The sequence below is a fragment of the Solanum verrucosum genome, unplaced genomic scaffold, assembly GCF_900185275.1.
Source record: "Solanum verrucosum unplaced genomic scaffold, falcon-dt-bn FXZP01000120.1, whole genome shotgun sequence".
Taxonomy (NCBI): Eukaryota; Viridiplantae; Streptophyta; class Magnoliopsida; order Solanales; family Solanaceae; genus Solanum; species Solanum verrucosum.
In genome coordinates, this window is record NW_026020714.1 from 1,094,218 (window position 1) to 1,166,306 (window position 72,089).

General features: G+C 29.1%; 4 protein-coding genes across 5 annotated transcripts; 2 read left to right on the forward strand and 2 right to left on the reverse strand.

Annotated features, from left to right (window-relative positions):
• The first annotated feature begins 2,492 nt into the window (after positions 1-2,492).
• On the forward strand, positions 2,493-25,330 carry LOC125812596 (premnaspirodiene oxygenase-like). 2 transcript variants are annotated; one of them, XM_049492086.1, is made up of 4 exons: positions 2,493-3,008; positions 16,597-16,991; positions 17,333-17,717; positions 25,088-25,330. In XM_049492086.1, the coding sequence occupies exons 1-4, from the start codon at positions 2,510-2,512 to the stop codon at positions 25,321-25,323; spliced, it is 1,515 nt and encodes a 504-aa protein (XP_049348043.1). In that variant the 5' UTR covers positions 2,493-2,509; the 3' UTR covers positions 25,324-25,330. The 2 variants fall into 2 exon arrangements, with proteins under 2 accessions (XP_049348043.1, XP_049348044.1); XM_049492087.1 differs by lacking the exons at positions 2,493-3,008; positions 25,088-25,330 and adding an exon at positions 3,100-3,206 and having other exon boundaries at positions 16,795-16,991; positions 17,333-17,960.
• Positions 25,331-49,665: 24,335 nt separating this feature from the next.
• Positions 49,666-51,532, forward strand: LOC125812597 (premnaspirodiene oxygenase-like). Its single transcript, XM_049492089.1, has 2 exons — positions 49,666-50,582; positions 50,905-51,532. Exons 1-2 carry the CDS (start codon positions 49,689-49,691, stop codon positions 51,523-51,525), a joined length of 1,515 nt encoding a protein of 504 aa, XP_049348046.1. The 5' UTR covers positions 49,666-49,688; the 3' UTR covers positions 51,526-51,532.
• A 6,882-nt stretch (positions 51,533-58,414) lies between these two features.
• LOC125812471 (premnaspirodiene oxygenase-like) lies at positions 58,415-60,649 on the reverse strand. Its single transcript, XM_049491954.1, has 2 exons — positions 59,777-60,649; positions 58,415-59,020 (listed from the first exon to the last, which is right to left on the reverse strand). Exons 1-2 carry the CDS (start codon positions 60,647-60,649, stop codon positions 58,415-58,417), a joined length of 1,479 nt encoding a protein of 492 aa, XP_049347911.1.
• A 6,148-nt stretch (positions 60,650-66,797) lies between these two features.
• Positions 66,798-68,375, reverse strand: LOC125812470 (premnaspirodiene oxygenase-like). Its single transcript, XM_049491953.1, has 2 exons — positions 67,503-68,375; positions 66,798-67,412 (listed from the first exon to the last, which is right to left on the reverse strand). Exons 1-2 carry the CDS (start codon positions 68,373-68,375, stop codon positions 66,804-66,806), a joined length of 1,482 nt encoding a protein of 493 aa, XP_049347910.1. The 3' UTR covers positions 66,798-66,803.
• Between the last annotated feature and the right edge of the window lie 3,714 nt (positions 68,376-72,089).

Below are 72,089 nucleotides of genomic sequence, written 5' to 3' on the forward strand. Positions count from 1 at the left end.
GTGATGACTTGCAAAGTGATATTTTCAGATTTTCATTTTTATCAATTTTATTCTTATCATTTTTAATTTTCATTCAATCATATAAAATCTCTCCACATATATTTAAATTTAAGATAATAAGTGATATTATTACTTTTAAAATTTGTAATTTATATATAATTATTTATAAATTAGTTTATTTGAATTTGAAAAGTTGTCCTATAAATTAAAATACAATTACAATTGTATTAAAAAAATTGTAATTAGTTGAGAAGTTATAATCAATTTTAAATACTCAATAAGATATGGATTAGGATTAATTCATATTTTTATTTTCTGATTTAAATAAATGCGTTGAGTCCGTTTGAAAATAAATTTTAATAAGTCCGTTTGTAAATCCTTTTTTTAATTTTTTTTAATCATATTTTTAATGCTAAATAAATATCACATTAATGCTAAATATCATATTTTAAAATTTAAAACAAATTTAAAATTTAAAATAAATAAAAAGAGAAACGGATATTTATATATATATTGGAAATTACACCCTAAGTCACGAAATCCATTTTCTCCACGAAATCGACATAGACACGAAGAATAAATATTTCTTATGGTTAAATTTGACTCGAATTACAAAAAATGCATATTTAATCCTTCAAAATTTTGTCATACTTAATTTCCTACGTGGTTGGGATTCTTATAGGTAAGATTTATCTATTTAAATTAAGATTAAAAAAATAAAATTTCTAAAATTAGTAGTTATAATTATAATAAAAAATTGTCATGGATGATTTCACTTTTAAACATGTGAGGTTTTTACATTTAAAACTATTTATAACTTTTTTGTTCTTTCTTTTCTCTCTCAATAAATACAAAATACAGTTTTTATTTCTTTTTATAATGTGATTTTAACTATACACAAATAATATTTTTAAATAATAGCTATGTCCTCAATTTTGATCAACATGATTATGAGGTTATGTTTGAATAAGGATCGTGTTAACTTTTTTTTAATTATGATTCATGAATTTAAGGTAAAAAATTATTCTTCCCTTTTTCCCCAATTAATTTGTATTTTTGCATATTTCTATATCTAAAAATTGAAAGAAGAAAATGCCCATCATAAATACATTAAATCGAGAGGATCTTCATTGGACTATCCAACCCAACATAAAGATTGAAGCGAGAATAATGTTTTTTGAATCTAATTTAATATTAATTATTATCAATGAAAAAAGAGTAAAAATATGAGGCTTTTGAAAATCATGTTCCAAACACATTGAGATCTTTGAAGAACACATGAAATTCTCTCATACATAGGTAACATTTTTTTTATCAACTTTTTGAATGAGTTGACAACATAATATGTGAATTCTTTTTCATTAATATTTTAGTATTATCATTGTATATATTGAAGCCGCAATTTTTAAATGAAGAACTTTTTCGTCTCTTAGAATTAGAGTAAAAAAATAGTTATGATCTATCCATTTGAATTGAGATATGAGTGATGAATGATTTTAAATTCAACTTAACGCTAAAATGTAAAATATTAAAGATTAAAGATAAAAACTTTAAATTCATCGTTGGAATCAAACTCAATCGTGAATTTTACATAATACAATATTAAGTAGTATTATAAATAACAATATACTCATGTAATCTCATAAGGATGATACAAGCTTAAGTTATTTATACTAGACTCTTAGATCAATAATATACTAAATTAAATAAGAATAACGGCACATGTTAGTTATTAATTTAAATTTCCTACGTAGAATAAAAAATTAAGTCAGAAGCCTTCATGGATTTTAAATTTTATTAAAATATATGCATAAATAGAGGATAAAATAAAAATAAATGCACGATTTATATATATAGGATAAAATTAAATTTCAAATAGTCGATATAAATAAATAGAAAACTATTTACAATTCAAAATCCCACAATAGTTTTAGTTTCAAAGAAGTTACACACGTTCTTGAAAATTTCATATCCTATATTTGAAACCATATTTCCATAAAATACGACTAAAAAATAAAATCGCTTTTTAAAAATTTATTTATTTACCTTACTTATATGTTAAATTATTATATAAAAAAACTCCAAAAAAAAAAACGTAGTTGATTATAGATATTAGAATAGTATAATAACAAGTAAAATTGTGTACTAAAACATTAAGTTAATATGATCATATAAATAGTAATAAAGTAGTATTATAACTATTTATTTATTTTAAAAAAAGTGAAAGATAAAATTTTGAAATTATTTTAATTTAAAAATATCCGCACAATGCGCGGATACAAATAGTAGTTAATGTAAAAAAAAAGTACATAATATCACGTCCACAAATAATAACTCACTTAATAGAAGGAACTAGAAGAAAAAATTAGCCTATTTCGAATAGTATAGAAATATTTTAAGCCTTTTCCCAATTTGTCTTTACTACAAAAATCTATAAAAAGGCACATGCAACAACCTTTTGAAGAACTTATAATTGAACCAAAAATAACCATCCTTTTTCTTCCCAAAAATGGAGTTGTTCAACTTAATTTCCATTTCCCTTTTTGTATTTTTCCTCTTTTTATTAAAGAAATTGAAGAATTCCAATAGCCAAATTAACAAAAGATTGCCTCAGGGTCCATCTAAATTACCATTTGTTGGAAGTATGTTTCATATGATTGGTGGACTTCCACATCGTGTCCTTAGAGATTTAGCCAAAAAATATGGTCCAATTATGCACCTTCAACTAGGTGAAGTTTCTCTAGTTGTTGTTACTACTCCTAACATGGCCAAACAAGTGTTAAAAACTCATGACCTCGCTTTTGCATCTAGGCCAAGACTTTTGGCCTCCGAAATTGTCTTGTATAATTGTACAGATATTGCTTTTAGCCCATATGGTGATTACTGGAGACAGATGCGCAAAATTTGTGTCTTAGAAGTGCTTAGTGGAAAAAATGTTCGGTCATTCAGTTCAATTAGACAAGATGAAACTCTTCGTCTAGTTGAATTTTTTAGATCATCATCCTCAGGTGTGCTAGTTAATGTAACAAAAAGGATTTCGTTATTCACAAGCTTTATAATATGTTGATCAACATTTGGGACGATATTCAAGGAGCAAGATGAATTTATACGAGTAATGAAAACTGTGACATCTTTATTGGAAGGGTTCAATGTGGCTGACATATTCCCATCTTTGAAATTTCTTCATGTGTTAAGTGGAATGAAAGGTAAAATTATGTATCTCCACCATAAGGTAGATACCACTGTTGAGAATGTTATAAATGAGCACAAGAAAAATCTTGTAATTGGGAAGACTAATGGTGAATTAGGAGGTGAAGATTTAATTGATGTACTATTGAGAATTATGGAAGATGGAGACCTTCAATTTCCAATCACCAATGACAACATCAAAGCTATTGTTTATGTAAGTACTTACTATATACTATGCATGCCTAATTATTATTTAACATATACTTGAGGTATGTTTGGTATGAAAGAAATATATTTTGGATTTTTTTTTTTTTAAAAAAGGAGTCTCTTACTTATTTTTTGACGTTTGATAAATAAATAAAAATAATTTGTATAATGTAGGTAAATATTATCACGATGAAAATAGAGAGTAGGAGTGTAGGGGTGATGGTGATAGGGGCTATAGTATAGGAGCTTTGTCAAACAATTCAAACGATTAAATAAATAACACGTACGTGTTAATAACCTTGTAACTTGCTCTCAAATGTAGGACATGTTTTCAACAGGAACAGAAACAACATCAACCATAATTGACTGGGCCATGGTGGAAATGATTAAGAATTCAAGTATACTTTTCAAAGCTCAAGCAGAGGTAAGGGAAGCCTTTAGAGGAAAAGAAACTTTTGATGAAAATAATGTCGAGGAACTGAAATATCTAAAACTAATCGTTAAAGAAACTTTAAGAATCCACCCTCCGCTTCCACTTATTCTCCCAAGAGAATGTAGGGAAGAAGTAGATATAGATGGCTATACTATTCCTTCGAAAACAAAATTAATAGTTAATGTATGGGCTATCGGAAGAGATCCAAAATATTGGGATGATGCAGAAAGCTTTAAACCTGAGAGATTTGAGCAAAGTTCGGTGGATTTTGCTGGAAATAATTTTGAATTTCTTCCATTTGGTAGTGGAAGGAGGATTTGTCCTGGAATATCATTTGGTTTAGCTAATGCATATTTGCCTTTGGCTAACTTATTATATCACTTTGATTGGAAACTTCCTCCCGACATTAAATCAAGTGATCTTGACATGACTGAATCGGACGGAGCAAGTTGTACTAGAAAGAGTAACCTTCACTTGATCATGACTCCCTATCAACCTTCTCAAGAGTGACTCAATGGCATCAAACTTTATTTTAAGAAAGATTTAAAGTATTTTTTTTTTTACACTAATGTAGTGATTGCCTTATAAAGCTCATTACGTGTAACGTGTTGCTTCTCCCTCTCCCTCTTGCTTTTAATTTATATCTTCTTATGGTATTGTATGCTTTCACTATTTGTAACATATATATGTATCTTTGTTATCGTAAATGTATCATGATAGTTATATACATAAAATTCCATGTTACCCCCCCCCCCCCCCCCCCCCCCTTAACTAGTGGTTGTATTTGCTATTAATATGTATTGATGCATATCAAGAAAATTGATGGACATGGTCAGAATTTTAAAGAAAGTTGATATCACTTAAATTGATGGACTATACATCGTAAGTTTGGCCTTCGTTGATTTCACTTAATTGATAGGTTGATTTTTTAGAAATGTTAGAAAATGTAATTACTTAAAATCAAATTCATATATTTTCATCGTTTTCATTTATATTCTTCATTTGCACTTTTGCACTTTAAAAAACTTGTAGAAATCCTCAATTTTTGTAAAAATAAAAGATAAAAAAACGATAGATTGCATAAGTTTATTTTTATGCGAAAAAAGGTGTACGTTAGTCGATTTTCTTAAAGTCTGTCAGATTTCTTTTTTTTTTTTCTTTCAAAAAGACATACAAACAAATATCGACAAAACAAGTAACTAAGTTTTCCACCAACTTTTCAGACCAACTATATCTGTCAATTTTGTCTTTGCATTATTGTCAAGTTTCTAGGAATATGTATTGAGTTGAGTTGACAAATTAGCCACCAACAAAATATATGTAGACACTTGGCGTAATTTCATTTGAATACAAGTTATGATGAGATTAATTATTTTGAGATAAATTATCTTGAGATTATTTTTTTATTGACCGTTAGGTTTGTTGTATTAAAACTACTAAGGAAAACTTTCACAAATAACCACTATAATAAATTTAATTATGCTTCATAACTATACTAAAAAAAACTATCCATTGTTCAATGTGAGCCTCTCAGGGAAAAAATGTTAGGCAGGATCTCTTCATAGACAACAAAGTTCGTCTTGCTCTTTGAATATGTCACGATCCAAATTCACAAGTCGTGATGGCACCTATGTTCCCAACTAATAGGTAAGCCAATCCAACATTTTTACCAATTATGATTAACTAATGAGGTAAAAGGTAAACAATGAGTAAAAATTCCAACACTAAGTTCTTTATAAATATGAGATGCGGAAAGCTAAAATACTACCCAAGAATTGGTGTCATAAGTACAAGAGCCTCTAAATATGATGCAAGTGACAATTCCAAACATGAGGGATATTCTGTCTAAATACTAAAATAACAGAATAGATAAAATGTAGAGGGAGGTGTGGGCCACGGAACAGCCAAGCAGCTCACCACAACTCCAAGATACTCCAAGCTCGGACTCAATAAGCTCCACGAGATGTGCTCGTACTCGGAATCGAATCTGCACCACAAAGAGTGCAACAAGTGTAGTATGAGTATGAAACCACGTGTACCCTGTATATCTCATAGACCGACAACGAAGAAGTAGTGGCAGGAGTTTAAATAATAAAAATAAGTATTTTACTTATACAAGTTTATAGTACGCTTATCAATCGAGTTTCATCAAAATAAGGATAATCAAACTTCACATAATGTACAACCACCAATAAAGCACATAATCAACAATAATAAATGATGTAATGAGATGCAGTGCAATGTGACACCATGAAATGGTATGCCTCAGAATGCCAAGTACTCTCTCAACCGTATATACATGATACTCCTCGGAAATACATCGAGAGTTCATGACCCATGGGGGACTCGCGAGGTCCATATACCGACACGGACGATCTCCACGTGTCTGTGCGGACAATTTCAACGCACTAACATAAAATCAAACAATTTCTGCACGGACGATCTCCACGTGCCCAAAATATAATCTTAGCATCTCACCATCCCCAGTACGGACGATCTCCACGTGCCCAACTTATACTCAATCTCATGTCAATGCATGTGCACAATATAATCTCAAATAAAGGGGATGATGATGCATCTCAATCAATCAAATATCAGCGTAATACATAACCACCTCAACCATCACAAGTATACGGGTTCAAATAAGAACAAAATCACACAAAATAATCAGTCAATAATATATCAGCTAATTCCCATATGCTTTGGCATTCTCGGATTAAATCCGCATTCTATAGTAATAAACTTTCCCTTTATAACACCGGTACTCGTACTAATGCCCGTCACATCATTGGTACGAGACCCCCATCTTTCGCCCATACCCATTGTCTATTCCATTTTTATAAATCTTTAAATTAGGAAAACGTCCTCCAATGAAGTCTAAAAGTCTTAACATACCTTGAATGTCGAACACGTGCCATAAATCCTCAAGATTTTTCCTTCCCCTTTCGCAAAGCTTCAGAATGTTCCCAATCTACCAATTATGAAATATTTGTAAGCATGTGAGTTCATAGAAACCCATATTATTATATGTCTATCCTAGACCCAAAACTCACTCATATCTCTAATCAAGCTCCTAATTATTACCTAAAGATTCCCCCTCCATCCTAATAATTCCAGAAAAGGCACAACGTTGCAGCCTTTTAATTTTCCAATTTGGAACCATCTTTTATTTCCTAATACCAATCTAATTGCTAACAATATAATACTAATAATTAACCAATACAGACTTTGACCCATTACTTCTTATCACGCCATCCTCATTTAGTCTATAATTAATATAAATTACTAATAATGCTATTAAATTATAATATGCCAAGAATCATATTTGCTAAATTTCAAGCCTAGTGTTAAACCTCAATCCCTCCAAGTATCTCAAATCCAATGCTAATCATATAATATACCTCTAATAGTTTATTACTTATCTCAATATATTAAAACTAGATTTACCATACGACAAATAATTAATAACAATTGAATTTAACCGCTGGTTACAAAACCAGTGGCGACCCTCAGAGACAAAAGGGTTTCACCCTCCATTAATGCACCTCAATATGACCCCCAAATGTTTTCCCTGAACCTCATTAATTACAACAATTATACTACTAATTTTAATAATGAACAACATGTCCCAATCACGAAGAAGACAAACAGAATTATCTCCTACCACTATATTCCAATTAGCTAACATCTATCCCTACCACTTTTGCACCATACTATCCTACTAAATCTTAAGAAAACATAATATCTTTATTATAAAAATTCAATAACACAATTTGGTTGAAAGTTTCACCTGAAATACACGATTCACGAGCAACGAGCAGCTAAAGTTTATATTTATTTTTTCTCCAGTTATGATACAATACCCGCTAATCCCTCTAACTTAATTAAATACATGGCCAAGTGGTAACTATTAATTAGGAATGTGACCCACTAACTATTCAACTATAATATTCATTTAACAAAAATCATCAACTTGATACTCATAGTTACCGAATAGTTTAAAATCCTCATTTAAATTTTTTGAAAAGAGTCAGAATAGTCCTAGTTCTCAAAACGACCTAGCGGATCGTTACATCACCTACCACTTAAACAAACGTTCGTCCTCGAACGGTAAAAGAATAGAACGCACCTGAACGCTCAAAAAGCTGAGGATATTTACTCCTCATGTCTGACTCGATCTCCCATGTAGCCTCCTCCACTGGACGATGCTTCTATTGAACCTTTACTGAAGCAATCTCTTTCGACCTCAACTTTCGAATTTGCCTATCCAAAATGGTTATCGGCTCCTCCTCAAAAGTCAAATTCTGATCAAGTAATACTGAATCCCATTGAATCACATGAGCACCACCCTGATGATACTTTTTCAACATCGAAATATGAAATACGGGATGAACACCCGACAAACCAGGTGGCAAAGCCAACTGATACGCCACCTCACCAATACGCTCCACAATCTCGAAAGGGCCAATATACCTTGGGCTCAACTTGCCCTTCTTTCCAAATCTCATCACACCCTTCATGGGTGAAACCTTCAATAGAACCCTCTCTCCAACCATAAACTCCAAATTACACCTTCCGATCTGCATAACTCTTTTGCCTACTCTGAGCCATGAGAAGTCTATCTTGGATCATCTTGACCTTGCCCAAGGACTCCCTCAGCAAATCTGTACCCCACGGTCTAACCTCAAATGCATCAAACCAACCAATTGGAGATCGACATCTCCTACCATACAAAGCCTCAAAAGGTGCCATCTCAATGCTCGAATGGCAACTATTATTATAAGCAAACTCCGCTAATGGCAAGAACTGATCCCAGTGACCACCAAAGTCAATCACACACGCCCGCAACATGTCCTCAAAAACCTGAATAGTCCGTTCAGACTGACCATCAGTCTGAGGGTGAAAGGTTGTACTAAGATCCACCCGAGTGCCCAACTCCTTCTGCATAGACCGCCAGAAATGAGATGTAAATTGTGTGCCATGATCGGAAATAATAGAAATGGGAATTCCATGCAAACGAACTATCTCTCGAATATAGATCTTGGCTAACTTTTCTGAATTATCTCTCCTGATATATATAGTTAGTGCCATACCTGACTTTATCTTTTGTTAGCAACACAAATTGTTGTTGTGTCCGGAAAACTAATCCATCGACCTAAGTGTTATTTTGCTATCTAATCTAGACGTGTGAAAACCGCCTGAGGAAACGTCGTACTGTTAGTATTAACTATTAACTAGTAAGTTATTTGAATCTTCACCTATGTATCTAGTATAGCAGTCTTTTTGGCTGCTGGAAAATTGTGGTTAAACATATGACTAATATTTGTTGATTCTAGTGTTAACATTAGTATTATGTGCTAATGTGTGTTAATCTAGTTTATTTGTGTTTGTATTTTCGTTTTCAAATGATGGAGGTGCTCAACCATTCGAGCAGAGTTTCACTTGTTTGGACATTTCTATCGATATTAATTACTCCATTTCGTTCACTTTTACTTGTCCATTAATGACTTTAGATTCGACCTCTTACTATCTTCGACTTTGTTGCTTTCAAGGCTTTCGCCCTTTATTGTCTTGTTTCTGGAGTGGTAAAACCATGTTCATGTACCAATTGTCTTTTGAGTAATTTTATTGGTGATTAACAATAATATACTGGTAGAATGGCTCAATAAGATCGATGGCCTAAAGTCAACTTTAACGAGACATTTATTGTTTTGTGGTCAATCTTTAAAAAGAAAAATTAACCTAAAAATCTATTATAGGTAAGAATTGGACTTCAATTCTTTTTAAACTAGGGATTTGAGTCTCGTAATGATATTTTGTTTAGCTATGGAGTACTTTCCTCTTTGATTGGTCATGTGTGTCTCAAAATCGAATTAATTGGGAAATTCAATATAAATATCAAACATTGGATAAAGAAAATCTGACACCTTCAATATTATATATGTTAAAATATCATCTCTGAGCTTTTCATACATATTTTAATTTCCTTAAATACAAATTCTGGCTTAGATATCGATTACGTCTACTTAAGAAACTAAAGATAATAAAATTTTAACGTCCTTCGAGTTGTTATATTCTAATTTGTAACCCATCAATTCGAATTTTTGACTTTTTGTGCATTGTGTTAATTTTAAATCACTTTGCCTAATCTTGTTGCGGCAATATCTACTAAAATATTTTCTTTCTTTATTTATATTTGTTAAATATTTTAAAAATAATTTTTATTTATTTATTTATCATTTTGAAGCAATTTAATTTTACTTTTAATATTAATTATTTATTTTTTCAATTACTTCTTAATATCTAAACTATACATTAATTAATATAAATATAAGTATTATAATAAAATATTCATATTAATCATCATGAATTCATAATAATCAATAATCATCATGAATTTTGCCTATAAATCTATTATAGGTAAAAAATGGACCTCATTCTTTTTAAACTAGAGCTCTAAGGTTTGAGTTTTAGAATGATTTTTTGTTAAGGAGCACTTTCCTCTTTAATTGGTCCTACGTGTCTCATATTCGAATTAATCGAGAAATTCAATATTAATATCAAATATCGAATAAAGAAAAACTAAGGCTTTCAAAATTCTGAAGCCTATAGTTTTCGATTTAGTCGCTTTAGTGGCTTTACCCTTTAGCCGGCCCGGCCTCTTGATATCTTATTGCTAATTGGTTAATGGTGAAACCACATTAATGTACCAAATGTCTTGAGTGATTTTAATAGGTGATTAACATTAATCTCCTGACATCATGTTGCTAATCTATATATATATAAAGCTGGATATAAACAATCTGATATGGCACCCTTCTATGATCAACACTTGATTTATCTTTTATCTCTTTTTTTTTTCTATTTTTTAATCAACATTTTCAAAAACTTAAATGTCTTACCCAATTAATCACCTCCTCTTAAAACATCCCTTAAATTACTATACATTTAAGTAAATGAAAGATGAAAAAACAAAAAAACTTTTCATTTTCAAAGCAAAAAACTTTTCATTTACCAAAATTGTTATAATTTTTGCCTACAAATTAAAAAGATTTGAGTATCCATAACCAATAACAATGAACTCCATGATTTCACTATTCTTCTTCCGTTTCTTCTACTTCACATCTATCAATTTATAATATAAAAAAAAACTATGTGTACCGTTCTATTAATATCCGTGAATGTCAACATTTGCTATTACATATCTATTGGCATACATAATTCTACTCCATCCAAAAAAGAAGTGGAAGAGAAAGACAGAGTATATTGTTATAAGAAGAAAGGTCATGCAACAAACATTTTTTCTCAAAATAATAGACTTTTTGAAAGGATATTATACTATAATTTCATTTACAAAAAAGATACATGCTGAGAAAAAATTAACTTAATTGAGAAATTTATAGGAAGAGTGATGAGTGTTCAAAGGCCAAGAAAAATTATTTAGAAGAATTTTCTATTTATGAAATTCATATTAAATTAAGAAAAGAGTAAATGAAGAATTATTTGAAGAAAAAATCAATTTATTTATGGAATTCATAAAATTAGAAGGAGAATAAAAAAAATTATGATTTGAAAGGAGCCAAAATTAGTGCTCACATTATTTATTTCAACCTTTTTATTCTATTAATTTCTTTTTTTATTACAAGTATTTTCTTGATTTATATTTTATTTATGTGTCTGTAATTTAAAGTTTAATTCTTTAACATATATATATATATATTCAATGACACACTTAGTTTTTGTTAAATGTCCAAATAATATTTAGTGAATGGGACCATTTCATTATTTATGACTATTAAAATAATTAAATTTTTTACATTTATTCATATTATAATAAAAGGAAAGCAAAGAACTATTATAAACTAGTTCTAATTAGCAATATATAAATATATAAATACTACTTAACGGTATAACAATTTTTAAACTATAAATAAGATATTTGTTATTTGTCTTTTTAATTTTTTTTGAGTTTTTTCCTAATTTTAGAAGACGAAAATTTTTACCTTATAGTTTTATATTTGAAATGATTATATTTAATTACTTTCATTATCAATGCCATCAATTTCTTTTTCTACCTTTCCTTAATTTCATCATTAATGCCATTTACCTTAATTACTCGTTTTCCTTTGTTCTTTTTATCTTCTTTTATTTATTTATTTAACCTAAGAAATTAACTATTATAACTTTATAAGCATTGTATTTTATTTTTACAAAATTTAATTTGTCATTTTTTTGAATTTTTACCTCATTTCTTCTTCTAAAGATCTATATTTATATATAATACTAAAATTGAACAGTAAAAATTTGAAATGACATGTCTCATTGGATAGTATCACTATTTATTTTTCATAATTTTAAAAAAAATTCTTAATTTTTTAATCAAAAAATTTATAAAAAAATTATATTTACTTTCTCATTAATTATTGACATTTATTTCATTTTTCAAATCTCTTTCTTTTCTTCCCCTTCTTCCATCTTCTTCCAAATTAAAAATAAATACAATTTTCTTCATTATCGTCATTTATTTCCTTAAAATGCCTCTTTTGCCACTTTCTTCTATCTTTTTTATACTTTAAATAAAATTATCTTAATATACTCAACTATTAAAATTCCTTATATATTTATGAATTTTTAAGAAGGGAGAAAATCATGTAATAATTGAGAATATTAATATTGATTAGTATAATTTAACCTTTTTCTCAAATTTTTATTTAGAATTTCAATAAAATCTCCTCACTTCATTTCTCTAACCATAAAAGTAGTTATTATACAATTAAGAGTGTTAAATTACATTTAAATTATTATTTTATATTTTATCCTTTCAAATTAAAGTGAGGTGGCATGTCTCATTGGGCAATATCACTATTTTTCTTTTTTCTCATAATTTTGAATTATTTTTTTAAAAAAGATGATCAAAGAAATTGTGAAAAAAATCTATTTCTTTCTTCATTAATTATTAACATTTATTTCTTTTCTCTCTTTTCTTTTTCTTCCGTTTTCTTTCAAATAAAAGATAATGTTTTTTTTTCTTATTATTGCTATTTATTTCATTTCCTTAAATGCCTCTCATCAATCTATTAAATTTTTTTGCTATTTTCTTCTCTTTATTTTTTCTATAAATAAAACTTTCTTAACATACTCAATATTAAAATTTCTTATATAATTATGAGGTTTAAAAGAAGAGGAAATCATGTATAATAGAGAATATTAATATTGAATGAGTAATAATTTAGCTGGTATATCAGGTTTGTATATATTTAGAATTTCAATATAATCTTCTTCACTTTATTTCTTCAATCATTCAAATAAGGTGTAATGTTTTAGAAATTGTAACCAATCAATCCATGAGTTCCAACAAAAATATTTATATTTATAATTTTATATTTTTATCTAGATTAAATTTATAAAAGAAATATTTATTTATTCACTAGGCATTAGTATGTAACATTAGCATAAAATAGATGTATTTAATTAAAGGAAAAATTACGAGAATATACTATTTAAGACTTTAAATTACACAATATTATTCTAGTCTTTTTATTTATAACATTAACATTTAAATTATAAATATGAAAACTTATTATAAAATAAATAGCTACACAATTTAAGACCTATTTTATTGGTTAGTGACCTGATTTTATGGGAATATATTTTACCTTTTATTTTAGTTAATTTTAGAATCTCAATCACAATTATATTTGGATAATTAAATGACATTCATCGTACTTTTTATTGGTATCAATATTGGATTGTTGCACTAATTTTATATTTCAATATCATCTTTATCAAGACAAATTTGTCTCTCCTTCTTGAAAATATTAAGCAACAATTTATTTTCATTCCTTTTCTTCTTTTCAAAATCATCTCTAATAACACAAATAAATTTTTTTTGCTTCTTGGAAAAATCGACTATGAGTAGAAAAATTGCTATAGATAATACTCTCAGAAAAAGTCCCGTTTAAGGAATATCTCATTAAGAATTTTGATTTTTCTTCATACTCCCCCCACCCCCCTCAAAATTACACATTTTTGAGGAAAAATCACAAAAATATACTATTTAATAACTTAATTTACATAATATTATTTTAATTTTTTTATTTACAATATTAACATTTTGTTTCTTTGTAATCATAGGTTCATACAATATTCAATCATGCATCTTAACCTCAATAAATGAGTCACATATAATATTTAATTATAATAATATTGACATTATCTACGATAAGAATTACATAACTTAAGATATACGTATAATGCACATGTCGTCGAAAAACTAATATAATAAAAAAGATATAACACAACCTTATCAACATTGAGGTAGTAAAGGGATGGTGAGTGTTCAACATCATTAAAAAAACTTGCTAGGTCCACAGTCATCAAAATTTAATCATACTTTTTTGTTTGATTGTACTCCCTATTAATGGAGTCCGGCAGAGATGAGAGGTTCACTTAAAAAAAATATATTATTTATATACGATTATTTATTTTATCTATATAATTACATGTTGAAATATCCTTTGACTATTTCCTATATTTATTTTTCATATATATTTTAATTTTCCTTAATAAAAAATTTGACTTAGATATAAATTACGTCTAAGTAAGAAACTATAGATGATAAAATGTTAACGTCCTTCGAGTTGTTATATTCTAACCCATCAATTTGAATTTCTGACTTTTTGTGAATTGTGTTAATTTTAAATCACTTTGCCTAATCTTGCTGCAACCATATCTACTAAAATACTTTTTTCGTTTATTTTTATTTATTAAATATTTTAAAGATATTTTATTTATTTATAATTTAGAGCAATTTTTTTAATTTTACTTTTTATATTAATTACTTATTTTTTTCAATTACTTCTTAATATCTACACTATACTTTAATTAATATAAACATTATAATGAATTTCATATTAATCATCATGATTTTTTTGATATAAAGTCAAAGTGGACGGGGATAACATTTTTTAATAGCTTTACATGTCTTTTTCATTTTCTTGAAATGACAAAATTAAATATGTTTTTGGAAGAAAGAACAAAGATATTGTTTCAAAAAAAAAAGTTATTATTTTATGTTAAGATATTCTAAAAAGAAAAGTATGTGATTTGAGATTTTGTAAATCTTGAACTCCCATAAGAAAATATTTTATTTATATACAATTAAAATTATTTTATACACATATATATAATAAATATTAAATTTTTTTTTATATATTTATTTTTTTATATTTTAAATTCACTTAAATAAAAGTTCTGACTCTACTGTTATTATGTCAAAGTTATTGTAGCTAATGTTGACATTCTTCTTATCACGTTCTATTGCTTGCCAACTAAAACTTCAATAAGGTTGAAAATATTATAATTATCATATTCCTCTCTACAATAATTACAATTAAAATAATTTGGCAAACAAAGCAAAAACTACGGCTCCACATAAAATAGTCACTAGAACGTACTACACAAATAACATCTTTCTAGCTGCCTACCTCATTTTTGTCCATAAGTCAATTGAATTACTCTTTTCGTTTATTTTTACTTATCACATTTCATTTTATGAAAGTTAAATTATATAATTTTGATTAATATTTTAAAATTATATCTTTTTATTATATTAATATGAGAAAAACTATGACTTAGAGTATTTTTTTTTATAATTTTTAAATATTTAAATTTTAAATTGGAAATGCGAAATTAATTAAATTCAATTTAACTTCAAAAATTTGAGCAATCTTAATTATAAAGAATTGAGCAAAAAACTTATATAATAGATTATAAAATTACTTTGACTATGTTAAATGATAATATGTATATAATCTCAAATTTATGTTTTATATAAAGTTTAATTACAAGAATTAATTTCAACTAAATATTTATTTTTTATTATTTCCTTTTAAGAACAATTATATTGTCCCTGACTGAAATTTGAAATAACTCAAAGCTACGATAAATAATATAGCGTACCAAGGTATAATTGAATTCAATTTATTTGTGGTACCATTATTATAGTAAATAAAATAAATTCATTGTTATTAATCTAAAAAAAAAATACATAATATCATGTCCACAAATAATAACTCACCTAACATAAGGAACTAGAAGAAAAAATTAGCCTATTTCGAATAGTGTAGAAATATTTTTGGCCTTTTCCCAATTTGTCATTACTACAAAAACCCACTTCCCAAAAAAAAATCTATAAAAATGCATATGCATCAACCTTTTGAAGAACTTATAATTGAACCAAAAATAACCATCCTTTCTCTTCCCAAAAATGGAGTTTTTCAACTTAATCTCCATTTCCCTTTTTGTATTTTTCCTCTTTTTATTAAAGAAATTGAAGAATTCCAATAGCCAAATTAACAAAAGATTGCCTCCTGGTCCATCTAAATTACCATTTGTTGGAAGTATGTTTCATATGATTGGTGGACTTCCACATCGTGTCCTTAGAGATTTAGCCAAAAAATATGGTCCAATTATGCACCTTCAACTAGGTGAAGTTTCTCTAGTTGTTGTTACTTCTTCTAACATGGCCAAACAAGTACTAAAATCTCATGACCTCGCTTTTGCATCTAGGCCAAGACTTTTGGCCTCCGAAATTATCTTGTATAATTGTACAGATATTGCATTTTGCCCATATGGTGATTACTGGAGACAGATGCGCAAAATTTGTGTTTTTGAAGTGCTTAGTGGAAAAAACGTTCGGTCAATCAGTTTAATTAGACAAGATGAAACTCTTCGTCTAGTTGAATTTTTTGGATCATCATCCTCAGGTGAGCCAGTTAATGTAACAAAAAGGATTTCGTTATTCACAAGCTTTATAATATGTCGATCAGCATTTGGGACGATATTCAAGGAGCAAGATGAATTTATACGAGTAATGAAAAATGTGACATCCTTATTGGAAGGGTTCAGTGTGGCTGACATATTTCCATCATTGAAATTTCTTCATGTGTTAAGTGGAATGAAAGGTAAAATTATGTATCTCCACCATAAGGTAGATACCATTGTTGAGAATGTTATAAATGAGCACAAGAAAAATCTTGTAATTGGGAAGACTAATGGTGAATTAGGAGGTGAAGATTTAATTGATGTACTATTGAGACTTATGGAAGATGGAGACCTTCAATTTCCAATCACCAATGACAACATCAAAGCTATTGTTTATGTAAGTACTTAGTATATACTATATAATTTTGCCTAATTATTATTTAACATATACTTGAGGTGTGTTTGGTATGAAAGAAATATATTTTGGATTTTTTTTTTAATAAAAAGGAGTCTCTTACTTATTTTTTGACGTTTGATAAATAAATAAAAATAATTTGTATAATGTAGGTAAATATTATCGCGATGAAAATAGAGAGTAGGAGTGTAGGGGTGATGGTGATAGGGGCTATAGTGTTAGGGGTGGTAGTATAGGAGTTTTGTCAAACAATTCAAACGATTAGAGATAAATAACACGTACGTGTGAATGAATTTAACCTTGTAACTTGCTCTCAAATGTAGGACATGTTTGCAGCAGGAACAGAAACAACATCAACCACAATTGACTGGGCCATGGTGGAAATGATTAAGAATTCAAATATACTTTTCAAAGCTCAAGCAGAGGTAAGGGAAGCCTTTAGAGGAAAAGAAACTTTTGATGAAAATAATGTCGAAGAACTGAAATATCTAAAATTAATCGTTAAAGAAACTTTAAGACTCCACCCTCCGCTTCCACTTATGCTCCCAAGAGAATGTAGGGAAGTAGTAGATATAGATGGCTATACTATTCCTTCGAAAACAAAATTAATAGTTAATGTATGGGCTATTGGAAGAGATCCAAAAGATTGGGATGATGCAGAAAGCTTTAAACCTGAGAGATTTGAGCAAAGTTCGGTAGATTTTGTTGGTAATAATTTTGAATTTCTTCCATTTGGTAGTGGAAGGAGGATTTGTCCTGGAATATCATTTGGTTTAGCTAATATATATTTGCCTTTGGCTAACTTATTATATCACTTTGATTGGAAACTTCCTCTTGGAATTAAATCAAGTGATCTTGACATGACTGAGTCGGACGGAGCAAGTTGTACTAGAAAGAGTACCCTTCACTTGATCATGACTCCCTATCAACCTTCTCAAGAGTGACTCAATGGCATCAAACTTTATTTTAAGAAAGATTTAAAGTAATTTTTTTTACACTAATATAGTGATTGCCTTATAAAGCTACACGTGTTGCTTCTCCCTCTCCCTGTTGCTTTTAATTTATATCTTCTTATGGTATTGCATGCTTTCACTAATTGTAACATATATATATATATATATATATATAATATATATATGTATCTTTGCTATATCGTAAATGTATCATGATAGTTATATACATAAAATGCCATGTTACCCCACCCCCCCACCCCCCTTAACTAGTGGTTGTGTTTGCTATTAATATGTACTGATGCATATCAAGAAAATTGATGGACATGGTAAGATTTTTAAAGAAAATTGGTATCAATTAAATTGATGGACTATATATCGTAAGTTTGGCCTTTGTTGATTTTTCACTTAATCGATAAGTTGATTTTTTAGAAATGTTAGAAAATGTAATTACTTAAAATCAAATTCATGTATTTTCATCGTTTTCATTTATATTCTTCATTTGCACTTTTGCACTTTAAAAAACTTGTAGAAATCCTCAATTTTTGTAAAAATAAAAGATAAAAAAACGATAGATTGCATAAGTTTATTTTTATGCAAAAAAAGGTGTACGTTAGTCGATTTTCTTAAAGTCTATCAGATTTCTTTTATTTATTTTTTTCAAAAAAACATACAAACAAATATCGACAAAACAAGTAATTAAGTTTTCCACCAACTTTTCGAACCAACTATATCTGTCAATTTTGTCTTTGCATTATTGTCAAGTTTCTAGGAATATGTATTGAGTTTAGTTGACAAATTGCCACCAACAAAATATATGTAGACACTTGGCGTAATTTCATTTGAATACAAGTTATGATGGAATTAATTATTTTGAGATAAATTATCTTGAAATTAGTTATCCTGCGATTATTTTTTTATTGACTGTTAGATTTGTTGTATTAAAACTACTAAGGAAAGCTTTCGCAAATAGCCACTATAATAAATTTAATTATGCTTCATAACTATACTAAAAAAAAAGCTATCTATTGTTCAATGTGAGCCTCTCTGGGAAAAAATGTTAGGCAGGATCTCTTCATGGACAACAAAGTTTGTCTTGCTCTTTGAATACTTTCCCAAATGCTGATCTATAAATAATAGAGATCGCAAACTCAAAAATCCTTTTTGTAGCATTAACTGTCTCACCAGAAGATGATCGATACAATTCAATCATACAACGAACTTCATCTTGTCTAATAGAGTTGAATGACTTGACATTTTTGATACTAAGCTTCGGAGGCAGTCCTGCTTCTTTTACAATTGACAATTTTTTAATGATAGATTGGATAGAGTTGATAAATGAGCGAATTATTGGCAGCTTAAAAGTTATTTAAATTAAAATAAGCTAAAATATAGATCATAACTGAACTCGCTTAATTCTTACTAAATTTTAATTGTTTTTTATTTTTTTATAAATTTTAATACATAATAAAATTATTTATTATATTCATTATGATTATATTAATATCATAATAAATAACAAAATAGAATAAAATGAATTGAGATAATAAAATAGCAGGTCGCCACTTATGGCACATATTCAACAAATAGTGGCTTCGTTCTTCGTTTAAATACTCCTTCAAATTTCAATGATGACATACTATTCAATGACGGATTTGAATGAATTTGACGGGCTAAGTTAACTAGTTAAGTCAATTAATGAATGAGTGAGTTATTGATTCGTCCAATGTGATTTGAATTGAAATAGATTAAAGTGCAGCTCATATGTTTTAATTATTTTATTTATTTTATATATATATTTTTTCAGTACCTAATATAAAAAATTCTGACTATTTATAACATATAAAAAAAAATTAAAAATATTTTGATATAATTACACTTGAATTCACTTGGGCAACATATCAACCCAATATTTGATGGGCTTTCTTATTCATTTAAGGGAAACTTTCAAAAACAACAAACAGTAAGCCTTAAATAGAACTCCTTAGCTACAATTTCACTGATTGTAATTCTCAACTACACTTTGCCACTTTGGTTTGCTACGCATTTGTATTTTTTATATTTTTTTCGTGAGTTTTGAAGAAAATAAACACAAATACAAACTTATTTGTATCAAAATGAATACATATTAGGAGGCGAGAGGCGAACGAGATTAAGAGAGGCGAGTGGGAATGAGAGAGGGAGGAGAGAGGCGAGGGAGATCGAGAGAGGGAGGAGAGAGGATTTTGCATTTTGTATTTATTTGCATTGTATATATTCTGGTATTTATTAATTTAATGCATAATTATTTTGTATTTTGTATCAATTGTACTCAAAATATAACAAATACAATTGTATTCATCCTCTCTTTTATTAGATACAATTGATACATAATACATTTGATAAAGAGAATGAATGCATATTGTATTCACATGAATACAAATACAAATGCCAAATATGAATCATAATTGAACTCGCTTAATTCTAATTAATTTTTTGTTATTTTATTTACTTTATTATAAATTCTTAATACATAATGAAATTATATTTCTTTTTATTAATTATGATTATGACTATACGGTTATTAGATCAATTAAAAGATAGAATAAAATAAGTTGAGCTAATAAAATAAAGGAAAAATCTTTTTGGCCATAAAATTTGGTCAGAATGATGTTTTCTCTATGTTATTTTACCTTTTTAAAGATTTTTAACTTTAATACCTTTTAACTAAAAAAATAAAAAAAAGATCAGTTTATTTTAAAATAAAATAAAAAATTATAGTTTTTTTAATTTTCTGGCCAATTTTTTTTACCATTTTAGTACTTCCCCAAAATATGTCAATAATCAACTCAAACTTAAATAAGGTGGGTCCACCCTTATGGCACATCATTCAACAAATAGTGATGAGACATTATTCAATGATGACATGCAAGTGTGTTAAATAGACGGATTTGAATGAATTTAATTTGAGTTGGTTCAATGAACTGAATTAATAAATGAGTGTGTTATTGATTAGTCCATAGTTACTTGAGTTGAAATGGATTAAAAAAATTATAACTTAATTAGTTTAATTTATATTAAATTTTATTTATTTATTTTATAATTTTTAAATATTTAAATAATATTTTATTATGATTATGACTATATAAAATATATCAAATTAAAAAAAGTATCATCTTAAAAATTTTTTGACAAAATTACACTTAAATTAATTTTGGCTATATATCAACCTAATTTTTAATGGACAAAATTGAATTGAGTTAGTAAATTGATAGATCAATAACTCTACCTAAACTTGAATGAACTGAACGAGGTGAGAGGGTTGGTTTGATTTTGTCAGAGTACATTATTTAACATGATAATTTGAGTCTCCTTTGTTCATTTACATGCCAATTTGAGTTCAGTGTGACGTTATATATGTATTATGTCACACGTGACTCATGTGTCTATTTATTTAACTTTATACAAATTTAAGTAGACGTTTATTCATGTGATACATATCACAATATGGTATCGTGAGATAGAATCAGCGTTTGGACATGCAATTTTACGTTGATTTCATCTCATGATTTCATATCATGAGATGTGATTTCATATTCTCTGATATGGAATTATATGGGAATTTGTATTATGATTTGAGACATTTTAATACAAAAATTAATCCACGAGCTTATATTTTGTTAAAATAACCCCACATTTATATCTACTAACAATTTCTTTCATTTGTAAATAAAATTTATAATCACATCATTAATTTTTAAAATTTATTATTCTCACTCGACATAAAATTTAGTATTCTCACCAACATATAGTCACTTTAACTCATACCAACTGATTGTTGAGTGATTATTTATAAAATGTTTGTTGGTAGAAAAATATTATGTTGTGGATGCTGATTTCCGAAACACAAAAGGATTTTTAGCTCCATACAAAGGACTACACTATAATTTGCAAGATTACCGATGAAGTGAAAGAGAGCCTCAAAATACCAAAGAACTGGTTAATTATAGGTATTCATATCTGCGCAATGTGATTGAACGGACTTTTGGAGCTTGGAAAAATAGATTTAGAATACTAAAACAATGCATGAACCATTATGATATTAATACACAAGTGAAAATTGTCATAGCTTATGCAGTGTTACATAATTATTTGCGAGAATAGCAAAGTACTGATGAAATATTTATGGTCTATGAGAATGAAAATATAGTTGCGGATGATATTGACCAACAAATGGCTTAAAGTAACAATGTTGGTTCGTCTTCTCGGTCACATGATCGAGAAATGCAAGTTCAACGTGAGGAAATTGTCCGTACTATGTGGGAGGATTATATTAAAGACTAGTACACTACAATTTATGTTCAATTATTTTTTATTAACTTAAAGTTAGATGAAACAATTACTTAAGTGGAGAACAAATAGCTTTGTAATAATTTATTATGTGATTTTATAAATTTTTGTTTATTTGATAAGATTGAATAAACAATTGGGGCTATTTTAATAATTTTACAACTTAAGAGATTTTTATGTTTATGAGAAAATATAAAACACAAAAATTTCATATCGCATGTCCAAACAGAACTTCAATTTCATCTCATGATTCCATATCATGATACCATAACGCATGACCAAACGTGCCCTAAGTTTCTCCTTATGCACACCCAAAATTGAAGGGTATAAATATGAAATAAAATCAACTTAAAAGACACATTTAAATACAATTTCATAAATTTTAATTGCTTTATTTTTTATGCATATTTTTTAAAACATAAAAATTGTTTTTTTATTAATTATGCCATATCATTCAACTTAAAAGAACAAGCGGAAAGAATCCGGAAAGGGAAGATTCAAGTGCCTTATGGGATTCAAGCTTGTTTCGAGGTAGGTGATGGTTGTGATTCTATGATTGTGTGATGTATGTTTGTTCTTGCTTCATTATGATACATGTATGTATGCGAAAGTTGCAGTATTGATCACACTTGTTGTAAAGGAGGATAATTGAATAATTGTATGCCATGAATCACCTTTTGTTGTATGATTGTGAGAATATGCATTGTGATAGTGATTGTGGTTTCTTGAATGGGCGGGTGTCACGATCCGACACACTAACTGCATCAGTTGCCACGTTTCGGCATAAATATGGGATCGATTGCCACATCCCGGCATAACTAAGTTGGATCGGATTGCCACGTTTCGGCATAATTATGGGATCAGTTGCCACGTTCCGACATAAATATGGGATCGGATTGCCACATTCTGGCATGCTAACTGTTTGAGTTTGGGTTCCATGAGAGGACCATTGAATTGGGTTCCGTGAGAGGACCATTGAATTGTGTTGTGTATTTACTTGTAATGAGTTCATTCATATCTAATGATGATTGATATTGGAAGAGGGTATGTTGCTCTACATTGATATACTTGTGATATGTGAGAATCGTGAAGTTGTTTATTGTTTGTATATGTTGATGATATTGTATATGTTCGATATGTCCATGTGATTAATTGTTGTATTGACTAATGTATGTTACACTTATTGGGATAGCCGCGTGATTCTACTAGTACACAATGGTTGTGTACTGATACCGCACTTGCTCTTATTTTTGTTGAGTACAGGGCATCTTCCGGCGGCTATTGACATACCTCGTTTAAAAGATCAGTGATCGCCGATTCGAATTCAAGGGTGAGCCAGTTCTTCCGGGCTACCTTGAGTTCTCTTTTTGTCTAGTCCATCATATTCGGACTTAGACTAGTTCTTTAGATGATTTTCTCGTTTAGACTTATGAATCTTGTTAGAGTTTTGGTACATTAACTTTCAGGTTCTAGGGGTTGAATTTTTGCATTAGTTTGGTTAGTTATTTTTTTATTTCCATTTAAACCTTCTTCCGTATCTTTAAATGTGTGGTATTTTGGTTAAGGTTGCTTAGTTGGTTGTAGTAATGGTTCTCCCACCAGAGGGTTAGCGTGGGTGCTAATCACGACGGTCTGAGTCGTGACAAATTGGTATCAGAGCTCTAGGTTCGTTGATCTCATTGTACCAAAACGAGTCTAGTAGAGTCTTGCAGAACAGTACGAAGACGTCAATACTTTTCTTCGAGAGGCTATAGGACTTTAGGAAAAACTCACTTCTTTCTACTCCTTCGTTCTATGACTTGAATCCAATTGATATTTGGGTGATACAAATTGATATCTTTCCTCCTTTACTCTATGGTCCGAACTAAAGCAACAATAGTGGTAACACCATCGCTAGCAAGAAAGGATGTGTATAGACTATCAACAGTTGAATAGGGTCACCTTTCAGAACAAGTATCCATTGTCTCGGATAGATGACCTTTTTGATCAATTGCAAGGGGCATCGCTTTTCTCTAAGATAGATTTAAGGTTTGGTTACCATCAGCTAAAGATTGAGGCGGTTAAGAATTGGGTTCGATCAAGTTCTATGATTGAAATTAGCAATTTTGTGGGCCTCGCTAGCTACTATTGTCGCTTGTGGTATGAGTTGAGTCCAATTGGTTTCTCTCGATTCCAATTGGTATCTCAACGAAGTAAACTAGACGTCGTGGTCACGACTGAGGGGACACAAGCAAAGCAAATTGGAAACTGAGTAGGTTCCAATTGGTATCTGGCCCTAGGAGTGGATTGAATGCATGGATGATTAGGAATGGTCATCCATGGAGCGAAATAATTAATTAAGAATTTGGACTTATCTGTAAATTGTATCTTGGAAACTTTGAATGAATTTAACCTTGTAACTTGCTCTCAAATGTAGGACATGTTTGCAGCAGGAACAGAAACAACTTCAACCACAATTGACTGGGCAATGGTGGAAATGATTAAGAATTCAAATATACTTTTCAAAGCTCAAGCAGAGGTAAGGGAAGCCTTTAGAGGGAAAGAAACTTTTCATGAAAATAGTCGAAGAGTTGAAATACCTAAAACTAATCATTAAAGAAACTTTAAGACTCCACCCTCCGCTTCCACTTATGCTCCCAAGAGAATGTAGGGAAGAAGTAGATATGGATGGCTATACTATTCCTTCGAAAACAAAATTAATAGTTAATGTATGGACTATCAGAAGAGATCCAAAAGATTGGGATGATGTAGAAAGCTTTAAACCTGAGAGATTTGAGCAAAGTTCGGTAGATTTTGTAGGTAATAATTTTGAATTTCTTCCATTTGGTAGTGGAAGGAGGATTTGTCCTGGAATATCATTTGGTTTAGCTAATGTATATTTGCCTTTGGCAAACTTATTATATCACTTTGATTGGAAACTTCCTCCTGGAATTAAATCAAGTGATCTTGACATGACCGAGTCGGACGGAGCAAGTTGTACTAGAAAGAGTAACCTTCACTTGATCATGACTCCCTATCAACCTTCTCAAGAGTGACTCAATGGCATCAAACTTTATTTTAAGAAAGATTCAAAGTAATTTTTTTTTACACTAATGTAGTGTTTGGCCTTATAAAGCTACACGTGTTCCTTCTCCCTCTCCCTCTTCCTTTTAATTTATATCTTCTTATGGTATTGTATGCTTTCACTAATTGTAACATATATATATGTATCTTTGTTATATTGTAAATGTATCATGATAGTTATATACATAAAATGCCATGTTACCCCCCCCCCCCCCCCCCCCCCCCTTAACTAGTGGTTGTGTTTGCTATTAATATGTACTGATGCATATCAAGAAAATTGATGGACATGGTAAGATTTTTAAAGAAAATTGGTATCAATTAAATTGATGGACTATACATCGTAGGTTTGACCTTCGTTGATTTCACTTAATCGATAGGTTGATTTTTTAGAAATGTTAGAAAATGTAATTACTTAAAATCAAATTCATGTATTTTCATCGTTTCATTTATATTCTTCATTTGCACTTTTGCACTTTAAAAAACTTATAGAAATCCTCATTTTTTGTAAAAATAAAAGATAAAAAAATGAGAGATTGCATAAGTTTATTTTTATGCGAAAAAAGGTGTATGCTAGTCGATTTTCTTAAAGTCTGTCAGATTTCTTTTATTTATTATTTTCAAAAAAACATACAAACAAATATCGACAAAGCAAGTAATTAAGTTTTCCATCAACTTTTTAGACCAACTATGTCTGTCAATTTTGTGTTTGCATTATTGTTCTAGCAATATGTATTGAGTTGAGTTTGTGAGGTAGAGATTGAATAATTATGATATTAATCCCAATATTTATTTTTTAACATGATTATGACATATGTGGTGCAATGAGTGACAAATTAGCCACCAGCAAAATATATGTAGACACTTGGGCGTAATTTCATTTGAATACAAGTTATGATGGGATTAATTATTTTGAGATAAATTATCTTGAGATTGTTTTTTTATTGACCGTTAGGTTTGTTGTATTAAAACTACTAAGGAAAACTTTCGCAAATAATCACTATAATAAATTTAATTATGCTTCATAACTATACTAAAAAAACTATCCATTGTTCAATGTGAACCTCTCAGGGAAAAAATGTTAGGCAGGATCTCTTCATAGACAACAAAGTTCGTCTTGCTCTTTGAATATGTCACGACCCAAATTCACAAGTTGTGATGGTACCTATGTTCCCAACCAATAGATAAGCCAACCCAACATATTTACCAATTATGATTAACTAATGAGGTAAAGGTAAATAACGAGTAAAAAATTCCAACACTAAGTTCTTTATAAATATGAGATGCGGAAAGCTAAAATACTACCCAAGAATTGGTGTCATAAGTACAAGAGCCTCTAAATATGATACAAGTCTGAAACTAAATGACAACTCCAAACATGAGGGATATTCTGTCTGAATACTAAAATAATAGAATAAATAAAAGGTAGAGGGAGGTGTGGGCCACGGAACAGCCAGGCAGCTCACCACAACTCCAAGATACTCCAAGCTCGGACTCAAAAAGCTCCACGAGATGTGCTCGTACTCGGAATTGAATCTGCACCACAAAGAGTGCAACAAGTGTAGTATGAGTACGAAACCACGTGTACCCAGTATAACTCATAGATCGACAACGAAGAAGTAGTGACAGGAGTTTAAATAATAAAAATAAGTATTTTACTTATACAAGTCTATAGTACGCTTATCAATCGAGTTTCATCAAAATAAGGATAATCAAACTTCACATAATGTACAACCACCAATAAAACACATAATCAACAATAATAAATGATGTAATGAGATGCAGTGCGATGTGACACCATGAAATGATATGCCTCAGAATGCCAAGTACTCTCTCAATCGTATATACATGATACTCCTCGAAAATACATCGAGAGTTCATGACCCATGGGGGACTCGCGAGGTCCATATACCGACACAGACGATCTCCACGTGTCTGTGCGGACAATCTCAACGCACTAACATAAAATCAAACAATTTCCGCACGGACGATCTCCACGTCCCCAAAATATAATCTTAGCATCTCACCATCCCTAGCACGGACGATCTCCACGTGCCCAACTTATACTCAATATCATGTCAATGCATGTGCACAATATAATCTCAAATAAAGGGGATGATGATGCATCTCAATCAATCAAATATCAACATAATACATAACCACCTCAACCATCACAAGTATACGGGTTCAAATAAGAACAAAATCACACAAAATAATCAGTCAATAATATATCAGCTAATGCCCATATGCTTTGGCATTCTCGAATTAAATCTGCATTCTATAGTAATAAACTTTCCCTTTATAACACCGGTACTCGTACCAATACCCGTCACATCATTGGTACGAGACCCCCATCTTTCACCCTTACCCATTGTCTATTCCATTTTTTTAAATCTTTAAATTAGGAAAACGTCCTCCAACGAAGTCTAAAAGTCTTAACATACCTTGAATGTCGAACACGTGCCACAAATCCTCAAGATTTTTCCTTCCCCTTTCGCAAAGCTTCAGAATGTTCCCAATCTACCAATTATGAAATATTTGTAAGCATGCGAGTTCATAGAAACCCATATTATTATATATCTATCCTAGACCCAAAACTCACTCATATCTCTAATCAAGCTCCTAATTATTACCTAAAGATTCCCCCTCCATCCTAATAATTCCAGTAAAGGCACAACGTTGCAGCCTTTCAATTTTCCAATTTGGAACCATCTTTTATTTCCTAATACCAATCTAATTGCTAACAATATAATACTAATAATTAACCAATACAGACTTTGACCCATTACTTCTTATCACGCCATCCTCATTTAGTCTATAATTAATATAAATTACTAATAATGCTATTAAATTATAATATGCCAAGAATCATATTTGCCAAATTTCAAGCCTAGTGTTAAACCTCATTCCCTCCAAGTATCTCAAACCCAATGCTAATCATATAATATACCTCTAATAGTTTATTACTTATCTCAATATATTAAAATTAGATTTACCATACGACAAATAATTAATAACAATTGAATTTAACCGCTGGTTACAAAACCAGTGGTGACCCTCACAAGCAAAATGGTTTCGCCCTCCATTAATGCACCTCAATATGACCCCCAAATGTTTTCCCTGAACCTCATTAATTACAACAATTATACTACTAATTTTAACAATGAACAACATGTCCTAATCACGAAGAAGACAAACAGAATTATCTCCTACCACTATATTCCAATTAACTAACATCTATCCCTACCACTTTTGCACCATACTATCCTACTAAATCTTAAGAAAACATAATATCTTTATTATAATAATTTAATAACACAATTTGGTTGAAAGTTTCACCTGAAATACACGATTCACGAGCAACTCTTCTGCCCACGCCGCTGGTGCTCGTTTATATTTATTTTTTCTCCAGTTATGAAACAATACCCGCTAATCCCTTTAACTTAATTAAATACATGGCCAAGTGGTAACTATTAATTATGAATGTGACCCGCTAACTATTCAACTATAATACTCATTTAACAAAAATCATCAACTAGATACTCATAGTTACCGAATAGTTTAAAATCCTCCTTTAAATTTTTTGAAAAGAGTCAGAATAGTCCTAGTTCTCAAAACGACCTAGCGGGTCGTTACAGAATACTTTCCCAAATGCTGATCTACTAGTCATAGAGCTCGCAAACTCAAAAATCCTTTTTGTAGCATTAACTGTCTCACCAAAAGATGATCGATAAAATTCAATCATACGATTCCTCAACGCTCTTTTTTGGAACGTTGAGTTTACTTGTTTGTACCGATTCCTCAACATTGTTCATAACAAAGATTTGTTGTTCTTGCAGGGGATTTGTTTCAGTTTACGAAGGGATGAATAATATAGAGGTCATGAGATTTATTTTGTGTTCGGAAAACTAATCCATCGACCTAAGTGTTATTTTGCTATCTAATCTAGACGTATGAAAACCGCCTGAGGAAACGTCGTACTGTTAGTATTAACTATTAACTAGTAAGTTATTTAATTTGAATCTTCACCTATGAATCTAGTATAGCAGTCTTTTTGGCTGCTGGAAAATTGTGGTTAAACATATGACTAATATTTTGTTTGTTGATTCTAGTGTTAACATTAGTATTATGTGCTAATGTGTGTTAATCTAGTTTATTTGTGTTTGTATTTTCGTTTTCAAATGATGGAGGTGCTCAACCATTCGAGCAGAGTTTCACTTGTTTGGTCATTTCTATCGATATTACTCCATTTCGTTCACTTTTACTTGTCCATTAATGACTTTAGATTTGACCTCTTACTATCTTCGACTTTGTTGCTTTCAAGGCTTTCGCCCTTTATTGTCTTGTTTCTGGAGTGGTAAAACCATGTTCATGTACCAATTGTCTTTTGAGTAATTTTATTGGTGATTAACAATAATACACTGGTAGAATGGCTCAATAAGATCGATGGCCTAAAGTCAACTTTAACGAGACATTTATTATTTTGTGGTCAATCTTTAAAAAGAAAAATTAACCTAAAATTTATTATAGGTAAGAATTGGACTTCAATTCTTTTTAAACTAGAGGTTTGAGGTTTGAGTCTCGTAATGATATTTTGTTTAGCTATGGAGTACTTTTCTCTTTGATTGGTCTTGTTTGTCTCAAAATCGAATTAATCGGGAAATTCAATAAAATTATTAAACATTGGATAAAGAAAAACTGAGACCTTCAATATATGTGTTAAATTATCATCTCTGACCTTTTCCTATATTTACACTTTTCGTACATATTTTTATTTTCTTTAATAAAAATTCTGACTTAGATATCGATTACGTCTACTAAAGAAACTAAAGATAATAAAATGTTACATCCTTGGGGTTGTTATATTCTAATTTCTAACCCATCAATTCGAATTTTCGACTTTTTGTGCATTGTGTTACTTTTAAATCACTTTGCCTAATCTTGCTGCGGTTATATCTACTAAAATATTTTCTTCCTTTATTTTTATTTGTTAAATATTTTAAAAATAAATTTTTATTTTTATTTATCATTTTGAAACAATTTAATTTTACTTTTGATATTAATTATTTATTTTTTCAATTACTTCTTAATATCTAGACTATACATTAATTAATATAAATATAAATATTATAATAAAATATTCATATTAATCGTCATGAATTCATATTAATCAAATAATCATCATGAATTTTACCTATAAATCTATTATAGGTAAAAAATGGACCTCGTTCTTTTTAAACTAGAGGTCTAAGGTTTGAGTCTTAAAATGTTTTTTTGTTTAGTTAGGGAGCAATTTTCTCTTTAATTGATCATATGTGTCTCAAAATCGAATTAATCGAGAAATTCAATATTAGTATCAAACATCGAACAAAGAAAAACTAAGGCTTTTAAAATTCTGAAGCCTATAGTTTTCGATTTAATCGCTTTAGTGGCCTGACCCTTTGGCCGGCCCGGCCTCTTGATATCTCATTGCTAAATTGGTTAATGGTGAAACCATATTAATGTACCAAATGTCTTGAGTGATTTTAATAGGTGATTAACATTAATCTCCTGATATCATGTTGCTAATTGGTTAATATAAGTTAAATTTAGTTATTAACTAGGCAGAAAAATTATGAGAATATACTATTTAAGACTTTAAATTACATAATATTATTCTAGTTTTTTTAATAACATTAATATTTTAATTATAAATATGATAATTATTATAAAATAAATAGCTACACGATTTAAGACCTATTTTATTGGTTAGTGGGATGATTTTATGGGAATCACATTTTACCTTTTATTTTATTTGTTTTTCAAGATTGGAACTTTCTTGAATATTATATAGACATAAACTCCCTTTTAAAATTTTATATATATATATATATATATATATGTCACAAATGGAAAAGTCCCAATCAAGGAAGTAACATATATCATTTACAAATGACTTAAAAAGCATTAAAAAATACAATAATTACCAATTGAAAAATATTTAAATTCTATATAATAAAATAGGTTGACTCTCAAAATTCTATCAGGCTCACATATATTGGGACAGAAAAAATAACACATATCATTTTAAAATTACCAAAAAAGTATTATAAATAATAATAATTAACAACTTAAAATATCTTTCAGATATTTTAAAAGGGTTAATTTTGTAATTTTATCTATATCACATAAATTAGGACAAAGTGACCAGTAATGTACGTTATTTGAAAGTCATATAAAAATATTATAAATCACAATAATTAATAACTTAAAACATTTTTAAAAAAATATGAAAATTTGGATGACTCTCCAAATTTCATTTGTGTCACATAAATTGAGACAACAAAAATAACATATATTGGGTCCATTTTTATTTATTTGTCTTATTTTTTTATTTTTTTTTATATTTAAAAACTGCGTAAAAATACTATAAATCATGATAATTGACAACATAAAATATGTTTTTTAAAAAAATACAAAAAAATCCACTGATTCTTGAAGTGAATCTATTGTAAAAATACTATCAATCATGATAATTGACAACATAAAATATTTCAAAAATGTTGTATGTGGGTAGTCTTATTATGCCTTAAATAGCGTCAAAGAAAGTACAGGTTTGTGATAAAAAAGAACTTATTCCTTTATCCACGCAAACAATCACTTCAAAAACTCAGTTATTAGCCCCAAAACATACCATTTATATTATTGGGCCCGTGCATAGCACGGGCAACATTATCTAGTTTATCAAGACAAGACAAATTTGTCTCTCCTTCTTGAAAATATTAAGCAACAATTTATTTTCATTCCTTTTCTTCTTTTCAAAATCATCTCTAATAACACAAATAAATTATTTTTGCTTCTTGGAAAAATCGACTATGAGTAGAAAAATTACTATAGATAATACTCTCAGAAAAAGTCCCGTTTAAGGAATATTCATCTTTTCTCATTAAGAATTTTGATTTTTCTTCATACTTGTCCCCCCACTCCCAAAAAAAATACGCATTTTTGAGGAAAAAATCACAAAAATATACTCTTTAATACCTTAATTTACATAATATTGTTCTAATTTTTTTATTTACAACATTAACATTTTGATTCTTCATAATCATAGGTTCATACAACATCCAATCATGCATCGTAAGCTCAATAAATGAGTCATACATAATATTTAATTTTAATAAGATTGACATTATCTACGATAAGAATTACATAACTTAATATTTACGTATAATGCACGTGTCATCGAAAAACTAGATTAATATAAAAGATATACCACAACCTTATCAACATTGAGGTAGTAAAGGGATGGTGATGTTCAACATATCAAAAAATTCTTGTTAGGTACATAAGGGGTTTACTTAAAATATTTCAAAAGAAAATTATATTATTTATATACGATTTATATATATTACACGTTGAAATATCCTTATACTTTTTTCAATATTTACTTTTCATACATATTTTAATTTCTCTTAATAGAAATTCTGACTTAGATATCAATTACGTCTAAGTAAGAAACTATAGATAATAAAATGTTAACGTCCTTCGAGATGTTATATTCTAACCCATCAATTTGAATTTCTGACTTTTTGTGAATTGTGTTAATTTTAAATTACTGTTGCCTAATCTTGCTGCAGCCATATCTACTAAAACTAGATACGTGCGCTCGTGCCAGTACGGATCCAAGATATATTTTATTTTGTTATAATTTATGTGGCACAGATGAAATTTGGAGAGCCACTCAATTTTTTAATATATATTTTCTTAAAAATTTAAGTTTTTAATTATTGTAACTTATAAAATTGACATAATTTTTAAATAATATGCTATTTTCTCTGTTCCAATTTATGTGGCACGGATCAATTTTGAAGAGTTTTATTTGTGGTGCTTTTAATGTTTAAATTCAATGACATATGTTTTTTACTAATAATATTAATGATCTAATATTAGCATTAGAAATAAAAAGTGATTTACAGATAAAAGATAGAGAAATAAAACAATTAAACGTATTACTGATTAAGTAGTACTTATTTGGGTATATATATATTTACCTATGTAAATAAGGTTTTCTTAAATAATAATAATACTATTTTTAACTATATAAAACAAAATAAAATTTATGACATTTAAAAATTAAAAATATTTTTATGTAAGATAGAAGATGGAATAACTAAATATGGATACGAAATATATTTACGTAATACAAAATATTCCTTTTTAATTAACACTAAATTAGATAAATGATGAAGCATATGTTTTAATTAAGGGAAAAGGGCTTGATATACCCCTCAACTTTGTCATTTGGAGTTGATATGCCCCTCGTTATGAAAGTGACTCATATATACCCTTACCGTTATACAAACGGCTCACATATGCCCCTACTGTTATATAATGAGCTTACATATTCCCTTCATTTAACGGAAGTGAAAAAATTAGTTTTAAATTTATATTTTTTACTTTTAATTTTCTCAAAAATTATTTTGGGTATATATAATTCTTCTAGCAAAGTTCAAGGTATATTTTAATCTTTTCATACATAAATTATTTTTTGACTTCTTTGATTATAATTATTTGAGTTTCTTATTCATATTTTATTTTTTTCTTTCATTCCTTAGTGTAAAGAAAAAATTTAAAACTATATTTTTTTGTGGCTATATTATAATTTAAAACTTTTTTTTTGTCTATATTATTATTTAATTTTTGTATTTGAAGAAACAAATTTGGTCATCTATAATAAGTTTTACAAGAATATTAGTGAAACATAAATAAATTTGATCATCACAATAATAAATCTAAATTAGTCATTGAAACAAAAAAAAGTCAAAAAAAAATAATGTTTGAGTAGGATTAAATATACTCATATGGGGTTTTTTTTTTTTAAATAATAAAAAATTCAACGAAAATTAATTTTTTCATTTCCGTTATTGGAAAAGGGTATATGTGAGTCATTTGTATATAATTAGGGGTATATATGTGCCACTTTCATAACAAGGGTTATATCAACTCTAAATGACAAAGTTGAGGGGTATATCAGACCCTTTTTCCCTTTAATTAATGAAAATACATAAATAAATAAATAAATAAAGAGAAAGAGCATTGAACTGGGTCCCACCGAAAAGCTAAAACTGAGTAAATTGTGCATGAATTGTCATACTGCAATTAGTAAGCTAAGGAAAATTTTTACTATGGTAGAGGCCCAACCAACCAAAGTTGTGTGAGGCTCCACCCATATTTTGACATGTGGATCATGGGCCCCAAGCTTGATGTTAAGGCTGAAAAATGAAACCAAAAGGAGAGAGAATGTAAAGTTTGAGTGGGAATTGCAAGACAATTGTGGAGTCCACGTCAACTTTAATTAAATAAATTAAAATATTATATTGAAAGTGGAAAACTGCACAGTAGAAAAGGTAAGGAAGAAAATAAAAAGTCATATTATTAGCTGATTAATATTTTTATTTTCTATTTTATAAAATAATAGTTATGGTTTAGTTACAATTCCAATTGACCACTACTTTATTTGATTATAATAAACGTTGCACGTTTTTTAAGAAATTATAATAATTTATATATATGTCATACTCTATTACTAAGCTAGCGGTTAATTATAGATTTTCAAATACTTTTGTCAAGTTATTTTTGCGTAAAGTTTTATCATAAATTTTGAGACAAATATTCAACTTTTTAAAGAAATATGATTTATATTTCCAGATTCTAAATACTATTAAAAATATCCGTAATTTTGTATAATCATTTTATAAAAACGCATGACAACAAATATAATTAATATGAATTTAAAAGAAAAAAAACAAAAGAAAAATATCATTAATTTTTATATGAAAAAGTATTATTAATACTTGTAATTGAAAGTCACATCGGATAACAAGCCTAAATGAAAATTGTATAAAATATATATATATATAACTATATAAGTTTTATACAAAGAACTATAACTGAAACTCAATTCAAATTATAAACGATGGGTGTTATTATTTATTAAAAACATCCATGTAGAACTCTATTTAACATTTATTTAACTTGTTGAATTGAATATCTATTAAAAAAATACTATTCTTATATTGAAATTTGTTTACACTTTATTTCCTTTAAACTCTTACTTTTAAAAATAGTTCTATATTACAAGATAAAATAAGATTTGTGTATATTTTATTGTCTTCAAACTAATTTACTATTAACGTCAAATACCAAATTATAAAATAAAAGTTTAAAGAAAATAAAAATATTGATCAGCTAATAATATGACTTTTTATTCCCTTCCTTACCTTTTTTATTGTGCACTTTTCCACTTTCAATATAATATTTTAATTTATTTAATTGAAATTGACGTGGACCCCACAATTGTCTTACAATTCCCACTCAAACTTTACATTCTTTCTCCTTTTGGTTTCATTTTTCAGCCTTAACATCAAGCTTGGGCCCCACGATCCACATGTCAAAAAATGGATGGAACCGCACACAACTCTGATTGGTTGGGCCTCTACCATAATAAAAAATTTCAACTAAGTAGGTAAATATGAGGAAGAGCATACAGCTGATGGACACATGTTGACAGACAGGTGTGTGCTCTAGCCTCGTCTATATATTAGTAATATATTCTTTGTTTATTTTTTTTATTAAATATTTTAAAAATAAAATTTTATTTTTATTTATAATTTTAGAACAATTTTTTAAATTTTAACAACTGAGCAATCTTTGGCATTAAACTCGTCAAAACAAACTATTCGTTTATTAAATAAGCGTGATATTGAATTTTATAAATCGCAATATAAATTCTTGCATATTGGCATGGTTCAAATTGCTTTCAAGCCTTTGAGTCTTAAAGGGTTACCAGAGACTTTCTTAGCTGCTCTTCGTGACGCGAGAAATTTTAATTTTCGACAGTCTTTGATGGGTTCGATAGAATCTACATTGGCCTATGTCCCAGTTTATTTTAATGCTCAACCAAATTTGCAGTTATCTTTGACTGATTCTAATATCTTAGATGCTTTAACTTTGAATGTTAAGACGCATGACTATAACTATGCAACTGGTTCTGAATTAATCTGTTTGTCTTATAGAATCTATTATAAATTACTTGCTACTTTGAATCCTAGATGTAAGTTATATGATACATCTGATCAAACTATTTTGGTAGAAACTAATTTCGCCAGATCTAAGGTCACTACTAGAAGACCTATAAAATGGGAAGAAATTAATTTTCCTACTACTTGGATTCTAGATTCTATTATACCCCCTGAACAACTGACAGATGTTGTCACCAATTCTGAATATTCTTATATTAGTCAAAATTCCGATGGAAAAATTTGTATGCAGTTTGATGAAAAAAGTATTCCTTATAGTAGACATTTTTTTGCTTCTGATAGAAGACTGACTATTCAACATATTTCTCCGATAGAACCTTGTTATGGTCCAGCTAGAAATCGAGCTGCTTCATTGCATACTTTATCAACAGTTATATCTGCAGAAAAACAAAAAATTAAAATTGATCATCGGTTAAACATTGTTCAAACTAATGATAAATCATCTGATGTTTCTGATAAGGATATTCCTTCTGTATCCGAGATGGATTTTAATCTTAATGATGTTTAATGATGAGAGAACATCAAATTGATTTTAGTCCAGGTTCACTGGCAAGAAAATATATTCAAAACGAATTTTAAATGAAAAATGGAATCGGTTTAAAACTTGGTTTTTTGACACTTTCAGTAGAGAAGATTTAAATAATATTTCTCAAGAATTTTATGAAACTTGTGCATTACATAATCATATTATGTTCTTTGTGCCTTGGTTTATAACCACTTATTTACCTTTATTCATCAACGTTCTTGAACGATCTTACAAAGATGAATCAGGTAAAATTATTCAATCCATTTATCCTCCTCAAGCTCCGTCTATTTTACCAAATAATACTGGTATTACTTTTACTGCTTTTCATAAATTTATTGATAATGAGGTGGCCGCAGTAAGTATTAATGAGATTAATCGACTTATTTCTCAAAATAATTATTTGGGTGTGTATGTTAAAGTCATTGGTGAACATATTTGTTCTCTAGATAAGAAGTTAGATAATCTAACTAATCTGATTATTCAAATTGATGACAAGTTAAAATCAGCGAAACAAGTCTCTAAACAGGCTTCTACGTCCAAACAGCCTGATGTCCCTATTCAAATACCTCCTGAGATTCAGGATTTTATTCTTAGACCTCTTCATGATCTTGAAAGCCTTTTAAATAAAAAGTTTTCAGAATTTGGTGCAAGTGTGAAACCGATAAACCTCGCTGAAAATTTTACAGATGAAATGGAAGCCACTTTCGATTTCAAGACACAAGTGGAAATGGAAGTTAATAAACTTCATGGTTATCCAAAGAAGAATAGTGATAATATGTATGCTAGAAAACCTAGTATGCAAACTTACTATTATCCCATGCCAACTCCTCAGGAAGTTACCGATAATACTCTTCGTGAAAAGATAATTCAATTGGCTGCTAGTAAAACTAGTTCTTCAACTAGTATTCCTAGTGATAAAAAGGTTAAAGATGAATTTAATTATTCTGCTCCTTACTCCTTCTCTGAAGTTCATAATAGACTCTCTTCTAAACAAACCATGGTTATTCGTGATACCTCTTTTGATGATTTAAAAGGAGAAATTGAACATTTGAAAGAAGAAATTAAATTTCTTAAACAAAATCATATTATTTATGATCACCGTCTTACTCAGATTGAGTCTACTAATAGCAAAGGTAAAAATAAGGCTGATGAATCTACTGCTGAAAAAAATACGCTTGCCAACACTTTGAATATTGATCTGAAACAAAATATGTTTTTAGGATTGATGCAAATTGTTACAGCTCATAAATGGTATGTTAAATGTACTATATTAATTGATAATACTTTTTCTATAACTAACATTGCTATGATTGATAGTGGTGCTGATGTGAGTTGCATTCAAGAAGGTCTTGTACCTACTAAATATTTTGAAAAAACAACTCATATGGTTAAATCTGCATCTGGTCATGCTTTAGAAATAAAATATAAATTATCTAATACTCGTATTTGCCAGAATAAAGTTTGTATTCCTCACTTCTTTTTCTTAGTAAAAAATCAGTTATACCCTCCTATTATTCTAGGAACTCCTTTTATAAATGCAATTTATCCTTTTACTAATATAAATGCTAAAGGATTTTCTGCTACTTATAAAAATCAAGATATTAGTTATACTTTTATCACCGAGCCTATTTCTAGAGATATTAATGCTCTAATTGAAATGAAACAAAAGCATGTTGATTATTTACAGCTTGAGATATTTAGTATGAATATATTCGATACTTTAAAATCTGCTAAAGTACAGGAAAAGATTAAACTCATTTATGAAAAAATGGCCATTGATATTTGTGTTGATCATCCTAGTGCCTTTTGAAATCGAAAAAAACATATTGTAACTCTTCCATATGAAGATGATTTCTCTGAGGAAAATATCCCTACCAAATCACGTCCTTGTCAGATGAATACCGAATTGGTTGAATTCTGCAAAAAGAAAATTGATAATTTATTACAAAAAGGGTTTGATAAAGCCTTCCAAATCACCATGGTCGTGTACTGCTTTTTATGTTAATAACGCAGCAGAAAAAGAACGAGGTGTTCCCAGGTTAGTTATAAATTATAAACTTTTAAATAAATTTTTAAAATGGATTAGATATCCTATTCCAAATAAAAGAGATTTATTAACCAGATTATATGATGTTAATATCTTTTCAAAATTTGATTTAAAATCTGGATATTGGCAAATCCAAATATTTAGAGACCATTCATATAGAACGGCATTTAATGTTCCGTTTGGACAGTACAAATGGAATGTAATGCCTTTTGGGTTAAAAAATGCTCCCTCAGAATTTCAAAAGATAATGAATGATATTTTTAATCCCTATTTGGATTTCATCATAGTTTATATTGATGATATTTTGGTATACTCAAAGACTCTTGAAATGCATATTAAGCATTTAGACATTTTTAAGAAAATACTTATTCAAAATGGTTTGGTCATATCTAAACCTAAAATGAGTCTTTTTCAAACAGAAGTTAGATTTTTGGGTCATTTGATTTGTCAAGGAATAATGACTCCTATTCAGCGATCTATTGAATTCGCATCGAAATTCCCTGATATTATTACAGATAAGACGCAATTACAGTGGTTTCTGGGAAGTTTAAACTACATTTCCCCATTCTACAAGAATTTGTCTCGAGATTTAGCTCTGTTATATGACAGGCTAAAAAAGGATCATAAGAAGCCTTGGACTAATAGTCTCACAGATCCTGTAAAGACTATTAAAGAAAGAGTTAAATCTTTACCTTGTTTAACCCTTGCTAATCCTGCTTGGCCAAAGATTGTAGAGACGGATGCGTCTAATATTGGGTATGGAGGTATATTGAAACAAATTAATCCGCATGATAAAAATGAATATCTTATTCGATTTCATTCAGAAAAATGGAGCAATTCTCAGGAAAATATGCGACGGTAGCTCATGAAATGTTAACTATCGTTAAGTGCGTTTTAAAATTTCAAGATGATTTATATAATAGAAAATTCTTGATAAAAACTGATGCTCAGTTAGTGAAGTATATGTTTGATAAAGATTTTAAACATGATGCATCTAAGTTAATTTTTGTTAGGTGGCAGACACAATTAGCCCCTTTTGATTTCGAAATTCATTATAAAAAGGGAAGTGATAATTCCCTCCCAGACTTCTTATCAAGAGAATATCTTTCTTCTGATGGGTTTTCTTGACTTCTTTCCTGATAAAGATTTGGTTACGATTTTGAAAATAGTTCCTCTTAATAGAGATTTAAAGGAACTTATATTTGAAAAATTATAGACGGAATGGTGATAGATATCGTCAATAATTACATGATTGAACAAGAGCTTTATGAAAGATTTTATTGTAATGAAGTTTATAACCTCGTGAATGATTAAAAATAAATGCTATGTTTGCAGGATGGATCCTCTTTGGATAACCAAGGTTAGAGGAAAAGACAGTTATACTCGCGGAAGGGGAAGATCATCCCCAAGTTCATCATACGGAGCTTCATCATCTAGTACTCTAATTATACAAAAGGGAGGAATGAATTTATATAACTTAAACTCTAGAGCACAAGAAAAAACTTCATCATCAATACATCTGGAAGATATTCCAGAAAGTGATCTATTATATGCTAAACTACAGGAGTTTCTAACTCAAAAGCAAGGTGATTCTTTTGCTTCAATCGCCAAAGAAGAAGTTGATGATATCAAAACATATGAAAAGGTAGAAAAAAGAGAAATGATATTTCTCTTAGAAAACTCTGACATACAGAGAAAAGAAGAACCTTGAAAGATATTCCAGAGGTATTCAGTTAATGGGTTTTATTTCCCGGGTGAGTCATACAAAACTCGAAAATATTATGAGACTCTGCTGATAAGCACAGGTGTTGAATTTCAACATTTTTCAAGATATAATACAAGTGAGGATGTTTATAACTTCTCTAAAATGATTATAAAACACGTCATTCATAATGAAGATTGGGGTATTTCCTTAATGACTGAAAGACAATTCAGTCTGAACAAAGTCATGGTAAGCTTTACCTATTGAGATTATATTTAGGCATTTAATAAAGTCCTCTTTTATAACAATGAAAGGCATAAACATACTTGATTTATAAAAGTATGTGCCAAGATATTTGCTAACCCTATACCAAATTGGTTTTTAAACTGGTGGTCATACCACGGGCCAACCATAAAAATATTGCCTGAACCATTTCTCAAGTTATACAAAGAATGGGTCAAGATTTCCCCAGATCTCAACAAGTTATATCATCAAGAACATATTTGTTATTTCCAACAAATTGAACAAATATACTTTTTTATAGAATTCTCTGTTCCATGGATTCATAAATGAGTTCCAGAAGTAGATTTCACTGAGGAACAAATCCCTTGCCTATACAGAACTTATTATAATAATTTTTGGGACAAATTGATGAAGAAATATCTTCAAACAAAGTATTTATACGGACAAGAACTGTTGGATCTAATAACGAAAACCATACACGATTATAAATCAATTCCTAATAAAGGAATTATGACTGATGACTCAACCTCCGTAAAACATATGGCTAGAAAAAATTCTAATAATGATGAAGAAGAACAAAAGGAAATGATTATGAATTATCTAGAAGAAGTAAAGAAAAAGATTCTTCTAAATATAAGTCATTACGCAAAATCAGATTCATCAATGCTTAATGAAACAAGTGAAGATATGCATGAAGGACAACCATATAAAGAAGAAGCACCAGTGGATGCACTAAAGAAAGCCGAAGATTTTTTGGCAAAATTAAAGGACAAGATGTAAAAAGAAGTGTAAAGCTTATCCGCGTCGGTAGTAGGCCCGCACTACTGTAGCAACACTGTTCACCTACAGTAGATACATTGTTCACCTACAGTAGATACACTGTTCACCTACAGTAGATACACTATTACCAGGACCCAGATAGGGGCCCAATATCCTGTACAAAGATGCTTTCTTTTTTCTATAAATAGGTTTGTTTTTCTTTAATTAGGGGTAGGTTTTAGAAACCGTCTCTTCCATTTTGTACTCTCTCTCTCTTGTAAACTTTTCTTATTAAGTTTTGTAAGCTTGCCGGATTTTGGCCGGAATAATAAAGTGTGCGGTTTGGTAACAAGAAGGTACTTTCTTTTCTCTTTCTTCCTGTCTTTTACTTTTATAAATTCTCTGATCTAAGCCGTGACTATGTCCGGCTAAAAAATTATATCTATGCCGGATAACTAACTTCTCTTTTATATAGACCATGAACGGATCTAAGCTTTATTTAAAAATAGAAGAATTTTAGTATGGCTTCTCGACTTGGTTCTGAGATTGAGGTACAGTCGGATCTAGTACTACTTTTATTGGCTTTGTCTTTGTGATTCCGTCTAATGAGCCGTGGTTTTTAGCCCGAAAAAGAGTTTGATAAGTAGGGCGCCTAATACTCAGTTAGAACTATCAGACACATAGGCTCAATAAGTATGTAGTAGCTTCTTGACAGGCCCTTTGCTTGGGTAAAACAATTAAACCATGCAGTCTGAGAAACTATGTTAAAATTCTTGTGTATTTCGATTCTTATGTAGTTGGACTACCTCTAAGGATATTGACTTGCTTGATCTATGACTGGGCGGACCACCGCCAGGTCAGTGATCCTGTATCTTTGGTTAATTAATATAAATATTATAATAAAATATTCATAATCATGATTTTTTTTATATAAAGTCAAAGTGGATGGGGATAACATTTTTTAATAGTTTTACATGTCTTTTTCATTTTCTGGAAATGACAAAATTAAATATGTTTTTGGAAGAAAGAAGAAAGATATTGTTTCCGAAAAAAAAGAAAGTTATTATTTTATGTTAAGATATTCTAAAAAGAAAAGTATGTAATTTGAGATTTTGTAAATCTTGAACTCTGAAAATATTTTATTTATATATAATTTAAATTATTGTATACACATATATATACTAATATTAAATTTTTTAATTTTTTTATATATTTATTTCTTTATATTTTAAATTTGCTTAATAAAAGTTCTGACTCCACTACTATTATTATGTCAAAGTTATTGTAGCTAATGTTGACATTCTTCTTATCACGTTCCATTGCTTGCCTACTAAGAACTCTAAGTTTGAAAATAATATAAGTATCATATTCCTCTCTACAATAATTACAATTATAATAGTTTGGTAAACAAAGCAAAAATAATGACTCCTACATAAATACAATAGAATAGAAATGTTGTCACTAGAGCGTACCACACAAATATCATCTTTCTAGCTAGCTGCCTACCTCATTTTTTTATTTCTAGTTATCACATTTCATTTTATGAAAGTTAAATTATTAATTTTGATTAATATTTTAAAATGATATCTTTTCATCATATTAATATGAGAAGAATTGTGACTTAGAGTATATTTAAATTTTAAATTGGAAATACTTGTCACGACCCAAAATTTCAAGTCGTGATGACACATATGTTTCCAACTGATAGGTAAGTCAACTCAATAAGTTAACCAATTAAACTTAAATTGTGGAAGGGTAAGTAGCAAGCAATATCTCTCGAATACTAAGTCTCTTATAATAAAATGCAAAAAAACTGAAATACCACCCAAGATTTAGTGTCATAAGCACAAGAACTTCTAAAAGCCAATACAAGTCTAAAATTATATGACAAGTCTAGACATAAGAAATATCCTATCAGAATACCAAAATAACCTAATAAGTAGAGATAGATGAAGGTATGGGCCGCAGAATATTCAAGCAGCTCACCACAACTCCAAGTTAATCCAAACTCAAACTCAAAGCTCCAAAAGATACGCTCGAATTTGAAATACAATCTGCACCACAAAAGAGTGCAACAAGTGTAGTATGAGTACGAAACCACGTGTACCCAGTATATCTCATAGACCGACAACGAAGAAGTAGTGACAGAAATATATAAGAAAATAATCTTTTAATTTTACACGTCCACATTATACTTATCAACCAAGTTTTCATCAATAGGGATAATCAAATGCCAAGTAATGTCCAACCACCAATAACGCACATAATCAATAAGAATGAGGGATGTAATGAGATGCAATGCAATGTGACACTATGAAACAATATGCCTTAGATGCCAAGTACTCTCTCAACCGTATATACATGATACTCCTCGAAAATACATCGAGAGTTCATGACCCATGGGGGACTCGCGAGGTCCATATACCGACACAGACGATCTCAACGCACTATCATAAAATCAACAATCCCCACCACAGACGATCTCCATGTGCCCAACTTATAATCATAACCAATCACTCGCACGGACGATCTACACGTGCCCAAATTATAATCATAGCTCGATCTCAACACGGATGATCTGCACGTGTTAGACCTTTACTCATACTCAGTCTCATGTCAATGCATGTTCATAATATGATATCAATGAAAAGGGATGATGCAACATCTCAATAAATCAAATGTCGTTATGACATATAATCACCTCAATTATCACAATTTTACAGGTTCAATAAAGACACACAACCACACAAAAGAAATCAAGTCACTAAATACATAAGCTAATGCCCATATGCTTTGGCATTCTCGAATTACAATCTATCATATTATAGTAATAAACTTTCCCTTTAATAATACCGGTACTCATACCAATGCCCGTCACACCATTGGTACGAGACCCCCATCTTTAGCCCTTACCCGTTATCTATTTCATTTTTAAATCTTTAGTTAGAAAACATCCCTCAACGAAGTCTAGAAAGTCTTAACATACCTCAAAAGTCAAACACGTGTCAGGAATCTTCAAGATTTCACCTTTCCCTTTTGTAAAGCTTCATAGCATTCACAATCTATCAAAAAAATGCATTATTCGTAAGTAAATGTGTCTGTAAACGCTCATTTTGCTATACTTCCATTTTGAACCCCAAAGATCACTCAAAAGGTAGAATCCAAACCGACAAGAACAACCTAGAATTATAGTGAGACTAAATCACCCATAAATAGCACAAATTTATAATCAAGTTCCTAATCTTGATGTCAGTTAATTTGTCAAGTCTCATATTTTTTAAATTCAAGCTTAGGATTAAGTCTCAATTTCATCAATTAACATAAATCTAGCAATATTTATATACTACAATCTTAAACGCTAACTTCTAATCCCCTTTTCTTTCTTTCTTTCTTTCCCCACAACTCCATAATATAATATAAAAAAATCACGCAGGAATTTATGCTTCCTTACCTCGTTCACTCACGATACCTCTTCGTAATCTTTTGTCCTTACATGTTATGACTCAAAAATAATATCAACCCTATTTAACTTTAACTTATTCTAAAACATGTGTTAAGTGGTGTAGGTCATTAAGTAAATCATAGACTTGACCTATTAACCACCAATTAAAATAATTATTTAAAATTACTCAATAACTAATTAGCCATAATTAAATAAATAACCCAAAATTCCTATTTAAATTTACGGAAAGAATTAAAATAGTTTTAGTGCTCAAAACGACCTAGCGGGTCGTTACAATATTGAATTAATCAAATTCAATTCAACTTCAGAAAATTGAGGAATCTTAATTATAAAGAATTGATCAAAAACTTATATCGTAGATTATGAGATTACTTTGGCCATGTTAAATGTTAATTTTTATATAATGTCAATTTTATGGTTTTATATAAAGTTTAATTACAAGAATTAATTTCAACTATATATTTATTTTTTATTATTTCCTTTTAATAACAATTATATTGTTCCTTGACTGAAATTTGAAATAACTCAAAGCTACGATAAATAATATAGCGTACCAAGGTATAATTGAATTCAATTTTTTTGTCGTACCATTCTTATAGTAAATAAAATAAATTCATTGTTATCTATCTATATATAATAGGAGAAGAAAAAGTGCCACGTGTCAGCACCACAAAAAAAGTTTTTTTAATTAATTTAAATATTCTATTTCAAAATTAATAAAAATTTCAAACACGAAAAAAGAAAATGGAGTGGTTCCAGCAATTAAGGGAATCTTTAACAGTTATTGAAAAAAAATTTTGAAAAACAAATATTTATATCCAGTAGAAAAAAATATCAGATACGTTAGAAATTAATGATGTGTAATTAAAATTAATTTAAATATTTTATTTCAAAAATTCAAACACGAAAAAAGAAAATGGAGTGGTTCCACCAATTAAGGAAATCTTTAACAGTTGTTGAAAATTAAATTTGAAAATAAAATATTTATAGTTGAAAAATAATATCATATAAGTTAGAAATAGAAAAAGGGGACAGTTTAAACGAAAAAATAGGACAGTTTTCTTGGGTGGTTATGAATAACACGCTCCCGTTTCCCTTATATATTTCTTCTTTGAATTTGTTTGAAATGCATGAAGAGCTCCTCGAAAGAAGGTTTTGTATTTTCTGATTATAAAAGCTTGTTTATATTTGTTGAATTATAAGAATGATATGGATATTTGAATTTTTTTGTTGTTGCATATTTTTCAGTTTCCAGTGTTACACATTAGAATGATGAAGCGTAGAGTTAGAAACTATTAAAAACTATCTCAAAAAATAATGTTCAGTATAATTTTTATTTTGGTTATTCTTTTTTCTTTTTGAATCAAATGAATAGCATTGTTTGATTATTTAGTAACCATTTTTTTTGTTGTTGCAGTAATATGTTTGCAAGAGTTTAATAACTATTATTGTGATTAATGTAAATTTTATTAGTTGATTATTACTCTTCCTGTACTAGGTAAAAAAAAAGAGAGGCTAAGCATAGTAATTTAGTTTATTGGAATTTAAATGATCATCACTTTTCTCTTAAATTATTTCATTGTGTTGTTTCTGATCATATCTGCATATGAAAAAAAAATGAAAGAATTCAAGTAATAACTGTTTAAAAAGTACACTAAAAGGTCGCAACAAATCATCCTTTTTGTTTCAACTACGAACTTTTTTAGGCTCCTATAATTCACGTATCCTTAGACTGATTCCTAACAAACTCAAAGTCCTGTAATTGCATTTCTTTTAGAGATAAGATGATTATAACTATCCCTATTAATTTCAACACTAAATTGAAACTATACTTTTTAAAATAAATTATCAAAGCTAAATGACAAGGAATTTATGATTATTAATTGTCAAATTAATTTCTTTGTTACTCACTCTCCTTTTTATAGTATTTCATTTTTATGTAAATATTTTTTTATAAAGAGGAGGAACTATTATTTTCTTTGTTGTTGGAGTGTATAATAAAAATATAAACAAGTGATGACTTGCAAAGTGATATTTTCAGATTTTCATTTCTATCGATTTTATTCTTATCATTTTTAATTTTCATTCAATCATATAAACTCTCTCCACATATATTTAAATTTAAGATAATTAGTGATTTTATTACTTTTAAATTTTGTATTTTATATATAATTATTTATAAATTAGTTTATTTGAATTTGAAAAGTTGTCCTATAAATTAAAATACAATTACAATTGTATTAAAAAAATTGTAATTAGTTGAGAAGTTATAATCAATTTTAAATACTCAATAAGATATGGATTAGGATTAATTCATATTTTTATTTTCTGATTTAAATAAATGCGTTGAGCCCGTTTGAAAATAAATTTTATTAAGTCCGTTTGTAAATCCTTTTTTTAATTTTTTTTAATCATATTTTTAATGCTAAATAAATATCACATTAATGCTAAATATCATATTTTGAAAATTTTAAAATAAAAATTTAAAACAAATTTAAAATTTAAAATAAATAAAAAGTGAAACGGATATTTATCTATATATATTGGAAATTACACCCTATCCATTTTCTCCACGAAATCGACATAGACACGAGGAAGAAATATTTCTTATGGTTAAATTTGACTCGAATTACAAAAAATGCATATTTAATCCTTCAAAATTTTGTCATACTTAATTTCCTACGTGGTTGGGATTCTTATAGGTAAGATTTATCTATTTAAATTAAGATTAAAAAAAATAAAATTTCTAAAATTAGTAGTTATAATTATAATAAAAAATTGTCATGGATGATTTCACTTTTAAACATGTGAGGTTTTTACATTTAAAACTATTTATAACTTTTTTGTTCATTCTTTTCTCTCTCAATAAATACAAAATACAGTTTTTATTTCTTGTTATATTGTGATTTTAACTATACACAAATAATATTTTTGAATAATAGCTATGTCCTCAATTTTGATCAACATGATTATGAAGTTATGTTGAATAAGGATCGTGTTAACTTTTTTTTATTATGATTCATGAATTTAAGGTAAAAAATTATTCTCCCCTTTTTCCCAATTAATTTGTATTTTTGCATATTTCTATATCTAAAAATTGAAAGAAGAAAATGCCCATCATAAATACATTAAATCAAGAGGATCTTCATTGGACTATCCAACCCAACATAAAGATTGAAGCGAGAATAATGTTTTTTGAATCTAATTTAATATTAATTATTATCAATGGAAAAGAGTAAAAATATGAGGCTTTTGAAAATCATGTTCCAAACACATTGAGATCTTTGAAGAACACATGAAATTCTCTCATACATAGGTAACATTTTTTTTTATCAACTTTTTGAATGAGTTGACAACATAATATGTGAATTCTTTTTCATTAATATTTTAGTATTATTATTGTTTATATTGAAGCCGCAAGTTTTAAATGAAGAACTCTTTCGTCTCTAAGAATTAGAGTAAAAAAATATGAGTGATGAATAATTTTAAATTCAACTTAACGCTAAAATGTAAAATATTAAAGATTAAAGATAAAAACTTTAAATTCATCGTTGGAATCAAATTCAATCGTGAATTTTACATAATACAATATTAAGTAGTATTATAAATAACAATATACTAGACTCTTAGATCAATAATATACTAAATTAAATAAGAATAACGGCACATGTTAGTTATTAATTTAAATTTCCTACGTAGAATAAAAAATTAAGTCAAAAGCCTTTATGGATTTTAAATTTTATTAAAATATATGCATAAATAGAGGATAGAATTAAAAAAAAATGCACGATTTATATATATATATATATATATATATATATATATATATATATATATATATATATGATAAAATTAAATTTCAAATAGTCGATATAAATAAATAGAAAACTATTTACAATTCAAAATCCTACAATAGTTTTAGTTTCAAAGAAGTTACACACGTTCTTGAAAATTTCATATCCTATATTTGAAACCATATTTCCATAAAATACGACTAAAAAATAAAATCGCTTTTTTAAAATTTATTTAATTACCTTACTTAGATGTTAAATTATTATATAAAAAAACTTCAACAAAAAAACGTAGTAGATTATAGATATTAGAATAGTATAATAACAAGTAAAATTGTGTACTAAAACATTAAGTTAGTATGATCATATAAATAGTAATAAAGTAGTATTATAACTATTTTTTTTTTTAAAAAAAGTGAAGGATAAAATTTTGAAATTATTTTAATTTAAAAATATCCGCGCAACGCACGGGTACGAATAGTAGTTAATGTAAAAAAAAAGTACATAATATCACGTCCACAAATAATACATGTACTCACCTAACAGAAGAAACTAGAAGAAAAAATTAGCCTATTTCGAATAGTATAGAAATATTTTAAGCCTTTTCCCAATTTTTCTTTACTACAAAAACCTATTTGCCCAAAAAAAAGAATCTATAAAAAGGCATATGCAATAACCTTTTGAAGAACTTATAATTGAACCAAAAATAACCATCCTTCCTCTTCCCAAAAATGGAGTTGTTCAACTTAATTTCCATTTCCCTTTTTGTATTTTTCCTCTTTTTATTAAAGAAATTGAAGAATTCCAATAGCCAAATTAACAAAAGATTGCCTCCTGGTCCATCTAAATTACCATTTGTTGGAAGTATGTTTCATATGGTTGGTGGACTTCCACATCGTGTCCTTAGAGATTTAGCCAAAAAATATGGTCCAATTATGCACCTTCAACTAGGTGAAGTTTCTCTAGTTGTTGTTACTTCTCCTAACATGGCCAAACAAGTGTTAAAAACTCATGACCTCGCTTTTGCATCTAGGCCAAGACTTTTGGCCTCCGAAATTGTCTTGTATAATTGTACAGATATTGCATTTTGCCCATATGGTGATTATTGGAGACAGATGCGCAAAATTTGTGTCTTAGAAGTGCTTAGTGGAAAAAATGTTCGGTCATTCAGTTCAATTAGACAAGATGAAACTCTTCGTCTAGTTGAATTTTTTAGATCATCATCCTCAGGTGAGCCAGTTAATGTAACAAAAAGGATTTCGTTATTCACAAGCTTTATAATATGTCGATCAGCATTTGGGACGATATTCAAGGAGCAAGATGAATTTATACGAGTAATGAAAAGTGTGACATCTTTATTGGAAGGGTTCAATGTGGCTGACATATTCCCATCTTTGAAATTTCTTCATGTGTTAAGTGGAATGAAAGGTAAAATGATGTATCTCCACCATAAGGTAGATACCATTGTTGAGAATGTTATAAATGAGCACAAGAAAAATCTTGTAATTGGGAAGACTAATGGTGAATTAGGAGGTGAAGATTTAATTGATGTACTATTGAGACTTATGGAAGATGGAGACCTTCAATTTCCAATCACCAATGACAACATCAAAGCTATTGTTTATGTAAGTACTTACTATATACTATGCATGCCTAATTACTATTTAACATATACTTGAGGTATGTTTGGTATGAAAGAAATATATTTTGGATTTTAAAAAAAATAAATGAGTTTCTTACTTATTTTTGACGTTTGGTAAATAAATAAAAATAATTTGTATAATGTAGGTAAATATTATCGCGATGAAAATAGAGAGTAGGAGTGTAGGGGTGATGGTGATAGGGGCTATAGTATAGGAGCTTTGTCAAACAATTCAAACGATTAGATAAATAACACGTACATGTGAATGAATTTAACGTAACCTTGTAACTTGCTCTCAAATGTAGGACATGTTTGCAGCAGGAACAGAAACAACATCAACGATAATTGACTGGGCCATGGTGGAAATGATTAAGAGTTCAAGTATACTTTTCAAAGCTCAAGCAGAGGTAAGGGAAGCCTTTAGAGGAAAAGAAACTTTTGATGAAAATAATGTCGAAGAATTGAAATACCTAAAACTAATCATTAAAGAAACTTTAAGACTTCACCCTCCGCTTCCACTTATGCTCCCAAGAGAATGTAGGGAAGAAGTAGATATAGATGGCTATACTATTCCTTCGAAAACAAAATTAATAGTTAATGTATGGGCTATCGGAAGAGATCCAAAATATTGGGATGATGCAGAAAGCTTTAAACCTGAGAGATTTGAGCAAAGTTCGGTGGATTTTGCTGGTAATAATTTTGAATTTCTTCCATTTGGTAGTGGAAGGAGGATTTGTCCTGGAATATCATTTGGTTTAGCTAATATATATTTGCCTTTGGCTAACTTATTATATCACTTTGATTGGAAACTTCCTCCTGAAATTAAATCAAGTGATCTTGACATGACTGAGTCGGACGGAGCAAGTTGTACTAGAAAGAGTAACCTTCACTTGATCATGACTCCCTATCAACCTTCTCAAGAGTGACTCAATGGCATCAAACTTTATTTTAAGAAAGATTTAAAGTAATTTTTTTACACTAATGTAGTGATTGCCTTATAAAGCTCATTACGTGTAACGTATTGTGTGCTTTCACTATTTGTAACATATATATATGTATCTTTGTTATATCGTAAATGTATCGTGATAGTTATATACATAAAATGCCATGTTATCCCCCCCCCCCCCCCCCCCCCCCCTAACTAGTGGTTGTGTTTGCTATTAATATGTACTGATGCATATCAAGAAAATTGATGGACATGGTCAGATTATTAAAGAAAATTGATATCAATTTAATTGATGGACTATACATTGTAAGTTTGGCCTTCGTTGATTTCACTTAATCGATAGGTTGATTTTTTAGAAATGTTAAAAAATGTAATTACTTAAAATCAAATTTATGTATTTTCATTTATATTCTTCATTTGCACTTTTGCACTTTAAAAAACTTGTAGAAATCCTCAATTTTTGTAAAAATAAAAGATAAAAAAACGAGAGATTGCATAAGTTTATTTTTATGCGAAAAAAGGTGTACGTTAGTTGATTTTCTGATTTCTTTTATTTATTTTTTTCAAAAAAACATACAAACAAATATCGACAAAACAAGTAATTAAGTTTTCCACCGACTTTTCAGACCAACTATATCCGTCAATTTTGTCTTTGCATTATTGTCAAGTTTCTAGGAATATGTATTGAGTTTAGTTGACAAATTAGCCACCAACAAAATATATGTAGACACTTGGCATAATTTCATTTGAATACAAGTTATAATAGAATTAATTTTTTGAAATAAATTATCCTGAAATTAGTTATCCTGCGATTATTTTTTTATTGACTGTTAGGTTTGTTGTATTAAAACTACTAAGGAAAGCTTTCGCAAATAGCCACTATAATAAATTTAATTATGCTTCATAACTATACTAAAAAAAAGCTATCTATTGTTCAATGTGAGCCTCTCTGTGAAAAAATGTTAGGCAGGATCTCTTCATGGACAACAAAGTTTGTCTTGCTCTTTGAATACTTTCCCAAATGCTGATCTATAAGTAATAGAGCTCGCAAACTCAAAAATTATTTGTTGTAGCATTAACTGTCTCACCAGAAGATGATCGATAAAATTCAATCATACAAAGAACTTCATCTTGTCTAATAGAGATGATCGATAAAATTCAATCATACAAAGAACTTCATCTTGTCTAATAGAGTTGAATGACTTGACATTTTTGATACTAAGTTTCGGAGGTAGTCCTGCTTATTTTACAATTGACAATTTTTTAATGATAGATTGGATAGAGTTGATAAATGAGTGAATTATTGGCCAGCTTAAAAGTTATTTAAATTGAAATAAGCTAAAATATAGATCATAACTGAACTCGCTTAATTCTTACTAAATTTTAATTGTTTTTTATTTATTTTTATAAATTTTAATACATAATAAAATTATTTATTATATTCATTATGATTATATTAATATCATAATAAATAACAAAATAGAATAATAGCAGGTCGCCACTTATGGCACATATTCAACAAATAGTGGCTTCTTTCTTCGTTTAAATACTCCTTCAAATTTCAATGATGACATACTATTCAATGACGGATTTGAATGAATTTGACGGGCTAAGTTAACTAGTTAAGTCAATTAATGAATGAGTGAGTTATTGATTCGTCCAATGTGATTTGAATTGAAATAGATTAAAGTGCAGCTCATAAGTTTTAACTATTTTATTATTTTATATATATATATTTTCAGTACCTAATAAAAAAAAAATCTGACTATATATAACATATCAAAAATAAAATTAAAAATATTTTGATATAATTACACTTGAATTCACTTGGGCAACATATCAACCCAATATTTGATGGGCTTTCTTATTCATTTAAGGGAAACTTTCAAAAACAACAAACATTAAGCCTTAAATAGGACTCCTTAGCTACAATTTCACTGATTGTAATTCTCAACTACACTTTGGTAGGGGCGGTTCAACGTAATGGAAGGCCTAAAGCGAATTTTCATTTGAAGGCCTAAAATCTAAACCAACTTCATATGTATTTATTTAAAATTTATGTTTCTTACACTTTTCAAATGCAAATTATTACTTAGTATTTTATTCAATTATTATTTTAGATATGATTTTATCAATTCAACATTGATTTTTTTTATTTCACTAAGACAATCATTATATTTATTATAACATTATATAAGTAATAAGTTGACAAATTTTAAATAAAGATAAGAGTTAGAACATAATGGGGTAAAAAATAATAAAGTAATATAATTTTTTTTAATACTTTTTATTATAAATAATCATTTTTTATAATAAAAAAATTAACACATACTTTATTCTTGGTAAAATTTGAGGCCTCCTAAATTGGGGGCCTAAGGCATATGCCTTAATTATCAAAGCATAGAGCTGACGCTGCACTTTGGTTTGCTACACATTTGTATTTTTTATATTTTTTCGTGAGTTTTGTAGAAAATAAACACAAATACAAACTTATTTGTATCAAAATGAATACATATTAGGAGGCGAGAGGCGAACGAGATTAAGAGAGGCGAACGAGATTAAGAGAGGCGAGTGGGAATGAGAGAGGGAGGAGAGAGGCGAGGGAGATCGAGAGAGGGAGGAGAGAGGATTTTGCATTTTGTATTTATTTGCATTGTATATATTCTGGTATTTATTAATTTAATGCATAATTGTTTTGTATTTTGTATCAATTGTACTCAAAATATAACAAATACAATTGTATTCATCCTCTCTTTTATTAGATACAATTGATACATAATACATTTGATAGAGAGAATGAATGCATATTGTATTCACATGAATACAAATACAATTTATACAAAAATATAAATCTAGTTTTTTGAATATAATTGATATAAAATACAAAAGTCTCACATATATTTGATTTTATACCGTTGCTACATAATATATTTGAATGGATTTCTTCTTATTGGCAAAGAGATAGGGGGCGAGAGAGGGAGGAGAAGCAAGTGATAAAGTTTGCTATAAAAACAACGTATAGTGGTTTTTTATAATTTTTTTAAACTATAGTTGTTTACCATATAATATGTTAGCATTTTTGTCTTGTTCCATAATTTTCCCACTAAAAAAACCATTGTATATTCATTTTTGAAATATATGCATGAAATTGATTTTCAAGTTAAAGACCGACCCCCCCCCCCCCCCCCCCCCCGGCATGCCCCCACACATGCAGTATTACGATAACACGAAGAACAACTGTGATGGTGTCTTGAACAACTGCAATTTTGTATTTCAATTGTATCGATCTGTGTTTTTTAGGAAGAACGATGATGAACTGCTGTTATTTTGTATTCCAATTTGCTTTTTCGATTGATCCACAATTTTGATTTATTTATTTTTGCTATGATAGGGTGAGATGCACCTGAATCTACTTTCCATTCCTGCGTAAAAATGTTTGATATTAAACAAGTAGCTAGTAATATCATTGGTGTGACTAGTAGTACATCCTTTCCTTGATTTCTATTCATATTCATCACTATTGGATTTGGCTTCTCAACCACATTAGCTATATATATTGATTGTTGAATCGCATAGTCTTGATTTATGGATGGTGCAAGTCCCTTAAGTAGGATTTTTCTGTGTGCTTGATCATACGATTCATTTAAGCCACTTTGTGCAAGAATAATAATCTCTCTGTGCAGTTGATAGATCCTCACACGATTTACTTTGTCAAATCTCTCTTCAGATTTGCCCAGAATGTGAAAGCATTCGTGGAATACACAATTTCGTTGAGAAGTGATTCACTAATTGTGTTCATCAACCATGAAAATACAATCACATTGTATGTCTCTCATTGTTCGTGCAACTCTACTCTGTATAACCCTTTACAAAACCATATTTCCTCTTTTCCAATAGTGCAATTCTCATTGATCTACTCCCGATTCCATAGTTTTCTGATCCAATAAAGTACAGGTCCTAAAGTATCTGATGGCCCAACATATAAAGGATCATTCTGATTGATCTTAGCTAGAAGAGATCTAAACTCGACTACTCTAGACTTTCAGTATCAACTACTCAAAAATGTTAGTATCAACTTCTTCGATACCATGATAAAATGTGAGTTTAAGAGCTCAACATCCCATTGATGAATTGAGAAGAAGCATAGAGTGAGGAAGAAAGGAAGATATTATTAATCTGAATGAAAAGGGTCTTACACAAGTGAAGCATTGCTTCAGGCTTTATAGCTTAGCCAGAGCCCGCAGAGGAACTATGAAATATCCTAACTGACTAACTGATTATTGCCGGCTCATCTTGCCTTACAACAACTCATTAGCACACTAATCGATATAACTAGTAGCAACTAACTAACTCATCAGCTAAGTGAAAATTAATGGAACAGTAACAGTAACTTTCACTTCGTCATTGTTTGACTAATATTGTAGATTCAAACAATATGTATTTTGATAAATTTGTATAATTGAACAAATGAAAAATGATTAATTTTAAATAAAAAAATTATTTCTCATATCTCTCGAAGGCCATGCAGAGCACAAGCAACCCCATATATATGATATTGTATGCTCAAATAATGAAATAATTTAAGAAGGTAGAACAAATAAAATGAGGAAATATAGTAGTATTGTTTTTTTTATTGAAAATAAATGTTTTGGTTCTACCGTTTAAATTTCGAAGCCCATCCCACTAGATTTACTTTCTGAAAAAACCCTACCTATTCACAAATCTATCTTCTTGGATTTTCTATCAATTTTTATTGAAGAATAAAGAGGCATGTTAGGACTAATCAAAATTAAAGTTTCTTTTATTTTTCGAGACATTTTTTTACGGTTAACAAACAAGTAAATTTTGAATATTACTCCCTCTGTCCCTTTTTATTCTCTAAATTTTGATTTGGCATATCAATTAAAAAAATAATGGTTCATATAATGAATTTATCGTTTTATCCTTATTAATTGATAGTCTTAAACATATTTACTCACTACATTTTTCAAAGACATTAACTCAATGTTAATAAATTGAGGGTGTAATAAGAAATTGTCCTTCCTTGATTTGTCAAAAATGTCAAGTAAAAAGGAAATCAAATTATGAAATATTTGACAAGTAAATGGAGACGGAGAAAGTACTACTAATTTGACTAAATATGAAGTTTAAAAAATATATGATATAATTTATTTAGACATTAGAGTATTGAATGGAGTATCATAAAATTTGAATACATTGTAATTTCTTTCTAAATTTGATTTTGTTTCAACAATTTGAACGCTTCTATGAGAAAAGAGATAATTAGATCAAAACTTTGGATTGTGACACAAGGAAGAAAGGATATCATAGATAATTTTTGGAAAATAATTTACAAAGTAATCTGTTGTAGTAGAAATTAGCTAAACATGTGTAAATTATTTATTCTACTGTCTTCCCTTTATTTAAGAAATTAATCTAGCCCCTCCTCTAACAAAAATTAAATACTAATGGTTCGTTTCATTTGATTGAAAACAAGTAATTTTGGGATTAATTATTTCAAGATTTTTATTTCATCTTTAACGTGAGATAAACATAACATTACACTCCTTGGGATAACTCATTTTTGGATAATTTATCCTACAATTTTATAAAATTTCAATACCTAGTGAAAATATTTTTTTTTCTTTATTAGGATTATAAGTAACATATAAAATCAATAATACTTTTAAAAATACTTTAATAAAATTATAATTAAACCCATTTTAACTATATATCAACTTAATTTTTAATGAGTTGAAATGAGTTTGGTCAATAACTCCACCTGGGAGGGGGGTGATTTTGTCACTATATGAAGGCACATCATTCAATGAATTATAGTGGGCTTGCATATTCATTTAAATAATCTTTTTTTATTTTTAATTGTTTGTTATATTAAAAATAAATATTTTTTTTACTTGTCCAATAATAATAACATATCAAATATAATCATAAAAGTAAAGTCTGGTAAACAATAGAAATTATTTTCGAAAGACATTTTTACTTGTCTAGTTAAAAATTAAAACATAATTTCCTATTTTATTTTTATTATTAAGTAATATATATTTTCCAAATGTTAGTAAAATTATAATTTTATTTATACTTCTTAAGGTTTGCATTAGATTAAAGATGATAAATAAATATGAATGGAGAGAGTATCAATTTTGTTAATTTATTAAAGTACGAGTTTGATGGAACTAGTAACTTCAAGTTGAAATTGTTTTTATTATATATAAGTACTACAATTAGAATCCAATGAATACAAACTATTATGATCCAAAATTCATAAATTAAAATTCTTAGCTTAACCCCTCTTTTTTTTTTTCCCCTTAAAGTTAAGCGACCTTGAGGTGGTGGGAGATTTTTTATTTTTTATTCTATTTTTACCCCATTATAGGAGCTTCCATCACTTTCGCTCCTCTAGTGAGTCATAATTTTAGATACAAATATATGGAATGAGAGGCGTTTACCACCGAACAACTCCCTTTTCTCCTTTTCTTATTTTAACTTTTTTTTTTTACCTCTATCTAAGAGCTTCCATCCTTTATTTCTTTTTGTTCTTTTAATGACTCGAACTTACAACCTAAGAGTCGAAAGTGATGAGTTCTTACCATTCGAGCAATTCCTTAGCGGAAGATTTGACATGGATGTTTACCTTGTTAATTAACAAATAACCAGTGTACATAAAAAAAAATGGGAGACGGACATAATCCAAAACCTCCCTATTCAACTATTTATACAAAAATAGAAAAAAGAGTGTTCATTGACCAAGATTGATCATGGAACATCATTAAAAAAAAAAAATCTTACTTGATGATCAAATAGGAAATTTTGGGCTGAGACGTCTGACGGTTGTTCTTGTTGACTAGCTACTAATAAGGAGTGGCGATCAAGTAAAGATTACTCTTTCTAGCACAAGTTGATCCAGCAGATTCAGTTAAGTCCAATTCACTTGGATTAATTCCATTAGGAAGTTTCCAATCAAAGTGATACAACAATTGAGCCAGTGGAAAATAAACATTAGCTAAGCCAAATGATATTCCAGGGCAATTCCTTCTTCCACTACCGAAGGGAAGATACTCAAAATTATTACCAACAAAATCCATAGAGTTGTCCTCAAATCTTTCAGGTTTGAAGCTTTCTGCGTCATTCCAATATTTAGGATCTCTTCCAATAGCCCATGCATTAACCATAACTTTTGTTTTCAAAGGAATAGTGTATCCATTTATGTCTACTTCTTCCCTACATTCTCTTGGAAGCAAGAGGGGAAATGGAGGATGGAGTCTGAAGCTTTCTTTAACGACCAACTTTAAGTATTTCAATTCTTCGACATCATTTTCATCAAAAGTTTCTTTACCTTTAAAGGTGTTTCTTACCTCTTCTTGAGCTTTGGAGAGTACATTTGGATGCCTCATCATTTCCACCATGGTCCAATCAATTGTTGCTGATGAAGTTTCTGTTCCCGCGGCAAATATGTCCTTCATTTATAAATAAGTTATAATAATACATTATCTCTCTCGTGCTATTTATATTTCTAGAATTTTTTTGATCAATTTCTACTGAAATATCAAAACAATTTACTTATATTAGACTTTGTGCTACTCTACCACCTTTGTTCTACAATATAATGAACTTTTTTTCATCGCCAAGTTTCTTTTTTTACTTTTACTTTCTAAATGTGTAAATTTTGTCATAAAAGTACAATTACTAGATCTATATAATCAACTCTAGGTAATTAAAAAAAAATATAATTATGTAATAATTTGAGAATACAAATGTACACTTTAATGACAACAAAAATAATAACAAAAAAATATACACAAGTACTTACTCACTAAATTTATTCTGACAATTTAGTTACATACTTTGACTTTATAGATATTTTTACCCCTCTATTTTTATTCGAAATAAAATTATTACCACCCAAAGACATATAAACCAACTTCATGATATTTACTTTTTTTCCCACACCCTACTTGTCATGACACTATTTTTTTCCACTTCTTTTTTTTTAACCATCCCTTCTTTACAAATTCTATACCCTTTTTCCTCACTCAACCAAAATGAAAAAAGGACCAATAATCTCCAATTAAAAGTTGTCACATGTATAGATGAAAAGAAAAGGTCCCACCCTAAGAGTGTAGATCAATTTTTCTCCGACAGAAATTGTTTCTGATAGACGTTCCACTCAGTGCACACTTAATAAATAACATTAAGAAGGAGAAGGTACTTACAAAGATAATAGCTTTGATGTTATCATTGGTGATTGGAAATTGAAGGCCTCCCTCTTTCATTACTTTAATCAATGCTGCAACTAAACCTTCACCTCCTAATTCACCATTGTTCTTGTGCTCATTGATGATTTTTTCAAGAATGACATCTAATTCATGGTGGACATCCATAATTCTACTCTTCATTCCACATAACACATGAAGAAATTTCAATGATGGGAAAAGATCAGCCACATCAAATCCTTCCATTATATGTGACACTTTTTTTACCACTTGTATAAATTCATCTTTTTCCTTGAATACTTTCCCAAATGCTGATCTACAAGTCATAGAGCTCGCGAATTGAAAAATCTTTTCAGTGACATTAACTGTTTGACCAGAAGATGATTGGAAAAATTGAATCATACGGAGAACTTCATCTTGTCTAATAGAACTGAATGACTTGACATTTTTGGCACTAAGCAATTCCATAATGCAAAGTTTACGCATTTGTCTCCAGTATTCACCATAGGGAGAAAAAACAATATCGCTCCCATTATAACAAATAATATCGGTGGCTACAAGTTTAGGCCTAGATGCAAAAGCGAGATCATGAGTTTTTAGTACTTGTTTAGCCATATCAGGAGAAGTAACAACAACTAGAGAAATTTCACCTAATTGAAGGTGCATAATTGGACCATATTTTTTTGCTAAATCACTAAGGACATGATGTGGAGGTCCTCCTAACAAGTGAAACATGCTTCCAAGTAAGGGTAATTTCCATGGACCAGGAGGCAATTTTTTTCTAATTTGGGTATTGGAATTCTTCCAATATTTCAATAACAAAAAGAGGAAAGACACAAAAAGGAAAAGGGAATTTTTTTTAAAAAAGTTCATATTTTAGCCTTTTGATTTGGGAAGAAATGAGAATTGTCTAGACAAGCATTAATCTTGAGCAATTTTTATTTTTCAACTCTTATGAATTGCACAGATTTTTTAGTTGACTTTAAAGTTTAAGTATAACTCTTATGAGATTATTTTATTTCTTTTCTTCAACTCTTATGAGATAAGAAGGTAGTACTATTTTAATCATCTAATTATTGTGGAGCAGGATATTTTGTATAGCTGTCCCACCGAGTTCTTATATAAATAAGAGAACGGATTAAGTTATTCAATGATGACACGTAAGTGTGTTAAATAGACGGATTTGAATGAATTTAATTTTAGTTGGTTCAATGAACTCAAATAATAAATGAGTGAGTAACTACTTCGGTTCTTAATTACTTGTTTACTTTTCGTATTTTATATGTTTTTTTTATTTATTTATTTTGATAAATTAAGAAATGATAAATATTTTTACCTATTATATCTTCAATTAATTACTTTGATAAAGGTAGAACTTTTTAAAAATTTGAAATTTTTAATTCATCTACTTAATAATTAATAGGGATAAAATGATAAACTCATTATATCAATTATTGTTTTCTTAATAGGTGTGTCAATTTAAAAGTGATCAAGTAATTAGAGACAAATGAAGTATTGATTTGTTCAAAGTTACTTGAATTGAAATGAATTAAAGTATAAATCATAACTTAATTCGTTCAATTTAAACAAAGTTTTAATTATTTTATTTGTTTTTTAATTATTTTTAATACCTAATAATTTTTTATTATTATGACTATATAAGACATATATATATATATATATATATATATATTTTGATAAAATTACATCTCAAATTAATTTAGGTTATATATAAGTCTAATTTTTAATGGGCTTAAATGAATTATGTTAGTCAATTGATAGATCAATAACTCCACCCAAACTTGAATGAACTGAATGAGGTGGGAGGGTTGGTTTGATTTTGTCACCCATGAGGGCACATTATTCAACATAGACAATTTGAGTTCTACGTGGAATATTACATGTCAATTTGAGTCCTATATGACGTCATACGTTTGTTGTGTCACGTAGGATTAATGTGCCTACTTATTAAACTTTATACAAGTTTAAGTGTCTACTTATGCATACCTAAAAATTCAAAAGTATAAATATGAAATGAGATCAAATTAAAAGAACATTTATATATTATGCCTTAAATTTTAGTTGTTTATTTGTTATATATATATATATATATATATATATATATATATATATATTATACATAACTATTTATCTTTTTATTAATTATCTTATATATATGATATCAAATTAAAAAGTAGATTAAAATAAATTGAACTAATAAAATAATATGTCAACAACCAACTCAAACTTAAACAGGTTGGGTCAACCCCAATGGCACACCATTCAACATATAGTGGCTTTCTTCTTCATTTAAAACTTCTTCAATGATGACATGTTAGGTGTGTAAAATAGACAAATTTGAATGAATTTGAGCAGGTTTTGAATTGAATTAATAAATAAGTGAGCCATTAATTCGTTCAAAGTTACTTAAAATTTGAAATAAATTATAATGCAGATCGTAACTTAATTCGTTCAATTTTAAAATTAATTGAATTATATAGCAATCAAATTTTTAATGACCTAAAATAAATTAAGTTAGGAAATGGACAAATTAATAACTCAACCCAAACTTGAATGGATTGAACGAGCAGGAAGGATCGGGTTGATTTTGTCACCCATGATGGCACATAATTCAATGAATAGTGGGCTTCCTTATTCATTTAAATATTTCTTCCGTTTATTTTTATTTATTCATTATAGTAAAAATAAATACATTTTTTATTTTGTCCGATAATAACAACATACAAATATAATCACAAAAATAAGGTCATAGAAAAATGACGTGGATGTAGTCTTACCTCTTAACTTATGAAAATAGAGGTTGTTTTCTATATACTTGTCTAGTTTAAAAGATTAAGAGATAATTTACTGTTTTATTTTTATTATTAAGAAATATATATTTTCCAATAGTAAAATAATTTATATAAATTAAGAATGATTTAGTAAAATTATAATTTTGTTTATTACTTCTTAAGATTGCATTAGATTAAAGATGACAAATAAATATGAATAGAGATGATATAATTTGTGTTCATCATTTGAGATATGAGTTCGATGAAACTAGTAACTTTAGTTCAAACTTTATACTCTAATTGTCCCCAATTACTTGTTCAACTTTTATTTTTTTACTTGTCCATTTTGATAAATCAAGAAAGGACAAATATTTTTTACCTATTATACAAAGAACAAACAAGCAACTTTCACATATAGCAAACATAAAAATCATATTTGTATGTTATACCTATAGTTTGTATAATTGCGCTCCATAGCAAACTTTATATTTGTTATGGCTATTAATATGTATATTTCGCTATACATATACAAAAGAAAGCAATTGTATAATCTGTTTCGGTATACATATACAAAAGAATCAATTGTATAATTTGTGTTTGTATAAAGAAAGAAAGAGAGAAACACAAAAGAAAACTGGGCAGGGGAAGATCATATTTGTATAATCATAAGTGTATAGGACTGTATCATCTCGCAATTTGAAATAGCTAGGAAGAAGCTAAGAACTTGAAATAATCGTTTTTGGAAATAGTGACAAATCTGGAAATTTGTTTAAGTTAGGAAAAGTGAGTTTTTGGTCAACTTCAAACGGCCATAACTCCTAGCTCAGGATGAGTTAGGTGTACTTCCAGATATGGTTGGAAATTTCTTGGAATGATCTTTCCAATGCCACCGAGTTTGCGCGATTCCGAGTTCTTATGAGTAAGTTATGCCCTTTGGAAGTTGGGCTGTTAGATTAAGGAAAGTCTAATCCGGGTTTTGGAAGGGTAAACTAGTCTTTTTCTTTACCTAATTTGCCTATTTCGTTTTTAGGAATTAATTGGGGTAAAACAAGACTTTATTCAGTTTAGAAAATAAGAATTTACGTTAGGGCTTGGAGAGGAGAAGAAAGAAGAGAAAAGAGGAGAGAAATCAAGAAATCGCCAAGAACGTTCAAGCTTTGCGAGTGGAATTCGTTGGGGGTGATCCCTACAAGGAATGTGAGATCACATAGTGCTGGGTTAGTTCACCCACACGCCAAACTTGTTTCAATTCAGCAAAATTGGAGTTGTTTGAATGTTAAGAAAGTGAAGTTCTTGATGAACATTGTTGAAAGATTTATTGAATTTCTTATGGGTTGTGTTGTTGGAGTTCTTGCGATTTGATTCACGTATTCGGGTGTAATTTTGGTTTGAATCTAACATATATTGAGAGTATAAATGATTCTAACTGTTTAGGAAAAGAACCATTAGAGTTTAGAGGGTTAGAGATGAAAAACGGAGAAGAAAAGTCGCCAAACACCTAGGTATAGGGGTGGGGCGTCGCGCCAGCGAGCCCCAGACCAGTCCCTGAATGTTGAGGGCTGGCGCCCCGCGCCTCTCAGAGCGCCAGGGATGCCAGTTCTCCCCATTCGCTCCCCACCTTTTCGTACTTGTTCCTTAGCAATGTACCTATGTTTTCTAGTTGATTCCAACACTCTAAGGTACATCTAAACATCATGAAATCATCCAATACATGAGATCATTAACCTTGAATCCATAATCCAATTCAAGTAAAGTTAAGATCAAAGTCAAAGAAGTCGAGAGTCAAGTCTAGAAGTTAAGAAGCAAGTCAAAACAAAGTTTCTTAAAGCTTTCAAAAGTCTTTAACAATGTTTTAAATTCATTTTAATACTCAAGTTTTCAAGTTAAGCAAAGAGTAAAGAGTTGAGTTCATTTCTCAAAAAGCTATAAGGGAACTAAGTATTCCCAAGGAAGTTTATAAATGTTTTCACATTTGAGCAAGAAAAGGGAACATCGATTCCAAGAGAGCTTTTAAGCTAAGTTTTGAGTAATTATCTCAAATCAAAGAAAGAAGTTTGTTTTTAAAACATATGAGCTAAGTATATTTTTGGGAGTAGTATTGAGCACCGATATGGGGATGGGAGTTCATATTAACTCAAGTCTCCAAAAACCATGTAGCCATCATGGGTATTAATAGGTCATACTTTTTAGATGATTACTTAAGTTAAGCTAGTGGATCCACTAAGTTAAGCGTTCTATATGACGGCAAAGTATATGACAGTTCTGGCAGCGTGGGCAAGACGTTGTATCATCACTTAGGCTCATAGTGATGATTATCGGTTAGAGAATCTCCCACAGAAACTATATTATTTTATTATATGAGTAAAGTTGAGTTTGTTATTGCATTTCCTTTAACGAACTAAGCTGTTTTTACTGTTTTATAAAGATTTTTCATATATTGCATGTATTCATTGTTTTATTCTGAGTTAAGTTATTCATGAGTTGAGAAGAGCCAACGTAAGTGTTTCTTTCAGAATCTTTTCAAGCCTTTGTATTTGTTTAGAATTCTAACTCGCATACTTATACATTCAATGTCTGATGCCAGTTGGCCTGCTTCGTCTTATGATGCAGACACAGGTAACCAGGATCAGCATCCAGTGCCTCGTTGATCCAGCTTGAGCACTCAGAGTCTGTGGTGAGCCTTCTTGCATTCGAAGGACTCCTTTATTTGCTTTCTAGTCCTTCATATGTTAGGATGATCGGGGGTCCTGTCCCGACATCCCTCTTTGTTTTAGAGGCTTCATAGACAATTAGTAGTCAGACGTCTTTACATTATCATTTCATATGTTAAGACTTGAGTTGTCATTTTGGCTAAGTTGAATGTTGACCATTAAACATTATGAGTTATTTCACTAAAGTTATTTGAGTAAGTTCATTTGATTATAGTAAAATTTTAGAGTCTTTCGCTGAGTCAGTAAACCAGGCCAAGGGTTCGCTTGGGGCCAGCAATGGTCTTCAAGTGCCGGCCACGTCCAGGGTGTAGGCTCGGGGCGTGACAAGAACGAAAATATATGTACTTGTATTTGTATACACAATTTTCTTTCACTTTATACAAACACAAACACAATTTATACATTTGTGTTTGTATAAACTGAGAGAGGCGAATGAGAGTGGTGAGCGAGATTTGGGAGAGTGGCGAGCAAGATCTAGTAGAAGGGAGAGAGGGAAACAAAAATATATGTATATATACAATTTTCTCTCGCTTTTTACAAACACCAACACATTTTATACATTTGTGTTTGTATAAAAGCGAGAGAGGCGAGGGAGACTGCCCAGCGAGAATGAGAGTGGAGAGCGAGATTCACCAAGGAGAGAGGCAAAATAGCAACAGTTTGCTATGGGGTACAGTTAAATCAAACTATGGTTATAGCATTTAATTTAAATTAATAGTTTGCTATTATATAGAATTTTCCCAACATTTTTTACCTATCATACTCTCAATTAATTACTTTGAAAAAGGTAATACTTTTTGAAAATCATAACTTTTTAATTCATCCACTTCATTATCAATAGAGGTAAAATGATAAACTTACTATAATCATTGTTTTCTTAATAGGTGTGTCAATTCAAAGTGGACAAGTAATTAGGAACAAGCAAAAATATAATTTGAAATTACATTTATTTTATATAAGTATATATTTAGTGCCCAATAGATAAAAATCCAAAATTCATAAATTAAAATTTTAGTTTCGCCTCTTGTTTTTTTCTCAAGTTAAGCGATCTTGAGATAGTAGAGGATTGTTTATATTTTTCTATTTTTTTAAATCCTTTTAAAGGAGATTCTACCCTTTTTTTTATTCTTTTGGTGACTCGAATTCATAACATTAGGTTTGAGATGAGGGGAACTTCCTATTCGAGTAACTCCCTATTGTCCTTTTTTAAATTTTAATTTTAATTTTTTTACCTCTACCTAGAGCTTTCCATTCTTTTCACTTTCTTGATGACTCAAACTCACAATCAAAGTGAAAGATTCTTTACATCCAAGCAACTCCTTGACATGAAGCTTATCTTATTAATTAATGAATAAGCAGTATACACAAAAGAAGGGGGACATAAACCAAAACCTCTTTATTCAACTATGTATACATAAATAGAAAAAAAGTGGTCATGAAACATCATAACAAAAATACAGACTCTAACTTCATGATCAGATAGGAAATTTTGGATTGAGAAGTTTGACGGTTGTTGTTGGCTAGCTATTGATAAGGAGTGGCAATCAAGTATAGGTTACTTTTTCTAGCACAAGTTGATCCAGCAGATTCAGTTAAGTCCAATTCACTTGAATTGATTCCATTAGGAAGTTTCCAATCAAAGTGATACAACAATTGAGCCAATGGAAAATAAACATTAGCTAAGCCAAATGATATTCCGGGGCAATTCCTTCTTCCACTACCGAAAGGAAGATACTCAAAATTGTTACCAACAAAATCCATAGAGTTGTCCTCAAATCTTTCAGGTTTAAAACTTTCTGCGTCATTCCAATATTTAGGATCTCTTCCAATAGCCCATGTATTAACCATAACTTTTGTTTTAAAAGGAATAGTGTAACCGTTTATGTCTACTTCTTCCCTACATTCTCTTGGAAGCAAAAGGGGAAACGGAGGATGGAGTCTGAAACTTTCTTTAACGACCAACTTTAGGTATTTCAATTCTTCGACATCATTTTCATCAAAAGTTTCTTTACCTTTAAAGGCGTTTCTTACCTCTTCTTGAGCTTTGGAGAATACATTGGGATTCCTCATCATTTCCACCATGGTCCAATCAATTGTTGCTGATGAAGTTTCTGTTCCCCCGCCAAATATGTCCTTCATTTATAAACAAGTTACAATATTATATTATCTTCTCCCAAATACAATAACAATAAGGAGGGTATAGATTATTTCATATATACTTACAAGAATAATAGCTTTGATATTGTCATTGGTGATTGGAAATTGATGGCCTCCCTCTTTCATTACTCTTAGCAGTGCGGCAACTAAACCTTCACCTCCTAATTCACCATTGTTCTTGTGCTCATTGATGATGTTTTCAAGAATGACGTCTAATTCATGGTGGACATCCATAATTTTACCTTTCATTCCACATAACACATGAAGAAATTTTAGTGATGGAAATATATCAGCCACATCAAATCCTTCCGTTAACTGTGACACCTTTTTGATCAATAGTATAAGTTCATCTTGCTCTTTGAATACTTTCCCAAATGCTGATCTACAAGTCATAGAGCTCGCAAATTGAAAAATCCTTTTTGTGGCATTAACTGTCTCACCAGAAGATGATCGAAAAAATTCAATCATACGAAGAACTTCATCTTGTCTAATAGAGTTGAATGACTTGACATTTTTGGCACTAAGCAATTCCATGATGCAAATTTTACGCATTTGTCTCCAGTAATCACCATAAGGAGAAAAAACAATATCGCTCCCATTATAACAAACAATCTCGGCGGCAATAAGCATGGGCCTAGATGCAAATGCGAGGTCATGAGTTTTTAGTACTTGTTTGGCCATTTCAGGAGAAGTAACAACAACTAGAGAAACTTCACCTAATTGAAGGTGTATAATTGAACCATATTTTTTGGCTAAATCTCTAAGGACACGATGTGGAGGTCCACCTAACAAATGAAACATGCTTCCAATTAAGGGTAGTTTCCATGGACCAGGAGGCAATCTTTTTCTAATTTGGGTATTGGAATTCTTCCAATATTTCAATAACCAAAAAAGGAAAGACACAAAAAGGAAAAGGGAAAAAAAGTTGAAGAAGTGCATATTTTGGGAGGGTTATTTGGATTGATAGGTTATGAAAAGTGTTGTTGCATATGTCTTATCTTTTATAGGCATGATAAGAAATGATGTATTTTTTAAGTGAAGATAAAATAGAGAGAGAGTACGACTTGAAAGAACAATAATGACAAGAAATGGAAAAATATGTATACCTTTGTTTCAAAACAAGTGTAGTCTTAGGTTATTTTATGCTCATTAAAAAATAATAATAAAAGGTATAATTTTCTAAATTTACCTCTATTCATTAGACGTTTTTTGAAAATTAAACATTATTAAAAAAAAAAACTTCTTAAACAAAAATATAATTGAAAACAATTTCTTTTTTTTCCCAATGATAAAGAATATTGTCAATTGTGGCTGCTAGAATGTTGATTTTAATATTGCCATCACCAAAATGTTTTCAATGATTTCATTCCACGAATAGGACTTGCCTTCTATCCTTTCACACTTCAATGTATTCGAGTCGAGGGTCTTCCAAAAAATACCTATACGAGTATGATTTGCGGAAATTCAACCATCTTCAAATTTTAGTTAAAATTTTACTGAGTATATTATTATTGTTGATTTTGAAAAATATCATCTAATTTGAACCGAAATGAGTTTTATTTTGTTCTAATTTTTCTCATTTTGGTTTGATATTTCAATTATTTGCTTGTGTCGTATAAATAAACATATATATGTAATATAATCTGAAGTTACATTTGAATGACCAAAAAAAAAAAACATAAAGTCACCACTGAAGTTGTTTCAAATTTTCAAAAAAATATTTTAACTTTGCAATGTTCTATTACCCCACTAAACAATTTTAAACATATATTATTATATCATTTTTCGTTCACGTGACATAGAGAGTGGTGTGCACTCTCTCAAAGAGAGTGATCAACCTAAAATAACTTATATAATTTTATTTTTACAAGTATTTTATTATAAAAATATATTTTCTTATTTTTCTTATTATTTTAACTTTTATTTTTTTCTCTTTCTTCTTTCTTCTTCAAAAATTAATTGTCATCTTCATCCATTGAAGCTTCTCACTTTCAATGTCACCATTTTTATCACAACTTCACCTTTCTTTTTTTACTACTATTAGTTTTTCTCTGTTTAATTTTAAAGCTTTATCTAAACGTTTTCTTCTATTTCGAACAATTTGATAAACCCATTAGATTTCAAGATGATTAGGAAGTATCATATAATTTTTTTATCTGATTTCAATTAAGTTTTTTCAATTTTCGGGGGATTCATTGATTCTTTTAAAATTATTATTTCTAATTTTGAAGTTATATGAAAAGGAGTAGTTGATGATACCTTCAAAATTTTAAATTTTCTTAGAAAAATAATTAATTTTGTTATCAATAATTCAATAAAGTCAAAAAAAAAATAGTATGAATTCTATAAAGAATTTGACCAGAGAAGAAAAAGAAAAAGAAAGAAAAAATTATGGAAAAGAAAGAAAATGGAGGGATGAATCACTTGAAAGTGAGAGGTGGAAGATGAAGTAAATTTAAGATAAATCAAAATTAAAATGAGTCAAAAAGTAAGAGAGAGAGAAATAAAGAAAAAACTTAAAATGAAAAAAATTACATTTTTAATTAAATTAACATGTGTCGTGTAATGATTGGTATGTGAACACACTTGCTTCTTAAAATATGAGTTGATCGAAAAATGATATAATAATATATGTTCAAAATTGTTTAGTGGGGTAATAGAACGATTGCAAAGTTAAGATGTCTATTTTGAAAATTTCAGACAACTTCAATGGTGACTTTATATCTTTTCTAAAAATAAAAAAAAACTACTATAAATTAAAGAATGGAAAGTCTAAAGAAATCTCTTAAATATTTATTCTAATAAAATAACAATACATGTTTTTTTTTATAAAAACATAAAATGAAACAAGTCAACAAAAGTAAACCAGCACACCTAATATAAAAAAGCAAAACAAAATACCCCTTCCGTCCACTTTTAATTGTCATAGTTTTCTTTTTAGAGTCAAACAATAAGAACTTTGACTAACATTTTACGATGTAATTTTTCATCATATTAATATGATGAAATTTATAATATTTTTCATATAGTTTTTGAATATCTAAATTCGATGTTTAAACTATCAAATTTATGTAATTTAATTTAACTTTAAAAATTAATCAAATTGGCATTCAAAAGCGCAACATGACAATTAAAAATGGATGGAGAAATATAAATTATCATTTAATGCTAGTAGATTTCTTTATTGATCATGATCATGCACCAAGAATAAGATATGTTATTATATCATATTATATGTAAACATAAGAAATAGAGAAGACAGCATAAAAAATGAACTTTATGTTGATGTTATCATTGGTGATTGGAAATTGAAGGCCTCCCTCTTTCATTAATCTTAATAGTACACCAATTACCCTTCATTCCACATAATTATACATGAAGAAATTTAAGTGATGGAAATATAGATCAACGACATCAAACCCTTCCATTTAGCGTGACCCTTTTTTAACTATTTATATAAGTTCGTCTTGCTCTTTGAATACTTTCCCATATGCTGATCTACAAGTCATAGAGCTCACGAATTGAAAAATTCTTTTTGTTACATTAACTGTCTCACTTAAAGATGATTGAAAAAATCCAATCATACGAAGTACTTTATCTTGTCTAATAGAACTAAATGACTTAACATTTTTGGCACTAAGCAATTTCAAGAGACAAATTTTATGCATTTATCTCCAGTAATCACCATAGGGGGAAAAGACAATATCGTTACCATTATAACAAATAATCTCGGCAGCTACAAGTTTAGGCATCGATGCAAAAGCGAGATCATGAGTTTTTAGTACTTATTTTTTACCATTTAAGGAGAAGTAACAACAACTAGAGAAACTTCACCTAGTTGAAGGTGCATAATTGGACCATACTTTTTGGCTAGATCTCTAAGAACATGCTTCCAAGTAAGGGCAATTTTTTTCTAACTTGGTTATTCGAATTCTTCCAATATTTCATTAGCAAAAAGAGGAAGGACACAAAAAGGAAAAGGGAAAAAAAGTTGAAGAACATATTTTGGGAGAGGGTTATTAATTACTCCCTCCGTCCCTTTTTATATGCCATTCCTTTCTATAAATAGTTGGTCCATAATATTTGTCATTTCATAAAATCAATGCATAAATTATCATATTGTTTCCTTTTTATCCTTGTGAGTTATTAGCCTTGAAAATATACATTTGACTTACTTAGAAAAGCTAAGTAAATGATTCATGTGCATTGGTTAAATTAATTAATCAAAATAAATTAATTCATATTCATTGATTGAAAACTTGAGTTCCAAAAAAATTAAATAAAAGTAGAAGGATAAAGTTACATCATTTTTCTTAATGCAAGTGCAAAGTAAAAAGGTGATATAAAAAGAAATGGAGGAAGTAATTTGGCTTTAAAAGTCCTGCTAGGTGTTGTTACATATGTCTTGGCTTTTATAGGTTGGCAAGAAACAATAATTAATACTTCCTCTATTTTAATTTATTTGTCTTACTTTTCTTTTTAATTCATTTCGAAAATAATCTTTATTTTTTTGATAATTTTTAAGTTTAATTTTTTACATCGCATATTTAAGAGCACAAGATTAAAAATATTTTAGTATATTTTATAGGAAAAAGGGTAAAAAAAAATGCCATTAAACTATGTGAAAGGAACAAAAATGTCTTTCGTTTATAG

Excerpts from the sequence above, each read along its gene's own strand:
- LOC125812596 (XM_049492086.1), top strand. The coding sequence starts at position 2,510 with ATGGAGTTGTTCAACTTAATTTCCATTTCCCTTTTTGTATTTTTCCTC. Across the intron at positions 3,009-16,596 it reads TTTTAGATCATCATCCTCAG|GTGAGCCAGTTAATGTAACA; the intron begins GTGTGCTAGTTA and ends CATCATCCTCAG. Across the intron at positions 17,718-25,087 it reads AAGTTCGGTAGATTTTGTTG|GTAATAATTTTGAATTTCTT; the intron begins GTAATAATTTTG and ends TAGATTTTGTAG.
- LOC125812597 (XM_049492089.1), top strand. The coding sequence starts at position 49,689 with ATGGAGTTGTTCAACTTAATTTCCATTTCCCTTTTTGTATTTTTCCTC. Across the intron at positions 50,583-50,904 it reads ACATCAAAGCTATTGTTTAT|GACATGTTTGCAGCAGGAAC; the intron begins GTAAGTACTTAC and ends TCTCAAATGTAG.
- LOC125812471 (XM_049491954.1), bottom strand. The coding sequence starts at position 60,649 with ATGAACTTTTTTAAAAAAAATTCCCTTTTCCTTTTTGTGTCTTTCCTC. Across the intron at positions 59,021-59,776 it reads ACATCAAAGCTATTATCTTT|GACATATTTGCCGCGGGAAC; the intron begins GTAAGTACCTTC and ends TTATAAATGAAG.
- LOC125812470 (XM_049491953.1), bottom strand. The coding sequence starts at position 68,375 with ATGCACTTCTTCAACTTTTTTTCCCTTTTCCTTTTTGTGTCTTTCCTT. Across the intron at positions 67,413-67,502 it reads ATATCAAAGCTATTATTCTT|GACATATTTGGCGGGGGAAC; the intron begins GTAAGTATATAT and ends TTATAAATGAAG.